Source organism: Castanea sativa, chromosome 11 (assembly GCF_040712315.1).
Source record: "Castanea sativa cultivar Marrone di Chiusa Pesio chromosome 11, ASM4071231v1".
Classification (NCBI taxonomy): Eukaryota; Viridiplantae; Streptophyta; class Magnoliopsida; order Fagales; family Fagaceae; genus Castanea; species Castanea sativa.
The window spans coordinates 51,549,335-51,621,423 of record NC_134023.1 but is presented as its reverse complement, the minus strand read 5'-3'; the positions used below and the strand labels follow the sequence as shown (position 1 = coordinate 51,621,423).

The window sequence follows — 72,089 nt, the reverse complement described above, 5'->3', positions numbered from 1 at the left end:
GTGCCCATTTCTGGTGAGGCGTCAAATGCACATAAGGCCTCAGTAAGGGAATTCGGTCAGCTACCACACTTGCACTTGCATGATGTAGTTCAGCTATCCAATGCACACGAGCTACTCCAGCTATCAAATGCGCGTGAGGTAGGCCATCTATCAAATGCCCGTTCAGTCTCAGTAAGAGAATTGGGCCAGTTATCAAATGCGCGTACAGTCTCAGTAAGAGAATTGGGCCACTTATCAAATGCGCGTACAGTCTCAGCAAGAGAATTGGGCCACTTATCAAATGCGCATATAGTTTCAGTAAAAGATGTTCGTCAGATACCAAATGTGCCTATGGTTTTCGTAAGAGAAGATGGATCTGAAGCAAGGGACTCTCAAGATTCAGACTCACCTGTACCTCTAAGAACATGGAGAGGAAAAACCTCTTTGCCTGAACGTGAAGAACTTATGCCCGATGTCATCACATTCAAGGGAAGTGGGGATTCATTTGAGGAAGGTGGTTCTAGTTCTTTTTCTGGGGCTAGTCATCCCCCTGAACCTGTTGATACAGATCTAATGAGAACGGTTTATGTTCCAATAGGTCAAAACAAATCTGAGGCAGGATGCTTAATGAAGAGCATGTCCATGAAGGGTCCTTTTCTAGAAGATCTTTCAATTCGGGTTCCTGCTAAAAAACCAGGCCCAGCTGTTCTTTCCCCTGCAGAAAGTTTGGTTGAAGAACTAAATGATGTTGGTGCTTTGTGTTCACCATTTTCAGTTCCTCGTGCATCACAAAATACAGAAAACTCCCTCCACCCAGATTCTGATGACAAGGAATGTGTGTGGGATGCTTCTTTGCCTCCAAGTGGCAATGTAAGTCCACATAGTAGCATTGACAGTACTGGTGTTGTTACAGCTATGAGTGTTGTCAATAGCTGTGCCAGTACATATCGGAGTGATGCAATCAGTGATGGAATGCTTAGTGTGGAGAGGAACTTTGAGTATACAAAAGGGAGTGTTAGAGGGGATTCACTTGAGAGTGCAAAAACTAGTGTTAGTCGAGCAAGTGATAGTAGTGGCCTTAGTGATGATAGTAATTGGAGCAACATTACTGGAAGTGCTAATAAGCCTCACAAAGGAAATGATCCTAGGTGGAAGGCTATTCTTGCCATCCGAGCTAGGGATGGAATTTTGGGAATGAGTCATTTTAGATTGCTCAAGCGGCTTGGTTGTGGTGACATTGGCAGTGTGTATCTCTCAGAGCTGAGTGGGACTCGTTGCTTTTTTGCAATGAAAGTAATGGACAAGGCATCCCTTGCTAGCAGGAAGAAATTGTGTAGGGCTCAGACAGAAAGGGAGATTTTGCAGCTGCTGGACCATCCATTTCTCCCAACTTTATATACACATTTTGAGACTGACAGATTCTCCTGCTTGGTCATGGAATATTGTCCAGGGGGTGATCTTCACACTTTAAGGCAACGGCAACCTGGGAAACATTTCTCCGAGTATGCTGCACGGTATGTTATTTGGTGTAGAGGCATTATCTCATCTGTCTAGATCATTTTTTTTTTTTTTTACTTTTTTTTTTCCCATTAAGCCTTCATTCTCATACTTAAATCAGTGTTCTTTCTTTAAGCAGTCATTTTATATCCATTTGAGGTCATATGTCATTATGCGTGCTCATGATCTTGCCATCTCAAGAGTTTTTGAATACCATAAATGTTACAATCATAGAGATATGCGTTACAGATGCTTTATTTACAATGCATTTATGGTTATCTTCTAGTTTCATGTGATTTTTCTATCCATGCAAACTTCCACTTATTCATGATATTATCTTACACACACACGTACTAGATGTACAGAGTTGCTTTCTGATTCTCCCATAGCATCATTATAAAATGGCTCCTTCCTATAGGTAAAGCCTTAGCAATATATGAACTCAATAATGTATCTAAATCTTGGCCTTTAATATGCCTTTTGCTGCACTTTATTTGTGTAATACGTAACATTTTAGCTTTGAACTACAAGATTGAAATGTTGAATTTTTAAAAAAAGCTGACCCATAAAGTATTAAAGAACATATATAATGTAATTTAGGCATAGAATATTCCAAGAGAATAACATTCGGGGTTAGTGATTGGTTCCAGTGTATCAAAAACCAGACTGGATGGTTCAACTTTCAATGGCCTCTATACCAGTCCATTTGGCACCCTATAACTGGTGATTTTAAAAAACCGGTGAAAATAGGACCCAGTGCTTCAACCATGAGATTGGGATCTGGGACTGATTTTACCAGTTTTTTGCGGGTCTTGAAGACTGCAATGCTGATTTTCATCAATTTATGATGGAGGTATAGGTATTGCCATCCCATTCATGACAAAGTGAGATCATGGGGATGTACAGGTATATGCCTCCACGAGTGACTCTTTACATTAAAAAACAGAATGTGCCAGGTATGGTCAACACCTGTGTATTGGAATGTTGGGGGAAGGGGGGGGGGGGGGGGGGTGGGGTTGCCCATACAGGCCAATGGGAGAGCAATTTTCTAATGCTCCAATGCAAGGAGACAGCTATTTGCAATGTGTCCATGACTTTCTAATCCTGAATCCTCATCCTTCTCTAATTCTTGTCTGTCTTCAATTCTTGGTCCTATGTTTCAATTTAGTAGGATCAGTCTTTTCAGATTCCTTTATTCCATTGATATTGCTGCCTTTGATATGAAAGGATGCTCTGTTGTACTTGATGAACATCTCTGAGGCTTTATCTCAGTGCTGTAACCAGAGTTGTTTTACAATTCTGGTGGTCTTAGGCCACTTGAATACCTCTTCTGAGGTCTGTTTACTGTTCAAGCTCCTATGAAGAGATCAAAACAGAACTCTGAAATTGTTTTAGTACCTTGTATTGATGATAAGAAGTAACAGTATCAACAAGATAAGCATATTAAATGCTTACATTGACCAGTTGCAACCACCTTAACCGTTTTAAATGCTCTACTTACTGTCTGAAAGATTAAAATCTTGGGTGTTCAACTGTCGCTGAATAACGTGTAGCATGTTTGAGAAGTTTTTATCTGCTTATGTCAATAGTAACATGGCAGTGCTGTGTTGTTATCATGCCATCCATGCAGGTGCTTTTACACTTTGTAAGTATTTTCCAGTGGACAGAAATATAATTACTCTTTTCCTTTATGCGTGCAGGTTTTATGCGGCAGAGGTTCTGTTGGCCCTTGAGTATCTTCACATGCTTGGAGTTGTGTACAGGGACTTAAAACCTGAAAATGTTTTGGTTCGTGATGATGGACACATAATGCTTTCAGACTTTGACCTTTCCCTAAGATGTACTGTTTCCCCGACCTTGGTAAAAACCTCCTTGTTGGATTCTGACCCTTCAAAACGGGCAGCTGGTGGTGCATTCTGCGTCCAACCTGCCTGTATTGAGCCTTCTTCAGTATGCATCCAGCCTGCCTGTTTTATTCCCCGGATATTCCCTCAAAAAGGCAAGAAGAAGACCCGAAAAACTCGAGTTGAGCTTGGGTTGCCAGCCAGTACACTTCCAGAGCTTGTTGCAGAGCCTACCGCAGCCCGATCTATGTCATTTGTTGGAACCCATGAATACCTAGCCCCAGAAATTATCAAGGGAGAAGGCCATGGCAGTGCAGTTGATTGGTGGACATTTGGCATTTTCTTGCATGAATTACTGTATGGTAAAACCCCATTCAAAGGCTCAGGAAACCGCGCAACACTATTCAATGTAGTAGGGCAGCAACTCAGATTCCCAGAGTCACCAGCAACTACTTATGCAAGTCGGGATCTGATCAAAGGCTTGCTGGTGAAGGAGCCACAGCACCGACTTGGGGTGAAGAGGGGTGCAACCGAGATCAAGCAGCACCCCTTCTTTGAGGGCGTAAATTGGGCTCTAATACGTTGCAGCACCCCGCCAGAAGTGCCTAGACCAGTGGAGGCTGAGTTTCCTGGGAAGTTTGGACCAGCAGTTGACACAATTGGGATTGGTAGCGGCAGTAAAAGGATGGTAGGAGGAGGAATAGGAGGAGGAGGAGGAGGAGGAGGAGGAGGAGGAGTAGGAGGAGGGACAGACATGAAGCCTGGGGGTAAATATCTGGACTTTGAGTTCTTTTAGTTTTGGGAATACAGGATTGTTGTGCTATGTTTTATTAGTTTCATTAGTTGATCCTACAAAGAGTTTTTCCTTCATTACTGTCTACTAGTGGTGATCTTTAGCTTACCTTTAAAAAAAAAATCCACTCCATTTGGAAAATTGGCACCTCAAGTTCACAGAGTATGTGAATTAAGCCTGTTGGGTTGTAAACATGGCCTGACATCAAAATCAGATTATTAGATTATCTCAAACGTAGTATTATATGTAGAAAACTCATTTTTCTTAATTACAGCTAATGTTTCATTTTAATTAAGTTATTGGAACAAATATTACCAGTTGCAATTCATAAAGATTTCTTGGGTCTGTATCCTCTTTGGCTGTTTTTCCAAGGTGTTCATCATTTTATATTGTTGCAATGTAATTAGGTTTAATATGGTGCATGGTCAACAAAAGCCTTGTTGCTTAATTGGTGTCCCCCTATATTTCCAACAGGAATGATTAGATTCAAATCTCTTTCCCAAACTATGAAATTATATAACATTTTTCAGTTTTGAGCAAATATTTTAATGAAACTTTAATTTTGTTAAATTGAATTTTGTTCATGAACTTATAAAATTATAATCACCGTTCATCACATCAATCATATATTGTTAAAAACTATGTATATATTTGGCTACAAATTAGGCTATTTACATCGTCTATAATTTACAATTAATAATTTGATAATTTATGAACTTCTATAAATTTACAATCCAGTTTTAAATCTACAAAAGTTATTATCACTTATGTTCATATATATATATATATATATATATATATATATTTTGAGTTTGAATTTGACTCAATTTAATAGTGAAGCCTTAAACTTGACGCATTTCTTAAATAAATGAATATAAATAAGTTTTTTCTCGTAATAAATTCAACCTATTCATGACACATATTTTAATTCATCTTTCACCTAATTCCTTTCTCCTCAAAGAAAATTATAAAATTTTGCATATAAATTCACATACAGAAAATTAAAGTATAGAATCTTGCATCTTTTTATATTTTCAAGAACCTCCAATTTTACTAAGAATCCCTATTCCCCAATTGGATCATCACAATTTTTTCAAGAATCATAAGTAACTCTTTCTTTATTTTATTCAAATTTATGAAATTCAAATTATAAGACAAAAACAAGATAAGAAACAAATAATATAATGAAGATCAATAGTAATTTTCTTTTGTTAAGTAAATTTAGAAGGAGAAAATTGATGAAAACCATTGGCAGGGCTTATTTTTATCTATTTGTTTTATACCTTTTTTTTCTCCGATCAAATTCAATAATAATAAAAAATATTGCATTTCATATGGGCTGGATCAAGAGACATATTTAGGCTCAGTTTCAAATACAACTAAATGGGCTCTGACGCACAATCTTTGTTTAGACCTAGGCCCATCCATACACAATCCTACCAAGATGTTTTCAAATAAAATATTAGTTTGTAGCTATGTTTAATATTACCAATTGTATCAATAAAAAATATTGATAGAATATGCAAAATTGTTATTTCTTGGTACCTCTATAATAACAATATAAAATAAGGCAGTTTTTTGCCTGATTTATATACTTAGTTTTTACTTCATAATATATATATATTTTAATTGTGATATGATGAATTTTGTTAGTATGTATTATATTTTATTGTTAAAGTTTATACTTGAGAGCTGAGGTAACGTTTGGAAGCATTGTTCTAATAACATTGTTTGTATTTTTTAAAAATACGCGTGGGTGAAAAAAAGTATGAAATATATGTAATGTTATTTAAAAACTGAAAAATATTACGAAAAATGTCATACCAATCGGCCTTAAGTCTTTTGAGAAGAGGATTTGGGTTACTTTCAATGAGTTGGCAACTTGGCATGGTCTTAAATGGGCGTAAGCCTTAAAGTAGTTTCTTATAGGTCTAAACTTAAATGGGCTTTTTTCTTTTTTTGTTGGGTGAAAAATGGGCTTTTTCCTGGGAGAATTTAAATGGGCTTAAAGTTGTTTTAAATAGTCCATAAGTATTTCAATAGGCTTAAAGTAGCTCTAGAACACTTGGCATATAATTATAGTTGATTTAAAATCCAATTTAAGAGACTTGGCACAAAATTATAGTAGAGTAGCTTAATCCTTGGTAAGCTTCCACCTAAATATATTGCGTAGATATTGATCGGTTTTAAAACTTTATAAAATTCAATTTTGTTCCCAAACTGTAAGATCACATCAATTTAGCTCTTAAAATTTTGAAAATGATTCAATTGCATATAAATTACTCAATTTCGAAATAAGAAATGAAGATAGGAGTAAACACTGAATTGTATTCAAAACTTTAGGCCGGTAAAACCAGTAGTTCATGGGCAAATTGAACTCCAACGCACTAGATTTATGATTTTCCCTAAATTATTTTATATAAAACCACCTCTAATCTACAAACCCCAACCAAACCTTAGAAAAGAAATGCCACAGATTATAAAGGCAAGTGCCACATGGTTGCGTGTCCAGTGCAAAACCCATTATTATAAATAATAAAACGATAAATGATTTTAACATATTATGAATAAATGTCCTTTGTCTCAGCTCAAATGTTATATATACTCATGGTTTCAATTAGCTTAACTGATAAAATCTTTAATGGTTGAATAAGATATCTATAATTTAATCTTCGTCTACACCAAAAATTAATTGGTATTTTAGTCTGATGATAAATAGCTATCATTAAAAGCAAAAGTCATAAGTTGAAATTCTCTAAAAGAAAAGTGTTATATATATTATAAACCAAGTGATCCAAACTAATTAGAGGCTCATGTACTTGTAGAACAAACAAATTAACCTTAGATTAATTTATGATTAGTCTGGTGAAATATAATATCAATATATGTAGACCTTAAAGGGCTTTCACACCCTGAACCTAGGTTGTTAGACCGATCCATATAAACCTTCCCGTGCTTTGTTTTTCATACTCTGTTCATTGTTCAATCATCACCCTCCTCATTATTCAATCATCACCCAAAATAGCGCAACAATTTTAACATTTGAGTATTTCATTTTGTCTTCCATTAACCCTTACCATTTACAAGTTACAACGTAATGAAAATGCAATGAACCCGGGCGGGTCCAGCCATATAATTACAAGTTGGATTGTTCCACAATTCTATGAGCTTTTGGCGGTCTTTCTTGGTACAAAGTTTCTTACATTTTTTCTTGTTCTCTTCAACGTAAAATATGATGGATTTGGCTGAAAACTTTTTAGTGAATTTGAAGATCCAATGCGTATTAGCAAATGAACAGAATAAAACCATTTGTGGGTTGCTCATTCAAGAGGTTATTGGATTCTCTGATTTTACATTTGAAGGTGTTCAAAATGGATTTATTCAAACTTCAATGTATCTGTTGATAATATGAATATAAGATGGGTTTTACCGTCTGTTTAGGAATTTACTTATTTGCATAGTGTTTATCAAAATATTTGATGACTTTTATTTTAAATGTGTTACAAAAAACTAAAAACTAGTTTATTTATAAGAAAAAAAAAACAAGAAGTTAGATTATTTGCTAAAGAATTAAGAATGTGAAGAAGCAAATAAATACATTGGTCTATTGGTAAAGGCTTAGGCCAACATACCTCAGCATTACAATATGGGTTTAAATTCTCCCACTAACAGTAACGTGTTGCAGCTCTTTATACCCCACTTATATATTGTTTATCTAATTTATCAGCAACTAGTGTGGGGTCTTAGCCTAAGAGCGGTTAAAAGCTCAGATAAAAAAGTCATACTGGTCACCTCTTCTAAAATTTTTTTAATTTACCAAAAAAAGAAAAAAGAACAAGAAATCCCCATATTACAGAGTAAATTTGTGAATAAAATAAAAGTGATAAAAGCTGACACAATCTATTTATTTGATTTTTGCAGGAGCACCTAACTGGTCACATTCAAAATTTCATGAAAACGTAAAGCAACCACGAGTACAATGTGCACTATGTGTGTGACAGACAGTGTGTGATGTCTAATTTTTTTGCCATTGACGGTAAATGGGCGTGCCCGGAAATTAAGGCTTCTTACTTTGTATAATGAAAAGACCAAACTCAAATGTCTTTAGTGCAATGATTTTATTAAATGGACTCGTCTACCAACTTCATCATTTTTCTTGAGATGCAATGAACAAATGCTTGAAATGTATTGTAGCCTAGGAACATAAAGTAGTGAGGAAGCCATGGGGTTCGAGTTGGAAGAACATAACAAAATCCATAGGGTCTACTCCAAATAAATATCATATTGATAATGACTTTAAGAAAATGCTTAAATTACTATTGATTTTATTACAAAAGGTTAATAAACTAATGTGTTAAATGAAATTAATTGGTAACATAGTAATATCTGAATTACTTTTATATAATTAGGGATACATCAGTTTGTAAAGATTTTATAATAAAATTTGTTATTTTTTAACATTACTTTTTTTGTTGATAAATTCCGATTTTATTAACGGACTAAAATAACAACATCATTCCTCAATTGCTCGTGAGGACAAAGTGAGTGCTTATTACAAGAGCCAAAATACTTATAATAAGCAGTAAATTTAGCAAGGGCACGAGCAGCACAATTAGCATCTCTCTTAACCCAGCTAAATACATACCAGAAACCACAAACCAATTCTAGCTTATTACTCTTCAATAGAGTGGAAATATACCGCTCAACAAAAATAAACCTAAGTTTAGCCCATCAACACATAGTTTAGCGGGTGAAGCTTGTGTCTAGTGTATCTGTGCACTAGACAATATAGGATGTGGACATGTATCCGCATTATGTCATGTTCGCATTGTATCATGTTCCTGGACACAAATTCCACAAGCCCTATCCTAATTTAGCATCACCCTCCACAATAATTATCTGCATTGAACACGAGTCATATCCTAATTTAGCATCACTCTCCACAATAATTTTCTGCAGCACATCAGCATGTGTGGCAAAGCTCAAAAGGAAAGTTTGCTGCCACCGTCCACAATGGCGCAATGATCTTCTTAGCATCACTTTAACTTTATCAATCATCTTCTATGTATTGACCTTGGAAAGTACTGCCACAACAATATTAGAGAGCCCTAGCCAAGGATAGACCGTAGGGAAAGGATCTAGTGAAGTGACAAATCCTAAAATGATAGCCCTTTAATTGGAATTCCAAACAAAAAAAAGCTGTTATCAATAGCATGATGAAAAAGAATTTAGGCCCACAATAGTTGTAGCTTTCTCTTTTGCTTTAATTTCATTCATATATGTTCTTGGCCCCCCTACCATCTTCACCACTATACACAAAGATCATAGTTACATGCATGTGGAAGCTGCACCTTCATGTGTAGTCTTTTCGGCCTCGTTGTTGTAACAGCTTATATATGCTATTCTTGACTCTTTGAGTCATGAACTATCTATTCCAATTCTTTAGACATAAAATTGTACATATGAAAGCTACCGCCATATGGTTATGACTATGAAAGGCCAAATCACACCTGGAACTCGTGCATTTGTCAGAATAGATAGCCTCAGAAACCCCAAAAATCATACTATACGTCTATACCTACTTACATTTTAAATAAAAAAGAAAATGTAACTTATTACTGTCTTTTTCTTTCTCATCTATGGTCAGTTAAAGTAGGGTTGGAAGCTTTGGCAAGTACTATAAGTTGACACAGTCAAATTATCCAGTTTCAATGCTGTTTTTTCATACAAAATGAGCTCATCTTGTAATCATAGAAAAGGCAAAGCTTAAATGTAACTTAAAGTTTGTTAGCTGTATTAGAGACTGTAAAATATATAGATCTAATCTTGCAGAATTGGGAGCAATAATGTCCCGGGTACAATCTCCTTAGTATTATTTTTTAACCCACCATGTTTTTTTGATTAAAAACAGGAAAAAGTTCCATAAATTGTACTCAATAAATTCGTGTTCAATGATATTGAAGAAACAAGTATACTCTTTTAATGATTGTAATTCAAGCACTCAATCAAGTTGATATTGTAATAATAGACTATAAAGCAATGGTTTGTGTCATAATGAAAGTGTCAACTAACAAGGATTCAGTCATTATCTTTACCTAACGTGAGAGGTCCTTGAGTACAAGAAGCTCAGGATGTCCAAACTCCAAACACCCCCCAATACCCTAAATAAATTGTGAAGTGCAAAAAGTTTTTAAATCTAGTTCAAATGATATTGTCAAAACACCCCTATATAACTTTAAATATTAAATCTCGTTAGAATTAGATGAATGAGGCCCAATATTCTTCAATAACACAATCTATATATATATATATATGACAAATGTTAACAAGCACCATAATCACAAAGTGCTCTTTAAGAATGAGTTATTATAAGATCCCATTAATAAAAAATTTGCGTGATTTGATGAGAGGGACTTTAATATAACTATAGTGATAAATGAAGCACAAAAATTGAATCCATTATCTACACACCTTGTAAAACCAGTCAAAATCTAACCTAAAATAATTTCTTAACAAGCAAATGTGCTTGTTAAATAACCCAATATATATAAAAGACTTGGGTATACACTTTTAACCAATTCTATTATCATTACAAGTTTGACAAACAAGACAAAGGGACAAACCTACGTTACCCCTTTTTTCTTGGATAAAAGTATCTTTGTTGATCCTTGTTAAAGCATATTCCTCTCAGGATTCCTCTTACATTTTTTTCAAAATAAAATACTTATCGATTGGCAGGATTTTATACAAGTGTGAACAATGCTATAATTTAAGAACATGAGGCATCAGATCCAAGAAGAAGACTCATAGACTAATAAGGTGAATCTTGGAAGATTACACTTTTTTCTATTTTTTTGGGGCAAAAGGTTGAATGTCATTTGAAATGATTAGTCACTCACACTGGCTTTTAGCACGCAATGTCAGTGCAAATCCAAACTTGTAGCAGGTTAAGTCAGCTATGAGGAAGGGTTACAGCCCGAATGTCTTGCTATTAGTTAGTATAATCAAATGTTGTCTTTGATTAATAGTACAAATATTTTTTGAGATTTTTGTTTACTTTTATCAATAGTTGGGAGGGAATGGGTTGATTTGAATCTTCGGTGTAATATCATGTGTGAATTGAGTTAAAAAGTTTTTGGAGATAATTAATAATAGAATTATTAACAAGCAAAATAAATAATAATAATAATAATAATAATAAATCATTGTTATTGAAGCCTCAAAATCATTGTTGTAAGGTCACAATTTGTACCTACACCTAAGATTAAGATTGGGATAGGCCCAAAAAGCCCAATACAATGAATTTGTAAAGAGTGGGCTTTAAACGTAAGTTCTAGTGATTTTAAATAATAATGATGATGGGTTAGATCACAACATCATATACATGGAGTAGTTTATATAACAGTAATCGTTCTCGGACTCGAACCGAGAATACTGGACCTTATATTTCACTTTTCTCAAGTATAAATTACAACTATTAATCTTTAGTTTTACAGTGTTGTCTTCTCTCTTTTTTCCAATCCCCCTTTTTTCGAGACCTCTCTCCTTCTTATACTCCCTCCTCTTTTCCATTATCACTCTCCACGTGTAGCTCTAGGCAATTTCCCTGGATACTTGTCTCATCCACATCTTCATCTTCTTGTAGCTTTTAGGTAATAGCAGTAAGGCTGACGATTACTGTTCAGATATCACTTCCTCATTAATGCGACTAGAGATTTAGGTACAGAGCATTTTATGCAGTAGTAGCAGCTTTCTTCAAGATATTTCCTATCCGTTCTTCTTCACTGTTCCCTTGTAAAACATATCTTCATCTACAAGACCTTCCAAGACATCATTATAGTCGACATGACGTACCATCTGACATTCAATTCATCTAGCTGGGAAGATACCCCTTCTCGGACTACTTCTGCAAACCCATTACACAATAATTTGCTCATGGGCGCTTAAGCTTGACATCCTTACTACCATCAATTTGTCCTCAGACAAGCAAGTATCCTTAGATCAAGCCCATGGCCCAAAAATACACCTTGAGCCTTTTATCCTCCCAGTTGTTATTTAAGAAAATCAAAATTAAAAAAAAAATCAAAATCATTGTTATTTAAGGATGAATAGTGATTCAAAATGATAATATAAGGTTCAGAATTTTTATCTTACACTTACCATTTTCTTTTATTTGGGGGGGATTTTTTCGAGAAAAAAATGGATGAAGAAAAAAGTTGGTTAGCATTTGTATCAATCTGGACAAAATTCCTTTAAAATTTAGCATAATAAGAGAGTGAATGGCAATTGTTACGTGTAGAGAAAAAATAACAAAAAAATTATATTTTAATGAAATATACTGTCAAACTGTGAATAAAGTTTTTAAAAAAATGAATATGTAAAATTTATAAAAAAAAAAAAAAAAAAAATTCTTACGCTAAAATAAACTAATACGAATCGAATGAATTACGAAACATAAGAGATATTATCAATAAAATATATATATTTTTTTTTTACGTTAAAGAAGTCATGTCATGCAATTTGAATGGAATAATTGTTCATAACCGCTAAAATTATTGAGAAAGAATACAGCTTCTGTTCTATGTCACACCCGACTCAGACGCAGGAGAGAGAGAGAATGAGGTTGAATGGTTGCTACTAAGAATTACTCGACTAGACTATAGCGAAAAGTTGCACGCATGCACATCAGTACTATGCGCTGTATGTTTCCCAACGCTTTATCAATCATTCACGTGAAGCTACGTAATTGTCCTGATTAGCTGTTTGCCTTTCTTTCTTTCTTTCTTTCTTTTTTTTTCTTTTTTCTAAATCTTCATACCTCGACATAACCCATTTGCACCGAAAGATAACAAAGGGATAGCATTAGCATTATTCTCAGTCACCACAGCTAAAAGCACTTGAGAAAGATCAACAGGACATTTGAGCCCACATCAAATAATAGATTATATGCCGTGGTGGCTTCAGGAATTTTTTTCAAGGTGTTCCTAAAAACTTTTCTCAGAAAATTTTTTTTTGAATGTGTGGTTTTCTTATCAAATATTTGCCCATAATTCTAGCAAAATAATAAATAATAAACTATAAGTTTATTTGAAATATTAATAAAATTATTAATTATTGTTGTTTATTTGTTTCATTAATTTGTTTATTTTTTATAAATTATAATTTGTTATATTGTTGTTTCATTAATTATAAAATTATTAATTGTTGTTTAGTCTAACATAATTTAATTTGTTTGTCTTTTATAATATATTGGTTAATGATATTGCTTTAATTATTGTTGTTTAGCGTAACAATAAACTATATTGCTTTAATTTATTTATCATTAATTATACTACTTTAATTTATTATATTGTTTAGCCTCATATACATATTACACTAAAAGAGCCACTCATTACACATCTCATGTGCAACACAATAATTAAAGCAGTGTAACTCAACCCCATGTGCCCATCTACCCCCACCCCACTCATGAGGCAAGCACATTAATACAAGCCTCATGCCTGATGCCCCAATTATAATAGCCAACTGCCAATCAGAAAATTTCACAATCACAAATTACAATACACATTACACATATCTCACTAACACCAACACAAATTGACCAACACTAACGGATAAGAATAAGATAAAAGCCAAATTTAAAAAGTAAATAAAAAAAAGGCAAAAAACAAAATATTAATAAATCTACCAATCACTAACTTATAGTTCAAAAGAGAGAGAGTTAGACACTTAAAGAATAAAAAGCTCATTCATTAATTTTATTTCATTTCCTAGATTTCATTTCAGATAGAGAGAGAGAGAAAGTGAGAGAGAAAAAGAGAGAGAAATACCTTGAGATCCCGATCACTGAGCACCGAGCACCGAGACCGGAGCAGCTCTGCGATCCCGATCTGCGATCTGCGATGAGTGATGAGGCGCGATCTCTGATGAGGCGATGAGGTGGCGGAGGCACGATCCGCGATCTGCGATGAGGGCCATAAGGCGATGAGGGGCGATCTGCGATGAGCAACGTGCGATCTGCGATGAGGCGCGATCTATGATGAGTGACGACGAAGACGAGCGAGCTACGGCGACGACGAGCGAGCTGCGGCGACGACGAACGAGCTGGTACTTTGGTTTGCTTTGTATTGGGGTCTGGGGTTTGGTTTGCTCTATCTGTATTGGGGTTTGGGATTTGGTCTGCTTTGTCTATATTGGGGTTTGGTTTGCTCTGCAAGCGACGTTACCGTGTGTTTTTTTTTTTTTTTTTTAGATTTTAGTTCAAATTTTTTTTTTGGGTTTTTTTTTTTTTTTTTGCTTGAAAGTAGAACAAATAAATTTTTTTTTAAAAAATTGAGGGTGTTCCTGATATCTTCCTATATAAAAAATTTTAATTATTACATATAAAAAAAAAAATTTCAAGTCAGGGTGTTCCTGGGAACACCCTAACTTGTACATGGCACCGCCACTGATTATATGGTCCCTTGAATAATGTTAAAGTACTCGTTCTTAGAGCATCTTAGCAAATTCTCTAAATTTTTGTACTGTTTGGAGAATGAATAATGACATTTAGCTATTATCTACTAACTTTTTCAAATATACTTTCCAACAAATTATCTATCACATTCTTTATCTCATTTAAATATTATTTCTTCATTTATTATTTATTCTTTTTTTAACAACTACACATCTTCTAATATTTTTTTATTCAATATCTGATTATTATAATAGAAAAAAAACATTTGAAGAGTGAATAGTAGCCCATCAAATTTGATGAACTACTGTTCACGAGCCAAAAAAAATCAAAGTATAAAGAAGTTGTTGGAAGCTAGTTTTTTGGTCTCATTCTCTATTATAGGCAATATTTTACCTTTACATATACCATTAGAGATGCTCTAAGAGGTTAAGTTATTAGAAAATGTTGAATTTAATTACTTAATCATAATTCTAACTCTCCCGTTCAAGTCCTTATAATAAGTGAGACTTGAACTCAGATCTCCTACTTTAATATCATATTAAATTACCTATTCTCTTAAAAGTTTAAGCTCTTATGAAATAGTGAATTTAGTCACTTAAAAATGATGCTAACACCCAAATCCTCAACTCTAAATACTAATGATTATGCCAAATGCTTGGAGCTTAATTGGCACCTTCCAATTTTAGCAAAAAAAAAACAAAAATAACACATTCCCATATACAAAGTCCTTGAAAATCTAGGAAACAAATGATTTCGAGTTGCGAAATTAGAAGCATATTGTACCTATGCCAAAAAAAACATAGTTATATATATATATATATATATATAGAGAGAGAGAGAGAGAGAGAGAGAGAGAGAGAGAGAGAGTAGAAGGTGTATATTTATTCATCTGCTGAATTTGTGAACATCTGATACAACAATCCAAAGCAATTTCCTGTACAGATACATTTTTCCTTGTCATCAAAAGAGGAATGATAAAATCACAAAATTGAAAATTCCTCGTATATACATTGTCAAAAGAACCCCAAAACTAATAACAGTAATACATAAAAAGAGCCTTCCGTCAAAAAATCCCAGCCCTTAACCAATTCCATATTACCTCAGAAACCCAAGTAGAATAATTTTATGTAAATCTATTTGATAGCATAGGAACGGTTGCATACTGTCTGGAGAGCCTCTGTAAATAAGGCCGAGAAATTGGTTAATGCTCCGAAAACGCCTGGCAAGCCCGTCTGAAGATTATTTAGCGTCATTGCTCTTGTCACCTCTACGGCCTTTGAATGCCTCAGCATCTCATCTTCCACCCGCCTTTGGCAGGCTGTGAGCTCAGATTTCTTCTCAGCAAGAGGGTCCCGGGCATCCAATGCCTGCCCATTGTCAGGCCCGGCATCAGGAAGCCCAATACCTACCATAGAGTATGAATTGTAGAACTTCTTTTCTATATTTCTAAGAGATGAAGCCTTTTTCTCAAGCTCCTTTGATGCAGTTTCGGTACGTTTTCTGATCTTGAATTCTTCACTTTGTTTTACGGTTATTACATGGACAACATTGACAAAGCTCTTGATAGCTTCAGAAGCAACCGTGTCTGGAACACGTTCAAGGGCAAGCTTCCACTCATCACAGAAGGCATATACATCAGAGGTTTCCCTGTTGGCATTGATGTTGTCATTGTCAACTGGTAGAAGGGTGAGCTTGAACCACCCATGGAGGGACCGGATGAAATCCCGTTGAAATCTTATAAGGCGGCAGAAACTGGAGTGCCAGGCAGAGACAGCTGATTCAAGGTCACGAGTTGCCTGCCGATGTAACTCAGAAGTTGAATCAACCTTGGTTGACTGATTCACAAGGCCCCGGACTTGCTGCACAATATCATTTTGAACTTCATGGTACTGGTGCATTGATCGCCACATGTACATAAACCTGCACACAGTATGACATAACACATGAATACATGGATTAATTCAGGAGTCCCAAACTCCTTCACGGTCAGCTCATTACCTACTCACAATATCAAGATATGGGTCATTATTATAATGCAGATCCATGAATGCTGGTGAATATACCACATCTACTCACTTTCTACTCAATGTTAGTTGTGAACTTATCAAACCAGAGGGCAATGACTATGGTCACCTCAAGATCGGGAAATAATCAGCAAGGGCAGCAAACTATGCTCCTCTCCAGTGAAATTCCATTCCAAAAAAATAATATTTTCTTTATTTTCCCACCCCATTTGTTTTAGAACCAGGTCAGAAAGTTTAATTTTCTAAATCGTTCTTATTACAGCGTATGTCCACCAAGAAGTTCCCACTTGTACAGCATATACATGTCAAGAGGATGAAATTACAAAATTACAGAGAGCTTCAGAAGCTTTGAAGCAAACTTGTCAGGCAATGCATTCAAGCTCTGAAGGCCTTTCTAGTAGGCAGAAGCTACCACGCTGAATGGACCCACAGATAAAAAAAGGGATCTCATTATAAAGCATCATTACCAGAGACTCTTTGTTCATTTGCATTTACATCGTTCTAAAAGAATAACATAATCAATAGCCCACGAACACTGTTCCTACAAGAATCAACCCACAATCATTATGCTGTTTACTTTGGTTTCTATGCTTTATTATAATGCCACCATGTCGGCCCTACTCAATGGTTTGGAATAATTACAATAATGATCATGATCATGATGATAATAACAATAATGATAATTTCTTGAATTAGTTAATCAACATCTAAGCAACTAGTCCATTCACCTAGAAACAGACAACTGTGGGTCATATTACAGTCTCATGTACTCACTTCTACCCATTAATTACCTTTGGGCCCAAAAGGCCTGCAGATCAAAGGAAACATAAACACCAGAGAGGTGGAGTTATGGGCCCCTGTCAAATTTAAAGATGCAGACAGCAATTGAATAGTCCAGTACAATAAAGCACATGTAGCTACAGAGGGTCTGAAGCAAGTGGCACAGCAGAGCAGTGGTTCACAATGCTTCAACCACCAATTCAAAATGCCAGTGATCAGAACAAGCACGTTTTACATGAATTTTTCAAGTCATGCTTCATTACTTAAATATGACAGGTGCTCACCATAACACCACAGATTATGTACCATAACAAAGTGAGAAATGTACAACCACACTACATTGACATTGGAGAGTCATACAAGTGATATATTTTTTGATCACACAAACTAGCGATCAAACTTGAGATAGACAATATACCTAAATTTGAAAAAATTGGTAAGAATCCAATGAAATTTGGGATCAATTTTAAAAGTCAACTTTTCCATTAGGCTCAAAATTTGAAATATTTTAGGTACGTCAAAGTGGTTATTATTTTTAATAAATTCAGAAATTCAATCCAGCTATATTAACAAGTATTTAAAACAAGACAAATTTTGGTGAGGAGAAATACCCTTTTAGTTCAAAACTTAAACATCACTCTAAATTGATTTTATGGATTTACCTTGATTATGTTAAGGCAGCATTATGACTCATGAGCATGGTTTTAAAAACCGGACCTTCAACCGGTCCAGTAAAAACCGTAAAATGTGGGAACCAGACACTTTTTCGGTTCTTTGACAGTTCCGGTTTTTAAAACCATGCTCATGAGTGATCTTATTGCCACATCCCAAGGATGTTTTAACTGTATTTGCATCATCCCATAATCTATGCACATCATTAGAAGAAATAAAAAGAGAAGAGACATACCCATGACAAAGTTCAACAAGCTGAGGAACAAGATCAGAGTCTCTAAGACCAATGATAGCAGTTGAGGTGGTAGAGACAGCCTGGGATGTGACAATCCTTAGTGACTTCAGCTTATTTATTGAAGCCTTGGTCTTGTCTAACTTGGTTTCATCCTCTCCTTTGTATTCCTGACTCTGTAGGGCGGATAACTTCTTTTCACACTCAATCTTCACACCTTCTCTAGCCTAAAATTCATAAACAGATTGTTACCTGCATCAGCACTTAACAATTTGAAACCATATAGTTTCAATATAAATTAAATGTGACAGCACAAATACATCTTACCCTCTACCTAGCACTTACAAAGGCAGGAGGTGTCACCTGCGTTAGAGCTCATTGCCAAATATTTTTAATCTATATAAATATAGCCACTAACTGAAAGCTCTTTCACCCGTCATATAGAGCCTATAATGTCAAGAACATTGTAACATAGTGGCATTGCCTATTCTCCTTTATTAGGAGAACCAGCCAACCAGGGTTCAAATCTCGGTCCCATTATTGTAATTATTGAATTATAAAATTAAAAAAAATCACTTGTAACGACCAAATAATTATAAGAACATAGATGTGCTGAAGAATAGTGTTCCAACTGCACAAAATTGTCCTAAAACAATTATATAGCCTCCTTCATGTTACATGGAAGAAAAAAAAAATCTTGATTACTAGCCCAAAAAATCATAATAATAATAATAATAAATAAATCCTTTGCCACGAGCACAAGAGGATAGTCCTTCTGGGTAGTTAATTTAAGTACAATCCTTGAAAGATGTCAAGGTGTAGGAGAAAATCCATGGTATATAGGGCATATGCAAGTGTGGAACCCACTTCCTACGTGAGAGGGTGGTTAAATATGTCAATTTACTATCCACTATCTCGAGCTCGAGGCGTATAGGCTGAGCTTATTTTCATTAATTTATTTTGTTTAAAAAACCATAAACCGTGTAAGTGTACTGTTGTACTCAGAAAAAAGACAGTTTTAAAGTATTATCCCCAATCAAATAAATACTAGAAAAATAAACTGAAACAAAGGTGCCCTAAGTTAGTTAACTCAACCAACCCACATGCACAGGTTGTCAATATCAACCTGACAGTTTGTCAAGGGCATTATTGTCATTATTCCAAATACATATGAAACCAAATACCAAGAGATTTACACCAAAAGATTCATATTATCAAGAAAGTATGGGTTCTCGGTGAATTTATTCACCCCCATGTTAGTGAGATATATGTCTAGTAAGTTCCGAGGTATATAAGATTTTTTCGTGCCTGTAACGCATCGAACACTCTATAGACCATGGCGTGGTAGATTGAACTTATGACCTTTGGATTTACATTACATCTCAAATCAATGAGCTCACAATTTCCGATTTTTTTCTGCCCATAACACCTCGAAAACTCTATAGACCATGGTGTGGTATGTTGAACTTACAACATTTGGATTTATATCACGTCTGAAATTAATGAGCTCACAATTCCCAATTCCCCCTTGGGTAATTTTCTAAGGGTCCAATTAATGTGTAGCTTTAGAGTATATATTAAACTATTTATTTTTGAAAATATTTTTTATTTTTGAAAAATCTGTTAATACTTTTTTAATTTTTAAAAAATAATTAATTATTGTATGCGCGGCAAAATAATTTTTTTCTTTTTTTTTTTTTTTATGTACCAACAAAAAGGGTTTATTTTTTACTAGCATATGATAACCCACCATCTAGTAGGGTCATTTTCGTCAATCTCCCCAAACAAAAAAAATCACCATCACAATGAAAGGGCATTTATTACGTTACACTACTGCTAGTCAAACAGTCAAACTTTGCGGTGTAGAGAATTGAGAATTTACCTTGACTTCTCCGTAGAGCTTCTTCTCCCAAGCTAAGAGTCGGTCCAGAGTGCAGCAGAGGCTTTTTGGACCGCCCGGTTCATCTAGCGAACCGGCGTCGAGCCGGTACCTAACCGCCAGCGGCGGTTTTGAAGTCCAACTCGAGCTCAAGTTACTCAACATACTATTTGAATGATACACAGTCTCTGCAATAAAAATAATTATTTAAAAAATTTAAATTTAAAGCATTTTCCTACATTTTCTCGGAAACCAAACAAAGTTTTTTCAAGTGGAAAGCAGAAAATGAAGGAACTCAGTGACTCACTCTTGAGCTGTCTGAAACTCCGATCGAGCTGAGCTCGGCCGACCTCGAGCATCTCGGAGACCTGGTCTCCGGCGGCGGCTTCTTTATCGAAGTACTCTTTGATCGCCTCCACGATCTCCTTCAAGTCCTTGTGCCTCACCACCATCCTCCGGTCCGATATATCTCCGGCCGTGTAGCTCATCCCCGCCGACGAAGACGACGCCGCGGCGTCCTCCAACTTCTCCGATCTCGTCGGATACTTCCGCGGCAACTCCGACCTCACCGACTCCGCTCTCACCGACGAACCGAAATTCGACCTCGCTCCGATCTCCGATCTCAAATCCCTATCATCCTCATCACCGCGCCCACGCGCTCCTTCTTCGTTGTCCTCCTCTTCCTCTTCCTCATCAGACGAACTCGTCGTCGTGCTGTAATGGTCGCCCCACTCGCTACACTCCACCTCCTCCCTCTGCTCCGTCGTCGTCGTCTCCGGAATTTTCCGATTGTTCTCAACCTTCTTCTCAAAGAAATCGTACTCCGATTTCTCCGTTCCGTGTCCATCGTGCACTTCACCTTCGTGTTCTTCGTCGTCGTCGTCGTAGTCAAGATCCAAGTGGTGGCTCCGGAGAGGATCGCCGAGAGACTGAGCGCGCTGGTGGAAGAATTCAGAGTCGGGAGGCGAAGGAGGGTAGAAATTCTCCCAGTTCCAAACCGACGAAGCTTGAGACTGCGAAGGCGTACTCGAATACGTCGAGCTCGCCTGGTACGCCGTCGGTCCATAATTACCAAAATGCCCAAAGCTCTCGCTCCTCGGCGTCGAGGAAGCCAAGCTCGATTCCGACAGTATGTGAGGCAGCTTCGGCTGCCGTCGTTTCGCCACCTTCGCCGTCGTTTTGACGCGGCGCGGAGTCGATGAGGCGGAGAGTATGTGAGGGAGCTTGGAGGTTTGGATGGTAGGAGAGGGAGATGGCGAAGGAGAGAAACGAGGATGTGGTTGAGGCTGCTGTGGCTGTGGCGGAGGTGGAGGTGGAGATTGGGAAGGGACACGTGGCGGGATGTGAGTGGAGGGGGAGTGGAGGAGGACGGCGGGGGTTTGGTGAGAGACGGAGAGGTGTTCGCCCTGGGCGAAGGTGAAGAGAGCGGAGCCGGTGCGGTGGAGGGACCTGATGTAATCGGCGTGCGCCGCCGCCAAGTGGTGGCGAGCGTAGACGGCTTGTTTCATTAGGCTGCGCCGCTCCTTGCACCGCCGTACTGTGTCCTCGTTGTCCAGCTTCGACGCCGCGCAACCCATTTTTTTCTTTTTTTTTTAATTTTTATAATTTTATATATTTGGGTTTGAGTTTGAGGTGTGTTGGTTGGTTAGAAATGGAGAGTCAGATTGATGAGTGAGAGGGAGGGAGGGAGTGTGAGAAAGGGAAAGAGGGTGTAGTGTAAAAATAGATAGGTGGACTTATAGGACTACTGTGTTGAATAAGTGTTGGTGCCTTTTCTTTCCTTTTGTTTTTTTCTTTCTCTTTCTTTTTCTTTTCTTTCTTTTTTTTTTTTTCTTTTGGGGGGATTGGCTTTTTTTATATTTGAAAATTTTCCTTTTTTTTTTTTAACTTTTTCTATCTAATTTCTATGTTTGAAAGTAACTTGAATAGGAATAAATTAGTTGAGGAGAGTTTGGCCATAATATTTTTTTTTTTTTTTTAGAGATAGTTTCTATATTATACCTATGACGTTTATAATTGGTCTTTATCATTAAATTAAAACACTAACTTTTTTTAAGTAAAGAGTAATACTTATTAGAATATATTCATGTGTGTTCTAATAAGTATTATTGTTTACTAAAAATAAAAATAAAAAATGTTTATCGTACATTGGATATGTATATCTAGTATCCGCTGTTTATAATTTCGATCTACAACTACAAAGGTTAGGTCATTTTATAATTGTACTCAAGTTATGTAATATATTATAAACCCGGTTTAAAACACTAATATTATTATTTTTGTGTGTGTTCTAATAAGTATTACTGTCTACTAAAAAAAAGATCAAGACACTAATTGAATTTTTGGTGTATGATAATTGCTCTTTATCATTCAATTAAGCCATCAATTAGTTTTTTGGTGAACGTGGGATAACAAGAGACTTTACTTATTTACTAGTTGAGCTAAGGTGGGAATCAAATCTCAAATCTCCATTCAACAACAAGAGACTTTATTCGTTGAACTAACTAAAACTCACAGTTTAGCCATAAATCTAATGGATAATGGTATTTTTTTTTACAGTGAGTGTTCTATATTTTTTTCTAGTGAGTGGGGGAAAGAGATTTGAATCTTAAGTGTGTCATTTGGAACCACCGAAAGGTGTTGACGATGCTTTTGTCTTGGCTTTCTATTTGATTAAGGATTAATAATGTCTGTTGATTTAACAAATTCAATATGGCCCTCAGATGTCTATCAAAAATTGACTACATGATTAATATGAAAACAACTTCAAAGTTTAAGAGGTCCAAAATCTACTGTAATCTTTAAAAGTGACCAGATTGGGCAATAATTTAATGGGAAATGATGTGGTTTATAAGTGGGTTCTATATTTATCTATGTTTGATAAAAGAGTTAATAATGTGTGTTGGTTTTGATTAATTAAATATGGGCTGCAAGAGATTGCTTTTTGTTTTTGTTGGTGATGTGCTGGGATAGGGATAAGGGGAAAGGATCTTCTAACAAATTATGTAGGGCCTATTGGCTGCTGGGGTTTGATTATTGAGTTTATAAGATTAGACTACTATAGCTAGTGTACTACTGGATTTTGTTTTCTTTAGAATTAGGTCTAGCTGTGTAGGGCTGATTTTCCCTTTTTTTTTAAAATTATTTTTTCACGGTTGGAATTTGTTACATTTCAGTGTTGGGTGTTAATGATATGAAGAAAGATAGAACGATGTTGATGTTTTAATTCTGTGCACAAGAATCTCAGTTTGTGCTAACTTTCCTACATTTTTTTATATTAGTTAATCTGATTACTATGCTCATGGGATCCTCAATTTCATTTGTTTTTAATTCAATAATAAAATATTTGTATCTCGAATGTTTTTGTTAAAAATATTAAAATTTATTAGTTAGGTTACAAAACTTTTGACTTCATTCTCAATTTTTAGTATCTTTATACTAATTTTCCAAATTCTATCTACTTGTCTAAAAGAAATCCCAATCTTATGCTTAATTATCTATGTTTTATATTTTTATAATTAATTACCATATAAATGTTATGTTTCCTTATATAATAGATAACTAAATAAAAAATTACAAATCAAAGCTTATAAATAACAAAAAAAAAAATCTATGAGCACACAGTTTGCCGCATACATTACCACAAGATGAATATTATACATTTTAAAAATAATATGATATAATATTTATATATATTTTTTTCGATTTATAATATTTATATTATTAATAATAGATATTACCTTTTCAAATAATAAATTTATAAAGCCTTTGGTTTTTTTTTTTCTTTTTAAATAAAGCATGAAAGTATACCATTTTTTTTTTGAACCAATAAACTAACACATTTTATTACACAATTTGTTACAGCTTGTACATATGTCAACTTATAATTAGATTACATTATTTACACATGAGAGGATGGGATTACAGTTGGTACTTTGGTAAAAAACAATCCAATCACGATTTGACATATACGCAAGTTGTTGTAATGTGGGTAGGAAAATACGCGTCCATACACTTTTTGTTATACCTTACGTACTAACCTAAGTTTCCCACCTTCATTAGTACAATTGAATTGTGCAAAGGCTATATTGTACAACTCTACACTTCTTGCTCTAGTATCTGAAATTTGTTCATTGAAGTATGAATGACGTTCTCATAGTGTACTTTGAAATTTGAACTCATGAATTAGCAAGAAACTCTTGTGTAGTATGAACATGGTTCTAAAGAATAAGAAGATTTTCTTACTGAGCATGTGAAAAATTGGACTACAGCTAGACCATCCTATACCTACATAACCTTTACCCTCTGTAAATCTAAGAGGGGTGGGGTATATGTATATCTGGCTCCAAACACTTTGTCTATCATATCCATGCATATAATTATAAAAAATGTTAATTATGTTGCTCATATTAGTCATCTTTTATACAAAAATATTCTCAGTATAAGATTGCTGACACTCAAAGATGAGACATTGTGTGTTGTTTTACTTACTATTGTATTCATGTAATTATAAGTTTGCACATTTTGAAAGAATATATATATCTGGCAAAGGACATTTTGATCTTAAACAACAGATATATTACATGTAAAATCAATTTTATCTCTTCTTTTCACATTTTATAATTCATGAAAAAGCATGACATTTTATAGGAACTTGTCAAGAGGGTGGGTGACTAATGAAGGCACAACGAATGTTCCACAAGACTATATGATCTGAACAAGTGTCTGATGTGGAATTACTATCTGCTTCTGCAACAATCATTTATAAGGGCCTTTTTCATTTCCCTTTGGGAAAACGTCCAAGGAAGATAGCGGATCTCAAGAATTTGATGTTTTTAACTTTTTATATTGAAGTGTTTGATAGTTGTTACCACCAGTATCTCAAGAATTCTTTTTCAAATCTTGAACTATCTATGTATAAAACCATACATTGCTACAAAATAAGAAACAAGTTCACCAAAGGATATACAAATTACTTGTTAAATTTTTGAAAACTCGGATTTGTAGTAAAACACAAGAGCTTGTTCAAACCCTCAACTAAAAAAATATGGCTAGATTTCTTTTACTCTAACTCAAATTAAGTGTAGAACAAGAGTAAATAAGCGCAATGAACCAATAATATTACCTAAGCCATATTCATCTATCATCAACAATAAAATAAAAGTTTAAAGAGTAGGGAAGAGAGATGCAAATACAAGATAACACTAAGACGTGTTATCGAAGAGGAAACCGAATAACTCAGCAAAAAACCTCTCCGCGACCCTCCAAGTCGAAATCAATTCACTAGAGAATAAAGTTAGAATACACGAATAACAAAAGACCCTCCAAGCCCAGTCTAGCTTATGTACTTGAACCCTTCAAGCTCCTACTACCAACAGACTTCTCAGAATCTTGTCTTCTCTAGCTTTCCGAATCTAGCAATTCAGCCGAATTGCATCCGCCAATGAATGGCTCCTTCCAATACTTCCTAACAGCACTAAAATTACACTTGACACTCAAAATGGGTGTAGTAAGTGTTTGTACTAACAACCTCTCAAGGATCTAAAGATGGAGAGGTAAGAGTTGAGGAAAACCACAATGAAATGTGGAGATAATTATGGGTATGACAATCTCTAACTTTCAAGTGTATTTACTAGGGTTTTCTCTCTGAAAAACACTTCTTAAAATTGGTGGGTAATGAGGGTATTTATAGTGTGGGTAAAAATTTTGGTAAATCAACACAACTTTTTGCCAAACAGAAAGTTTCGTGGGTACTTCGCGGGTTAGCCCTTCTCGCGAAACACTCACGAATCTGACAGCCTGGCATGACTCTTCAGTTTCCAATCATGTGCTCTACACGTGGCCTTTTTGCTGGTTACTTCTCGCGAGCTACTTGCAAGCTAGTTGTGAATTCCACTGATTCACCTTTTGAAACTTGATTTTTCACCAATTTCTTACACTCATCCCTTACAAATAAATCCACATACATACATGAAAAATGATTAAAAAAACTACAATCAACTTCAGCACGAAATCAAAGCCAAAACAAGTTAGTTAAAAATCACAACTTTACAATTTTTAATTCAAGAGTTAATTACCTTAATGTTGATTTAATGCATTAGTAATTTGCTTTTGAGATAGTGATATATACCTGCAAAATTAGGTTTTTTTTTATTCATATCTCCCATAAATTTCGCATTAAAAAGCCTCAATTTAATTGAGAAATCAATTATCAGCATAAATTCAATCTAAATAAGCAAGACATAGAATTTATTGAAAGTGAGACATAGGTGGGCTGAAATCAAAGTTTCCTACTTTTGGTTCTTTATAAAGTATACGGCTTGTGTCTAGTGCACTAATGCAATGGACACGGTCTCAACCCCTTTATTAATGCAATAGAGTACTATACTACTATAGTAGTCATTAAGTTATGATGATTTGAAATTATTTGGAATTAAAATTATACTATCAATTTTTTTTTTTTGATAATTAGATAATTACAACAAGGAGAAAAAATTTAAATACTAGATGTCTTTATTGGAAATGTTATGAGGTTCTAGTTAAGCTAGAAGACTCTTGGTAATTATACTATCATTTATAAATTAAGAAAAACAAAGATATAAAAAATTGCTTTTATCCTCCCTTTTAGTGTTGCAAGGGATAAAATTCCCTTCAATTGAATCCTCCAAGTCTCTCCAATTTTTATTTAGATGTAAGACATGTGGTATTTAAAAGTCAAATCAATATTATATACATTCAACTAAAAATAAGAGAAAATTAGAGGATTCAATTAGAAGGTGTCCTTTCTTGGATTGGGAAAAAAGGTTTCTAATCTCATCAACCATCTTATATAAAGTTCTTCTCAAAAAAAAAAAAAATCTTATATAAAGTTAAATTGCACCCAAGGCTATTATTCACTCCATCCATGCTATAATAAATGTCTTATAGCCATTTTGGCAAATTAATCAAATTCAAGAACCCTTTTCAAATGCAACCCATCTATAAATTTTACATGGCTTATTCCTAAGGCCTAACAACCTCAAAAATCTTTTTTTTTTTTTTAATACAAGATAGAATTTCTACTTTAGCCTAATCTAATCTAAGTAAATATATGTGTAAAACTCCCTTTTGGAGATTTGAACATCGGCCCTTACTCCTCACACCCCGCAAACACTTATACCTGTGGAGTGATCATCACACTAAGGGTGTGCAGTGGTCAGTCTCAAAAATCTTTAAATGGAATCATTGTTTTTACTTTCCTTCTCTATAGTGTTTTCGAACTTTACTCTTCTTTATTCTTGATATGTCTTATAAATGGTTGTGCACTTGCAAAAATGCAAGCAAGCAAGCATAAAAAGGCACATAAGCATAGACTAGATATTCCACAATAAGTGGATCCTTTAGAGAAAAAGCAAGTGAAGAAAAAGGGAGAGAGTGGTGGTGAGTGAAAGGAAGAGATTTAAAATGGTGAAAGGCTATTCTTTTTTCCTCCCAAGCTTTCCATTCCACTGTCACAGTCTCCCACTGGACCCAATTATCCATACAACCACATGCACACACAAACCTTTTTTCCCTTACACTACTTTTTCTCTTTATTTATTTATTTATTTTGAGGAAACTTTTTCTCTTTATTTAGTTTTTGACTAAAAGTTTAATTTTGGGCTTTCACCGTTAAAATGAACAGAAAACCTAATGGTGTTAAAGGACCATTCCTGTCTGGCCTTCTCAAAAGGAAAAAAAATTGACAAATTCTACCCCACCTTTTTATTTATTTAATATTATTGGCCAAATTCTAGTGAGTATCTGATTCTTCAGGAATTTACTGAAATGTTCCTATCAATAAAAATTCTTCAACTTTTTCTTTTCTTTTCTTTTTTTGTCCCTATAAAGCTAAAGCATATTGTACACATAATTACAGTACTATAAGCTCTCTTAAACATTTTAGATTAGGAGAAGAGGGAAAAGGTTTTAAAAAAAACACACACACACTGTGCAGAAAGTAATAAATTTATTTAGGCAAACTACCCTCTAAATTGGCTTAAACCCTAAAAAAATAGTAACCCATAAAATTTCCTACTTTTCTTAAAGTTTCAATAAAACGATTGCTAGTTTCTTCATTTTTGTATAATAAAAAATAATAAGAGCATTCTCATCAAATATTGTAAAATTTTTAGCATTTAACATCTAAAAAACCAACTTTATAACATTTAACACATCACTTTACAATACAACCTACATCAAAACTTCTATTTTTTTTATCACTTCATTTAAATATTCTTTCATTATTATTTTTTATTCTTTCTCTCTCTTCCTCCGTCTCTCTCTCTTTCTCAACCCAATAGATCTAGAACCTTCTCCCTCTCTCTGATCTTCTGTTTTCAAACATGTGCTCCATGGTTGACCACCAAGCTCTCCTTCTAAACCTCCATGGCCGGAGCTTTTCAAGCTCATCACCTCCAACCATGCACCACTGCCAAAACCCAGCCAAAATCAAATCACAACAAAGACCCAGAAGCCCACCAATCAAATCACAAAATCATGAACCACATCCACCGAAATTATTCAATCTCTACACACAAATTCTCAATTCATCTAGAATAAAAGAAACGAAAAAAATGGCTCACCAAATCAATCAATTTAGCTATTAGAAAAGTCCGAAAAGTACAGAGAACCCGAGCATGATGAGCCAAACGATATGAACGAGAAGGAGAGCCTGACCAGAGAAAGGGCCAGGACCACCATTATCGACCTCACAGAACCCCAACCTAGCGACCTTGACATCGGCGCAAAGCGCGTCGTCACAGCCACACCAGTAAGTCACGTCGTCTATGCCGCATATCGGGGCAACCCGGAAACACTTGACAGGGCCGGATGTGGGTCCGGGTACTGGTCCGTTGTTGCTGTTAGCATAGAGATCGGCGGCGATGGCGGTGTCTTCGAAGGGTAATCGGATGGTGGAGGAACCGTATTTAGATTGGACAGTGGGGATGGAGATGTCGACAATGATGATGATGATGACGAGAGAGAATGTGGGTTTGGAGAATTGAGGCATGTTTTGGTGAGCTATGGAGGGCTCTCCTAAGAGAGAGAGAGAGAGAGAGAGAGAGAGAGAGAGAGAGAGAGAGACCAGAAGGAAAGAGGGGATGAAAAGCACGAGAGAGAGTGAAAAGGAAAGAAAGAAAATAATAAAAAATAGTAGCAGCTTGTAGGGCTGTCCAGACCCGACCCACACCCGCCCGACCGACCAAACCGCCCGACCTCCACCCAATTTCAGCCCGAACCAATGCTCCTATGGGTCGGTGACGGGTTTCTACGCCCAAGACCCGACGCCGACGGGTCGAGTGGCGGGTTTTCCTTTCCAAAACCCGAGCCACCTGACCCGACCTATGTTATGTACAAATCCCTCAGCTCCGGTGAGATCAAGGTTCGATTCGAGGAGATTCGAGGAGATCTGGCGAGAACTCAACTGTATTTGGTAAGATCGAGCTTCGATTCGAGGAGATCCGACAATATCAAGCTTAGATTTGAGAAGTTCCAACTAAATCTCAGCTATTTTTAGCTAAAAAAATGCATAATCCGGCTAGAAATGCAGATTTCGGCTAGTATTTCCAAATTCCGGCAGGTATTCCCAGATTCCGGCGAGACTTTTTTTTTCTTCAGATTTCGATGGTTTCTTTATTCCGGCGAGCCACCCGACCCGATCAACGCTCACCCTCACCTAAAACCGACTCGACCGATTTTTCCGACAGTCGGTTTTAGGTTTCTCCGCCCTCCACCCGACGCCGGCAGGTCGAGTCTGGGTTGGGTCCAAAACTGACCCAACCCGACCCGTGGACAGCCCTAGCAGCTTGCTACAATGAGGTGTTAATAATAAAACCTCACTGTAGCAAGTTGCTAAAATTTTTTAAATTTGATACCCTTGATAAAGATGAGTTTTTATGATTTGAGGTGTTAAAAATACTAAAAAATAGCATTTAGCATTTTTAACACCTTTGATGAGAATGCTATAATGATCTCGACCAAGGGCCAATGATAACATCTCTCTCTCTCTCCACCTAAAATTAAAAACATGCTTTAATCTCCCAAATTACCAAACCAAATGGATTTTAAGATAGAGTAACTCTAGGAACATAAGCACTGTTTTTTTTATAAGTTATAGTCATCACTAAATTAGGAGCCTTTTTTTAAGTTGTAGTCATCACCAAATTAGGAGCCTCAGTTCAAAACCGGTTTGGTTCCCACAAGTCACAAATAGTAACCAAGTTTTAATTAGTTCAAAACAATATTTTGAAGAAAGTATTGAGAATAACAATTTCACTGGAACCAAAGGAAGACAAGTGATCTGCCTCAGAAGCTAGCTACATTGTCAGCTGAGTACGGATATTTTTTTTTGGTGAAAAGAGTACGGATATTTGTACCCTCATGAACCCTTTTAAGGTTTAAGTGCTTAAACAATAGAACAATGTGACCCAACCAAAAAAAAAAAAAAAGGCCTCAAATAGAACCAAATACAACTATACAAGTACATTGCTGAGATTTTCCTATGCTTTTAAAAATAGTTTAAACTAGTCTAGCAGTATCCAAAATCTCCTACTGTTATGAACAGTAAAACAAAAGCTTTCTGTTCACTTTCTAGGCTGCTCCAATTAATTAATTTTCCCTTAAATTAGGGTGTCATAACCCTCCAAGCAGACAAATAAAAAGGTTCAGAGAGAAAAACAGAGAGGTGGGTATGGCAGCAATCCAAAGAAAAGTGATGAAAGAAACTGTTCTCTTCAAAAAAGATAGACTGTGGGATCCACAAATAGATGATCAAAATTGAAAATCCATCCAATTCCAATTTTTGGTGCCAAACATTTTCTGGCTGTGGGCCCATCAAGATTTCCCATTTTTTCCCATATCCCTCGAGATTCATTGGAGGTAAAGCCACTATGTACGTAAAAGATAATAAATTGTGAATAATGAGCAAATTTAACATCACTTTCCACACTACTTATGTGTGTGAAAATTGTTTATTAAATTTTAACTTTTTTAAGTACATGGTGGACTCATGTGAAAATACTAAAATTTAAATAATAAAAAATTAACACGTAAATAGGGTAGATTTAGGATTTTTTTTTTTTTTTTTTTTTTGAGAATCCAAAACAGGGCAGATTTAGGTAAATTTAGATGTGAATCCCTAACATTACTCAATCTGGTTTTAGATGGATTATGGGTACACTTCCGTCTTACTCTAAAAATTGAAATGACATGATTCAGCCAAAAAAAAAAAATTGAAATGACATAGAAGAAGAAGCTTCAAAAGAGGTCCGAAGGGACAACTATCTCTAACCAATTTCTCTACTCCATGATTTTGACATTAATTTTTCTTTTTGATTTTCACTACCTGTCCTTTGATTAAACAAGATAGCTATTTCTTCAGCTAAAAAACATACGAGTCATTTCTTCACAGAATTGCCCCCAATGGAGTAAGAAAAGCATATTCCATAAACAGATTAAAAGGTAAAATTTCGTTTCTGATTGCTTGTTGCCTCAACCTTTGTGTACGTCTTTTACCCCAATTTGAATAGTCAAAATTTTTCTAACTCCTGGTACGTGTACTTCTTACACTCGAGCCAAAATATCTGAGAAATGAAGGCATCTTTGCTCAGAATAGTACGACTTTTGGTCCCAATGCCACATTGATTTTGCACAATCTACCCATCTCATTGGCTTTTAATGTCATACAAAGAAGAATACAAAATAGAAACAGGGCAAGCAAGTTGACAAGAAAAGAAAAAGAAAAGGGAAATTACATTACAAAGGAAAAGAAACACCATGCAAATTTATCTTTTTCTATTTCTCCACATGGCCAAGACCCCACAAAGCCAATACTATGAGACATACATATTGGTGCTCAGTGGAACCCACCACGTTTTTTCTTTGCTAAACAGCTACAACAGAAACAGAGAAGAAGAAAAAAAATAAAATAATAAACTAAGGGAAATAAAAATAATATAAAAAAAAGATCTGTTTTCTTTGAAAAAAGAAACAAAAACACAGTTCCACACAAATCATCATCCTTTTGGAGACAACTAGTAGTTGAGGCTTTATAATAAGAGATCCTTCTTTACCTGACCAAACCCCCCACACAGTAGTTCCTGAATTGGCACGTGTCAGTCACGAGCTTCACTGTTTCTTCTTCTCATGGCGATGCTGGTGAGGAGTTAGGCACGTGTTGCTGGTCGTTAGGAAAACCAAAATCCCCAAACAGACCCTGAAGCACAAAAAGGAAAACCCAAAATGATAAGTGCTTTAAGCCTTGCCATGTCGGTTTCAAAATGAGCAATTTAGCACTCACACCTCTAACCCCACCTTCTAAAAAGAACAAGAAGAAAAATGGCAATATACCATGCCATGATATCATGGCAAAGGAATCAAAACCCACCAAATATTGATGCCTCTCTCTCTCTCTCTCTCTCTCTCTCTCTCTATATATATATATATATATATATATATATAAATCACCATCACAAAAGAATCAGGACCCATCTTTTATCCTTGGTGGGTGCTTGGTTAAAGGATTGAAACAAAAATAACCATAGCTTATGAATTCAGCCATTTGATTCTTAGTTGAACATTTCTGATAATATGTAAATTAGGAACCAACCCAGTTCTTGTACACCATTGAATGGGTAAAATACTAACATGAATGGCAATTTTTCCAAGGGTGCAACAAGATTAGTTGAGTTACCTCATAAATAATGAAAGTATATATCTCGTTTTGGAATGCATGACAACAAAAGCAATATCCAGAGAATTGAAGGAAAATCACATGGCAAAGGATGTAAAGACAAAATGGGAAAATGATAGACCAGGCTTTAGGGTTACGCAACGTACCATGGCATCGTTGATTGCATAAGCCACGCAGTAGTGCTCCTGAAAATTCAGCAATTTGGGACAAAAATTAATGGTAAGATAATAATAGAAAATAATAATACTAAAAATATTAGTCAGGTAGGCTGTAATGCATGGGTCAGGCGACCGACTCTGTTGAGTACTGTGAGCTAGCATCCCAACAACTGGACTGTTGGTCACTACCAGTACACATCAGGACCACGGTAGCCTCAACACACACACTGGGAGAGGACCAACTCCATTTAGCCAAGGCCCACCCAGTCCATTCAGCTGCAATAAACAAAAGAATGCTAGCGCTCATCTTTTTCTTTTACAACAAAATAAGGTTGGCTTGCCTGCATCATGTGCCACTCTTCAAATTCATCGAACAATTCCAGCCGTTCAATCCTAATCAACAAATGGCAAAGATGAGAATCTTCACAAGATTATTACAGAAGCAATGGAGCATTCCAATGCAAAGTGTTGAAAAAAAAGGCACCCTTTATATCCTACTAAAAACAAAAACTTTAGAACCTTATAAAAAGGCATGATTCCATTATCTCACAACTTTAGGATCTTGGAACAGCTAAAATTATTATTAAATAAAGGGATCACTGAACAGCTAAAAATCAGGAAAAAGAGTTCTTAAAGGAAGGAAGGAGAGATTCTCCTTTTCTGTGGAGGAAGCATAAAAAAGAGCAGCAATGGCACACAAACACATACGTTGATTGCTTGAACCAAACGTTTTGAGATTTTACTTCCAAGAATACTTTCACATAAGAAATTAATTTCCATTCCCTCAAGAATAAAATTTAAAAGTCAACGAAAAGTTTGATATTACAGGAACTCTTGCTAAAATTTAAACTTGCAAAGGTGGAGTGTACGGTGTACCAAACTGATTTAGGTTTAATCAGAAACTAGAACTCACATCCCAATTGATATCACGAATAATGCAGGTGCAATGTCTACTGTGAATGTGCATGTTTTCATATGGTAAAGATTTTTGCAGCATCCAAATAATTTAAACAGTTTCCAAATTTTCTTTTACAAAATCAAAAAAGAAACCAATAACATTTAAGATCAAATTTTATTTTTTTAATTTTAAAAATATAGATAGAAGAAATTTCAGCAGGAGAAGATCATTTGCATAACCAAGGATCTGATTTATTTAATTAGGTAGCCATTTGGTTAGCAATTTAAGATGATGCAGTCCAATTAAGTTTCAACATACAATAAATAATGCCCTACTAAGCTTTGCATGATTGGCATAGGACCCTCAATCTGGATGAGAGACTAGCACTATGAGATGTTGACTAATTATAACTGTAACAAGGAGGTACAGATTCCTATCCAGTTTAATTCAAACCAAAAAATACTCATCCATGTGGTGATGACTTTTAATTTATTAAACCATTCTGAAAGAGACGGTCAATTTTATTTATTCATACAAAAAGGTCAAATTAAATAAATGGTTTTAATAAAACTAATTCATAAGATATAAACATCAACCTCAGTGCTAAACTAGATAACTTTTAGTGACGGAAAGATTAAACATATAATTTGATGATATTACACGCATTGGTGGTTTTGAGATTTGGCATAAAATGGAGATTGTTTTGAATAAATTTTGTTTTTAAGAAGACAGAATGAAAAAAAGCAAAACCAAGTTGGATTGCAACAGATCTTGAAAATACAAATTCAGAACAAAGGAGCATAACTACTGTAAAACACACCACTTAGAGAACTCTATCATGTCAAAAACCAGTTAACAAACACCACATTGGAAAAAATAAGTTTCTTGAGGCGAAAAGAACGAAAACTTTACCAACCCAGCCCAACCTGAAGAATTGAAGGCAGTTTTGATCAATATGTACTGTCAGATGATGGGTTTATAGTTTTAAAATTTTCAGGTGGTCAGGCTTGTGGGGGGAACTGATTAATATTTACTGCCTATGTTAATAGGTGGCTTCTTATAATTGGGTGTGGCTTTGTTATTTTACTTGTGGCAGCTTTCCCACCCTTTTTTCCTAATTTGCTCATATCTCTCTCTCTCTCTCTCTCTCTCCCTCATCACACATTTCTGAGCAATGAGGGAGAATCATATGGTTTTGGTGAGATAAATATAGGTGTGTTTGATTGGTTTCTGATCAACCCCCCCCCCCTAACAAAACCTGGACCTCAAGCTCCTGCGATGGCATGGCGCTCAAATCCAGTGTGCCTTCAACTGCGGCCGTCAGATCTGGACTTCCCAATACAAATTAGAAACTTATCAACTATCGCAGTCAAGATACAGTGAACTAACTCCCCCTCCCTATCCCCAACCCCCCCAAAACAAACAAACTTGAATCGGTATGCATTGTTTGGTTCCTAAGAAAAAGTAAAATAAATATTAAAACCAACAGAAAATGGGACATCCAAACCCAAAAGCCCTTACCCAAGGTCCAACCACCCCACCCGAGAGTACAGGCAGATTCACCTGACCCATTAGTTGGCATTGGATAGAGGCATCCTTCACCCGACAATTTCAGTTCGGGTGATGAGCATGAAACCCAAGCCAACCTGTGATCACCCCTTGCTTGCTATTCAAGGGAAATAAGATAGAATATAAGCAGGATGTACAGGCTTTTAGATGACATACAAAGGCTAGACTTCTAAGAAATTGGCAGTTCAAATCTTTAGACTTTTTGATAAGAGAACAGATTTTTAGCTGAGATCATATAAGATGGAGTAAATAAAGTATGCCTACTACCTATCAAATGTACCATAAAATGGGCCACTATCAACCGCATCATATAAGGGACCACTTACCCCCACCCCTGCATTCAATTGGGAAAATATACGAGAATGAACAACTTCATGATTTTACAAGATTTATATAGCATTTACCTTCGCCTTTCCTGAGCTTCAATAAAATTACTATAAACTCTCAGCATGTCCCAAGCAACTGCCCTCTGATATCCACATAGAAAAGCATTGGAGTTAATGAAACAGAAAAAGAAGATTAATTGAGTACTCATAAAAAACTGAAAACAAGGATTGGTTCAGTGAACTTGAAAGAGAGATTGGCGGGAGGAAAGTATTATTCCTTCAACAAAAACAACAGTCTTAGTCCCAAATTTTTTGGGGTCAACTATGGATCCTTAACAAAATTAGTCAAGGTAACCAATAAAATGAAAGTATCAAACCCAAATTACTTAGTAACATCTCAAATGTACTTATGTACATCTAGTGACTGCCTTCTGAGGCTTCAATCATGACTCACACTCACACTGCTAGTGAGCCTTGGCTCAAATGGCACTTTCTCCTCTCACAAGTGTGGGTAGAGGGTGAGGACGTTGATTCAAAGCCACTAAATGCATGTATACCTCACCAATAGAGAGAAAAACATAACTCATGAAGTGTAAATCTGACAGAATTTGAGTATCAAATCTGCCCCACCCCCCTCCATCAAACCATCCATCCATAATCTGTCCATGAATCCATATTAAACATCTATACCTACATGAATGACTTTTCAGATCTAGGTAGTAAGTTTTAACCTTTTTTTTTTACAATTAGGTCAATTATTCAAATAAAATTACATAACCTGGTCATGTACGTTTCGTATACACTAGTAGGATTAATATTCAAATAGTTCAGCATTTTCACTATGATATAACTGTATCCTAATTGGGTCAGATTTGGTGCAATTGACAGATTTGTTGACTGGGTGGCTTCTCTATCATCATTTAAAAGGATGGCCCACCTTTGAATGTAGAGTTTATTCATCTACATTACATGCATATTAAACAAGAATAACAAACAAATATTTTTTTTTGTAATTGGTAAGTTATACACATACACGGTGAATTTTGAACCTACAATCTCACCCAGCATCTACTCATGTGGAAAGAGGAAGTGCCATTTGAGCTAAAGCTCATTGGCATATTAGAAGAATAAATTCTTACTTTCAAGAGAAGCGAATTATAAGATATACCTGCCATCCCTGGTTAAGAAAGAGTTTTTCCTTTGCAAGTAAAGTCGGTGTAGCATGAAGCCCCAGGAGTGCACAGCCTCGACTCTGAAACAAACAGCAACAAGGATTATTACATACAGATGAAACGTTTTGCAGGAAAACAACTTGAATGAGATTGTGGCAAACATCATAATTTCAGTTGATGAAATAAAAAATTGAAATCAACCATAGATATTGAAATCGATAATGACAATTTCTATCTAGTTAAGGCATTTTAGGAACACCTAATCACTGGAGTAGACACTAAGGGTGTGTTTGTTAAAAGGTAAAATAGGGTGGATGAAAAACTTTATAGAGAAAATGGGAAGGAAAACTTTTTTGAGTGTGTTTGGTTGGATAAGGAAGAAGGAAAATAAATGGTGGGGCCTAGGTGTTTTCTCCCCGGGCCCACGAAAAGTTTTCTCCCCAAAATGGGGAGAAAATTGAGAGGGGGAAGATCATGAAATGAGCTTCCGAAAATACCCCTCATGTTGGACTTCACCTCCAACGTGTTGGATTTTTTTTTGGTTAACATGTTGCCTTCTTTTTTTTTTTCTCTCTGTTAACGTGTTGCCTTCTTTTTTCTTTTTTTGTTCTTTGATTTTGTCTGTATGTGTTGGCTTCTTTTCTTTTTCTTTTTCTTTTTCTTTTTATTTTTATTTTATTTTTATTTTTATTTTTATAAAAACTTTATTTTCAACCAAACAAAAAAATTTTCCATCCCTCTACTTTTCCACCCTCCCAACCAAACACAAATGAGGAAAACTAAAATCTTTTCTATTCTCCCATTTTTCCATCCTCTCTCTATTTCCTATCCTCCAAGTTTTTCATTCTCCCAACCAAACGGACCCTAAGTAGAATGAAGTGTAAGGTGCATCAAGCATTAAGCATGTAATTATTTATTTATTTAAGTTCCATAAAACTTGCATATGTAAACTCAATACAAATATATGTAATTGTTAAGAAAAATAGTACATCCCATTGATCCCAATTTTAAAATTCAGGAATCCTTGTATTTCTAGGGAATGATTCACACACACACACACACACACAAATAAGGGCTAGTAACCCTTTCCGAAATCTATTCATGTCAATTGTACAGAAATTTTAACATCTAGGGTTGAAAAAACCATAAAAATTCACGAGTCAAACCCATCTTTTGAAACCTCCTCTCTCTGTGCATGCAACCCACTATAAATCTATAATCTCTCCCCCAATATCTCTTACACCTATTTCTACATTTCCTCAAACAGAATCTTTTTCATTAAAAATATTCAGACTTGTAATCAGGGTTTGAATCTGATAGAATGGCATGCACCATTAAGTAGCCCATCAGAAGGAAACAAATGAAGAAAATAAAAAATAAAAAATAAGTAAGAAAATGAATATGAAAAAGATAAAATAGTTTAAAGCTCTGTTTCCAAAAACTAGGACCCTGGTTCACTAGATATCAGAAGAATTCTACTATGTGGACCTCAATGAGAATCCAAATTGCTTAAACCAGCATGCTTTGGGGAAAGGATCATCAGATTACCCGAATGACTTCTTTTGTGAAAATATCTTTGCTTGTTCAACAGTAATATTGGAGAGAATTTTCGCAATCTATCAACACGCAGAAGCAACAATTTTTATCACATAAGCACAGTCACAGAAAGTTCCGTGACTCTGTTATTATTTATTCAGTGTTCTAGGAGAAAATTGCTAGTTTGCTACACTCTTTTACCTATAGTTAGTTTCAAATCAAGGAAACTTACACTCTACATGTGCTTCTCTGGTATTCTGGTGAACTTATTTTAGGACTCTGCCTTCCTTGGTTTAAAGGTTGGTGAATGAAATTGTAAGTTTGCTCTTTGAAACTAAGGAAGCTTAGGAAATGTTCTATGATCTCTCTCTCTCTCTCTCTCTCTCTCAACTTTGTGCTTCTGTCTGGCACTCTTTTACTCATATTTTGTCCTCTAATTTCCCTATACGTCTTTCATTCATTACCAAATGGAATAAATAAACATCTTTAGAGCTCAAATGAATCCACTTACAGACGAAAGAAGAAAATAACCTAAATGGTTCAAAGAATGAAGCCTAATATGTTAAAGAAAATTTATCCATACCTCCAAATTTCTGATCATTTGCTGTCCAAAAGCATCATCTGGATGGATCTGATGGGAGAGGGAAAAAAATAAACCATACTTTTTATACCATCTTAAGCAACCGTGTAATAATACAATATCACAAATGGAAATCTAAAGAAGCTGGGAACTAGAAACATCAAGAAAAGAAGCAATCAACGAACAGAAAAAATGAATATTCTTAGGTTTGAAAAGTGTATACCTGCTCATATAAGAAAAATATTGCTGTAGAAAATGATTTTGCAGCCCAGCCAACAATACCACGCGTTGAATCTGGGTCCAAGTATATTAAAACACACTCTGCAATGATAAATGTTGGCAGACTGATAACAAGATCAGAATTATCATCTCTCAGCACGAATACAAATAACCATATATCATAAAGCCCTAAAGTGGGAACACCCCTCAAATACAAAACAGAGCATATAAATTTTGAATCCATCTGTAAACAGAATCAGCAGAAACCCTGGTAGCTCTCACCATAGGTAAAACATGATGGAGATTTAATGATTACATGTGTAAAACACAAGAAATAAACAGAAAGTAGCTAGAGAATGGCATGGTTGATTACATAAGTCTTAAAAGGAGACGTCAACTGTCCGAATTTCCCAAAGTATGTAAAAGACTATAAAATTTTAACTAGAAAAAAAGAGCATTGATTCTGTGCATATACCTGGGATCCATATCAGCCAAAGCTATGACATCATCTAATTTTTGCAAATCACGCAGATCAATGGGGAGTAACTTGTAGTGATCACTAAGCACTTCTCCTTTCTCTGAAAAGTAAGATATGAACAATTAGTTTAAGCAGAGCAGATCAATATCCAATTACGTACATTCAAGAAAACGCAGTCATCTTGAGTTATATATGCATCTATATTTAACCATCAAAGAAAACCTTATAGGAAGTCTGCAAATCAATTCCAGCAAGTGTATCAGTGAAGTAAATGCCACTACATTTTGCACACTTAGCATTAATACATAACAAACCAAATGGAAATCCCAACAGCCATACAAGTTTTGCACTTTTTCTGAGTAACTTTTTATATAAACGCAACTACAGCTCAAACATGTGATAGCCCTCCTAAAACTTATAACACCTTTGAGGTATTTAGTTTCAACTTATACTTAAAACTTTAAAAAACCTTAAACCTACACAGTGAAGATACTTTCAACTTCACATAAAGTATTGCATCAACAAGACATCATAGAGTGACTAAAATAGAATACATGTCACTCCTGTAAAAAGGATATATACTTGCATGCTAAAGATTTAGTGCAGATGTGTTTGTGAGAGGTTAGCTCAGTATGAGACAGGTGACCAAAGACAAACAGCACAAGCACTATCAAAGTGTAAGGCCCAGTGACAAATTTATTCAAAACCATCATGGATTTACAGCATCAACAAACCCAGGGGCTTACCTCGGGAGATTGATGCTGATGCACCAACTTTGTCCCTCAACTGACTGTAGCTTTCAATGAACGCTGCCTTTTTACTAGTTACCTAACAATCAAAGGCCACAAAACTACTTATCAATAAAAGCCCTAACTTTCTTGCATAACATAATAATAGTAGTAAATACATTGAGTTGAACGCAACATATGTTTGCTATTGGACAGTTAACTAAAGATCTGGTGAAGTGAAAGCAGACTTTATCTGGCAGGAATTGCCGAATTGGATACGTTCACATAAGTTTCTTCCACATAATATGCATTCTCAAAAACTAACCCACAAAAATAAGCTAGTGCATTGCTAACGAAACCCATGGGATAGTAATGATTGTGTCAAACTTGCACCTCCTTGAAATCCAGCTCCACATATAGATATGGTACTTTCCCCTCATCCTGCCAAAACAAAAATTCAATCACGTTGCAGAATTTTTGTAAACAAATCAATAATTAAACTTAAGTTTAAAAAAGAACTGTACAAGATAGTAACAACCATAGGCATATAGAGAGGAAAAAAGTATCACATTCTGAAACTACTTTACAAAGTAATTTTCATTTTGGTCCGTTAAGACTCACCCCCAGTGGGTATTGACCCACAACCTCACCTTCCACCTTGTGCTTACAAGTGGAGGAGGTGCCATTTGAGCTAGAACTCATTGGCCTTGTGGAGTGAAATTTTACAAATGTAATTAGATTTCACATCTATTAAAGCCCAGAACATACAAAACATAATAGATAAACATGTAGGATGCTGAGAGACGAAAAGCAAGCCTTAGGTTCATCAAGCATTAATGTGCTGAAATAGCACAACTCCCAAGAAAACTCACGCACCTGTAACTGAAAAAATGTCGTATCGAATCCAGCTCCAATTGATAATATCTGTTTCTTTGTGTGACCTTTGCCGTCTGTACCTCCTTCACAATCAAGAAACTGAAAGAGCAGCTTCCGGAGAGCAGCCCAACGAGAAAAGTAACCTTAACAAAAGCAACGAAATTCACTAGATTCTTAACAAAGCAAAAGAATAACTAGTACGCCCAAATTGTATACTCGTACTTTTGCAGTGAATAAATCATACCGCGGTTAATAATCGGAGATCTCCTCACAGGTCTTCTAACAAACAAGTGAATGTAGTCATCTTTCATGTACCCCTTTTTGACACAGGACCTTTTACCAATACAACAACAGTTAGTATCATTCTCCAAAAGCTACATCATAGACTATTGAGACTTTGATTACAGCTTCTTTTGGTGCTTAATATGCAAGCCAAAATCCATTTTAATCGAATGTTATTTACTACCTGATTCTTAAATTCGTGCTTTATATGCAATTTCAAAGTACATAAAAATTGAAATTAAGGTTCTGTTTGGTTAGGCGTTTTGGGAACTTAAAAGTTAAAAGCAATTCCTCATAGCTTTTCCACAAAAGCTCATTTTAAACCCAAAACACCGTTTTGCAACAGCTTATACAAATGCACCCTAAAATATAGTAATTGATCTCACTTTCTCAGATCATCTTGATCTCTTGCAAACACAAAGGAGACAATTTAATCAAATACTAAGCGCGCGTGATTTAAATTTGACATTTTTTTTTTGGATGAGTACATTTGCAAAAAATTATAGCAGGTGAAATACACACACACACATATATAAGAATATCAATGAATTTGAGTTTTGTTAGCTTGTAGATTTCAAGCCCAAGAAAGCTATAAATCAGAATTGGACAGAAAATATACTTGCATAATATGTCATACATGTCAGTTTGTTTTTAGGTATTTCCTCAAAAAAAAAAAAAAAACCGTTTTCTCGGGAACCAAACAGAAAGTCAAGAGAAATGAACAGTATCGACAAGAGAATATCAAAGAGTGAAACTGTAAATTGAATTATAATTAGGCATTAAATAGGCTTAAATCTGAGAGAGAGAGAGAGCGCACAGTTTACTGGCCGAAGCGTCGTCGTTTGTGGCTTGAACTGCTACCGTGTTGCTGTGGGAATCAGACGCTGGCTCATGCTGCTTCGACATCTCTCTCTCTGTTTTTCTTCTCTTTTTTTCGTTAGAGGTTATACGGAATACAAAGTTGTCTGACTGAAAGAAAATCTTCCTTTGTTTTTTGAGATAATTATTTTTGCTTTTTAGTTTAAAATGATTTTTTTTTTTAAATATTATTATTGGGATATTTTTTGAGAAAGATATTATTGGGATTTGGATGTTTAAAAACTTGAAAATGCTAAAAATATTACAGCTTTTACTTCTTCTTCTTCTTTTTTTTCTTTTTTTTTTTAGTTGATGGGTTAAATGTTAATGGTAACGAATATAATTAGTATCACTTAAAAAATATAATAAATAAGTGTTTAAATTATTATTATTTTTAAACTTGTGATAATTCATTTTGTACTTTGTAAATCCTATGCAACAAAATTTGTAATTTTTGCCAATAACAAATTAGAAAGAATTTGTAGATTCTCTAGCATCACTCTAAAAGCATAAAACATCAAAGAAATTAACATAAATAAGGGTATTTTATTTGTAGGGTATCCCATTACCATAGGTGGAGTTGTGTTACATGTAAAAAAATGTTATATTCACAACATTTACAACAAGTTTTAAGTAGTGAGTTATTGACTGTTATTAATGGACAAAACAAATAATCAACCAAAAACGATCTGTCATTTAAAATTTATTGTAAAAGTATTATGAAATATTGTGAACGTAGTATTTCTCATTACGTCTAACTAACCATCTCGTGCAATATTTATTCATATGGAAGTAAATCCCATACTTCTAGGTTCTACTTCCATATAAGAAGGATGTTTTATACAATCGTTACACAAAACAATAAGTCCCCAAGTTATTAGGTACTAATGAAGCACATCAACTTGTTATTTCTTATCCCGCATAAATGGTAGATTTTATCATAAGTTTAATTAATGAAACTCACTTTTATGTAAGGAGTTGTATTTTTGAAGTACTAAATAATTACTCTCATACGTTACTATAAATAGTTACTATAAAGTTATTGCATCTTTGCATCATGGAGAGCAATCATTGAGGAAAATTTCCTTCAATGGGGTGGTAAGCATGAGGCGAGCAAGATTGTTGGTGAGAGGTTGCTAAAACATGACCCTCTATGTTTTATGGTTAAGGTTTTATATTTTCGATTTAACTGTATATTTTGTGCCAAGTTATTTTAAATTTTAAATTGTGTGAACATTTGATCCATCTCTAAATTTATAATATTCAAAATTAATTATTTTTATTATATGTAATTTGCAATTTATCCAAAATTATTTTCACAGTCTTTTCAATTATTAATTTTTTTTTAAGAAAGAGGGAGAGCGAAAAGCTCCTACAGGTTACCACAACCATCAGGTATTAACCGTAAGCAAAGAGTATTAAGTATTGTGAAATATTGTGGATGTAGTATTTTTCATTACGTGTAACCAATCGTTGCATGCAATATTCATCTCATTTGGAAGTAAATCCCATACTTCTAAGGTCCACTCCCATATAAGAACCACGTTTCATACAACCGTTACACAAAACAATAAGTTCCCATGGTTTTACAAATGAAGCACACCAACTTGTTATTTCTTATTTCGCATAAATGATAGATTCTATTATAAGTTTAATTAATGAAACTCACTTTTATGTAAAAAGTTGTTGTATTTCCCGAAGTACTGAATAATTACTCTCCCATGCATTACTATAAAGTTATCACATCTTTGCATCATGGAGAGCAATAATCAAGGAAAATTTCCTCCAACAGGGTGGTAAGCGTAAAGTGAGCAAGATTGTTGGTGAGAGGTTGCTGAAACATGACCCTCTATGTTTTATGGTTAATATTTTATATTTTTGATTTGACTAAATATTTTTTGCAACGTTATTCAAAATTTTAAATTACACCCTCTAAATTTATATAATATTTTGTAATTTATCCAAAATTATATTCACAAGCTTTTCAATAATTAATTATTTTTTTTTGAGAAAGAGACTCCTACAAACTATTTAAACCGTAAGCAGAGTATTATGTAGTGTAGTACCATGCAGGAGACAGAATAGAATTAAAAAGCGCAAAGCAGGGACAAACCGCTTTCGGCTTCGGGAAGGCGTCCCTTTAAAAACACATATTTCTCTCACCATAACTAACACAAATACACGCACACCTATAAAGCTGAAGCAGTAGTAGTATCTATCTATCTATCTATCTGTACCGCCATTACAGATTCCAGATTTTACACACAAATCCCTCAAACCCTAAAAAAAAGAAAAAGAAAAAACCAAACCCCAAAATTCCTTAATCCCTCAAACCCCTAAATTGAAAACCCCCTAAACCTCTCTTTCCATTTCTTTGATTCTCTATATAATACAAAAAGAAGTAGTAGTAGTAGTAGTAGAAGAAGAAGAAGGAGAAAAAATGGACATAGAGCAAAAGCAAGCGGACCTGATCGAGCAGTTCGTGAAGCAAGCTTCGTCTCTCCATGGCTCCGCGCTCGCTCCTCTCGTCGCTGACGCCACCTCTCACCCTTCTCTCTTCGCCTTCTCCGAGATTCTCTCCGTCCCTTCCGTCCTTCAGGTTCGCCTTTATGCACTCAGAAGTCAGAATTTTGATTGAATTGGCAGTGAAAACTAATGGTTTTTCATCAAATTTTGTAAGATATGTGAAGACTAATGGGTTTTTCTTTTTTTTATTTATTTATTATTTGACATTGCTATATGAAATTGAAAAGTTCATCATTTGGTTATTTTTATGTTGGTAAATTATATATGGGTAAAAAAGAAAGAAAGAAAAAATTATATACAATAGCTTATGTGCAGTATATTAGGTTCTTGAACTAACTAGAGCAGTACCGGGTGTCAGTAACTGCTGTGTCATGTTATAATTTTTCAGAAATTGTTCGTGTTGCCGTTTGTACCCATCATCCCCATGTCTGGGTTCGTGCTTCCTGGTGAATTATGCTCTGTTTGTTTCGATAGAAAACCTTGTGGTCTGTGTTTTCCAGTTTTTGGTAGCATTAAAAAAAAAAGATAAGTCAAAAGGAAAATTAACTTTGGTTAACATAAAAAGCGTGACTTGTTTTTAGAGATTGTTTTCCACTAAATTAGAGAAGTTAGCAGGTTGCTGCAACTCATTTAAAGTTACTACCAAACATTGAAAAATGAGATAGTTTTATAGAAAATAATTCTTAAAAAATGACTCATTTTCTAGAAAACATCTTTGCTGAAACAAACTGAGCGTAAAGTCAAAGATATAGATGTGTTGAATTTTAATTGTCCTTGGAAAAGAAAACACCATTTGTTTTTCAATTGTCAATACCTTAGGTACAATATGTTAGGCTAGGAAGTACAGACACGGGTATGGTTATAGGTACAATATAGAGATACAAGCGATTTTTGAAAATTTATGACATAAAAAAGCCGGTACAACACCCTAAATGAAGCGTCCCTGTTTCTTAGATGTTAGGTTCTCCAATTAAAGTCAAACATATGGATATGTTGAATTTTAGTTGTCCTTGGAAAAGAAAACACCATTTGTGTTTCAATGGTCAATACATCCATTTGTTTGAATTTTCTTGGGGAACCTTATGTACTAAGTTTTGCCTATTGTATTTATGCTTTATCTTTAGCTACATCAGTTGAACAATTGTCAAGATGTTTGTAAATGTGTCGTATAGACGAATAATAGGATTATTGATTAGTTGTTAGTGGATTTCGTTTTACTATGTTGTTTTTATTATGTGTATCAGTTATTTTTCTCATTTTTTAGATGTTTCACTTGATTTTCATTTTCCATTTTTGTGAAGGTTTTTTCCTCTTTATTGTTGCTTGTGATTGTAGCTGCCCCCTTTTGTTGGTATTGTTGGGTGTGAGGGCATTGAGGCATTTGGCTATATAGTATCAAGTAAAATCAACTCAGTTATTCCCCCATTGGGTTTTTAACTATAAAATTGTGCAGCTTGGAGGAACAGAAAATTCTGTATACCTTGATGTGCTTCGTTTATTCGCACACGGCACTTGGAGTGATTACAAAAGTAAGCAAATGAAATCTTTTTTAATTCTTTTTATCTGAATTCCTTTTTTGTACACACAACATGTTCATGCTTGAGGCATTGTTTTATATGTCACTCAACAACTTGTTCATGTTTTGATAGATATTAATAGGAATATTTTTTGCTTTTATGCTTGGCAATTTGGTAAATTTTTAATTTTCTATACAGGGGAATATGATGTTGAAATTAGAAAGTTGTAATATTAGCAAGGCTAGTTGTTGTTGAGCTCACTATATGCTTTTCCTGATTTGATTTGAGTTTAAATCTTGGTGCCTTGAATGTGACAGGATATTCTTTTATTATCGATTTTGCATTGTTTTCATTTATTTTGAGTGCCAAATGTTTTACTATTTCATTTTCATCTTATAAATACATTCGGCATAGGTAAGAGTGATTATTTGATTGCAAGGAAAGATGCATTAAGGCTCTTCTTGAAAATAGCTTGGGTGTGAAAATTTTGAAATAACACCATAATTTGCGGTTTTAAATTATGCCAACATGATTGAAAGAAGGCCATAGAGAAACCATCCAGGCCTGGAGCCATATCTCTATTAAAGCCTTGGATCACCCCAAACACCTCATCCTCCTCAAATGGTCTATCCAACCAAGCCTCTTCCTCCTCTAATATCCTAGAGAACTCTAAATCATTCAACTATGTCTTTGGCAAGAACAAAATGCTAGAAGTTTTGAGAGACGTGAATGGTCTATCCTTGAATTTAAAGCCTTTATCTTTCGTACTTTGTTAGAGTGAATGGTTGCTTTTCATTCTTCTCCTTGTTTTACTCTTTTAGATATGTTTGAGCATTGTAATTTGAGACTTTGATTGTACTTCCCGGTTCCATTGAGTACACTCCCGATGTACTTGGTATGTGTTTTTTAATTAAACATTACGTTACTTGTATATAAAAAAAAAATGTATATATATCTTCATCGTAAGAGCATAAAGTAGATATTTGCATGTATGTACTAGATTTCTTGTTATATCAAAGGTTAATTTACTAATTTGGTCCCTCAACTATTAGTTGTGTAAATGTCATCACTCAAGTTTCAAAATCAAGTCTCTGGTGGGTGGGGTCGTGCATCCGTGGTTTACTCCCCAGGGGGGGTTGGGTCCAAAGGGCCCTGCCTCGGTAAAAAAAAAATCAAGTCAATTTCATCCCTGGGTGCCCTCTCTCTAAAAATCTTAATGGAATTATTTGACAATAATGCTGATGAAAGAAGTTATGAAGTGTGCATTTGTTTGTGAGGTCAAATAATCTTGCTAAGAATTTTAATGAAGAGGAGGCTCAATGGTGAAATTGACTTGATTTTGAAAGTTGAGGGATGAAATTGATACAATTAATAGTTGAGGGGCCAAATTGAACTTGGCCCAATAGTTGGAGTACCAAATTAATAATTTAACCTGTGGAGGATCAATGTATATTTGTTACTTGGTTGTGTGAGATACAGGATAAACTTCATGTGATTCTATCTTTCTTGCTAAACATGTAGTGTGAATACCTCGTAAATTACCATTCTATTAATCAGCCATCAACAAGCATATTGAATAATGTGGGAATAAACCAACATAAACTTGTATTGAACTATCAAGTTATCCTTTTCTGTATGATTTCTGTAATTTTTTAAACACTCTGTGTTCGTCGTGAGTGTGAAGTGATTTACATATTTAATAAAATTTTATTTATGAAAAAAATGTTATGTTAAGAATTTCATTTCCTTGAGCCTGACTTTTGAGTTGTGTTTCTGCAAAGGCATAATGTGATGGAGTTTTAGAAATTTAAATATGTATGCTTGTAGGTAATGCCAGTCGTCTTCCACAATTGGTTCCCGAACAAGTCCTCAAACTGAAACAACTTACTGTGCTTACACTGGCTGAGACAAACAAGGTATTCCTTGAATTTTAACCCTTTTCTTTTCAGATTAATACATGTGACAGGTTGATTTACCTGCCTGATTGAGTGATAGTGGTTACAGCTCTATGGTTCTGATTTTCAAGGAACTTTGTGATTTTAAAAATATTGTAACAGTGAAGTCAATTTGTGGCCTGATTCAGACAAGTTGCTTGTCTAGTATTCCTGCTTTTTATAGAGATAGTGATTGATTCAAGGATCTATTTGGAAGCAAATGAATTCTAAGTTATTATCAATTCTGCTGAGACACAGGAAGTATATTAAATTAAGTCAAGTTGAATAAAATTATTAGTTTGGAATGTCTTGGGTGCATCCTTTCTCGTCAGTACAAGTTTTATAAATAAAGGTTTAGAATATCTTCACTACCCTGAAGTATATTGCTTGGGATTCGATTACTGAATATTGTAACAGTGAATGACTTAGCAATGTCTGAGTGTCAGTGATCGATTATTGCTTGGGATTTGATTACTGGAGTTAATAAGGTAAAAGTGGCTACCTTTTAAACAGTTATTGTGTACATTCTTTACTATCAGATTAGATACTGAAGAGTGGAATCATAACTTTTTCAACTAACCTCTCTCTCTGAACCTGCTCTTGATGGACTTTGCAAGTTCTCTGTGTGCCTCTTGCCCAATTATATTTTATGGGGAGTCATCTAGGTCATGGGTATTCAGTCAGCTTTTGCTTCTGTTTATATTCAGTGTCTTCTTACTGATATTTCTTTTTATCTTTCTCAGAGTCTAATTTTTGTCCTTTCCCAGGTTCTACCTTATGATCAACTAATGCAGGAGTTAGATGTTATGAATGTTCGTGAACTTGAAGATTTCCTAATCAATGAATGCATGTATGCGGTAGGTATTCCCCCATTCAAAGTCCATATTGTTGCTCCAATCCTAATGACCTATGAAATTGGGATTTTACTCTTAACTGCTGAACAAACGCTTTGATGGGGTGAGGAAACAGGAATGCTATTTCTAGAGATTTGTATTCACTACATCAAATGTGAAAGGAATCATGTCATTAGTTGTGCTCATGCTGCATTTCTAAATTTTAATTATTTTTTCAGGGGTTAAATTATGTTTTGTGTGATGTTTGGAGTATAACCATTCTCTCCTGCATAACACCATACTTTGAATGTGAGAAAATGTTGTTTCAAATGCTTTAATGACTTGATGGTAGTTGCTCTCTTTTGTTATTTCTTTCATAATATTACATATGATATGCATGCACTTAGTGGTCTTGAACCTATGATCCCACTTTCCACCCTATAGTCATAGGGGGAAGAGGTGCCATTTGAGCTAGCATCCATCAGTACTAATGTTACAAATGATATAGATGGCAGATTGAAGTTCTCTTTACTCTGTCTCTCTCTGGCCTTGCCATTTAGTGACATCTCTAATATGGGCCTCTCTTTAGAAATAAAAGCTGGGTGGGGGTGGTGTGGTGGAAAGTTGCACTATTATAATTGTTAAGATAGAGAAATGACACAAACAGAATGTGCTGATTGTTGTGGTGGAATTTGTTGCATTCTATTAGGGCATAGTCAGAGGGAAGCTGGATCAGCTGCGAAGATGCTTTGAGGTTTGAGCTCATCACCCTCACTTCTCTTTAAGTAGTTACTTATCTTTTTAGTGACTTATTAATGATTGTGTACTACAGGTTCAATTTGCAGCAGGGAGGGATCTGAGACCTGGTCAACTTGGGAGCATGATACAAACATTGTCGAACTGGTAACATCCCTTGTTCAAATATATTTGAGTAACTTCTATGCTCATGTTTGGTTGCTAAAATATTCTCCATTTCTTGAACAATTTATTTTTATTTTTTTACTTATCAAGTGATGAAAATGCTATTTGAACACACAAGAGTAGGGCTGCATAGGTTGACGATCAGTGTAAAATTTAATCACTCTATTATGAAAAAACAATAGGTGCAATGTGTTGTGTTGTCATCCTGTCTAGCGCTTACAACTGAAAGTTTAATTGATCAGTCCAAGAAGGCATCACATTGGATGCTACCCAAAACACAAGAAAAATAGAGTAGGTGGAAAGATGGTTTTAACTTTGAAGAGAATTTCTATTTAGCTCTACATTAAAAGTTGGGTTATTTCTCTTCCTCTGAACTGTTCTCCTAATATAAAAGGGACTGTCCTCAGATCACTCCAATCTCTTGCCTCTTGCCTGTCAAGTTTCCCTCTTCAACCTGTAAATACCTCCTTTACATTTTGAGGAATCACCCAATGGACCCTAAATAAAGTTTAAGGTTAATGACTACAAAGCAACTGTGCACTCCAACAATGCTGTTGTCCATTGAGCCTTTTCACCCATGCATGATACAACCTTTGAGAGCTTCATAGAAAGGACAACCCTCAATCTTACCATTCTTAAACAGTCTTCAAACGTCCTATACCCCCCTGCAATGATCAAAAATTACCTTTCCATGTGGTAGTCCTGTGTGGTGCTGCATTTGCACTTATAAACCCTGGTGTCTTGATTTTTAATACATGAAATATGTTATCAGCCATGAGTAAGCTGCGATTATCTCATGTTGTATGGGTCCGTACTATATTTCCTATGTACTTGGGCCTCAGCCCAGGTTCTATTTTCAATGAATTTTGTACTAATCTGGTAAAAAAAAAAAACTCATCTTAAGTGACTTTTAATATGTCCTTTTTAGTGAATAATATTATACGTGACTATAATAGCCTTCGTTATTGCCTCAAAGAGTAGCCATGTGAACTTGGATTTCATACCTGGCTTAGTTAGGAGGCAGATATCAAACTAAAAGGCCTTGTTGGATTTAAGGGGACTCTTTTGTGTCTCTCTCATCTGTTTTCCTCCAAACAGCCTGTCACATTTTTCTCTCTTTACTTTACTTATCAAATATATATATATATATATATATATATATATATATATATATATATACATATAAATTAGCCTTCGTTTAATCTAGCTGGAAAAATTCAACAAAATTTGTGTTCCAATTCTTGATCTAGCTTGCCATATGCCACCATAGATATGGCTAGTAGTTTACAATAAAAATTTCTTAGTCTAGTTGCTTCTTTACCTCTTTTCCCATACTTCATGATCTATGAATCTTCTTCTAAAGATAATTGGATATCTTAGTTCTTGGTATTTTGTCTAATATTTATCTACAAATGTTGAGATAGGTTGGCTACGTCGGACAATCTACTTATCTCAATTCAAGAAAAGATTAAATGGGCTGATTCTATGAGTGAGTTGGATAAGAAACACCGAAAGGAGGTTGAAGATAGGGTGGAAGATGTAAAGAAGTCCATTTCTCTCAAGGTCAGTTGAATCTGGTTTTATATTTTGAATTGCTAATCCATATTGTCCTTTTCCTCTGTAATATAAAAATAGTAATCTAATTATGGAAGATAGGACATCACATGGAAATTACGTTGTCTTGTTTATTTTTTAAAACTTCGAAAAGGGTTTTGCATGTGCCTTTGCAAAGGGTACAATTGATTTTTGGTTGAAGCAGTTGTTAAGCAAATGGGTTGTTGCAAGTTTGGAGGGTTTTTCTTTTTAAATCACAGAATGGTCAATATTTGAACGGAATCAAAGTATGGTGTTATTAGATGATTTAACACAAACCAGTTAGTTGATCATACTCTAGCTCAAATGATACTTATCATCTTGTAGAGTAAGGTGGAGGGTGAGGTTGTGGGTTCAAGACCCCTTGGGTGCATAATTTACCAATAAAAAAAAAGTTGTTTGATTACACAGACTAGTAAGTCTGTTTGGAATGGCTGATGCTCCCCAGAGAAGCAGCCCATGATGATCCTATGTTCGTTCCAAAGGTTTTCAAGCTGAAACTAACTTAGGAATTGGATTGGAAGTCATTCTGATGTGGTGAGGATGACAGGTCTATAATAGTAGAAGGGTTCAAGAAAAAATTCCAGCAACAAACAAGATTAAAGCAAAGAAAAACATAATAGGATTGAAGTTGGAACAATCAAATATCAATTTATAGGTGCAAAGATGAAATATTCAAATATGAAATTTCATAAGGTAGATAAAAAAAAAAAAAGTTGCCTAAAATGACTCAAAAGAGGCTATTTATAATAATAAGGGGCTTTGGTAGTCTTAGATCTAGCCCTTCACTTTACATATAACAATTAAATCCTAACCATCCAACTTTAGTAAAAGTCACATGTTGGTCACATGACCATTTAATATACATGACCATTTAATATACTAAAGACATAATAATAAATAAAACAACATAGAGAAATAAAAGGCTAGTCTTATAGTAACAATTGGCCAGAAAAGATAAACTACTGGGTCTTTTTAGCTTTGGCTTAGAAGCTCCTGCATCACATTCCAACTTGGACACAAAACTGCAAGACTAATTCATATGTACTAGAGTTTGGCTGGACTCATTTATATTTGTATATTTGGGTGTAGCATGACCAGCTTACTTTAGATATAGCAGAAACTACACTTACACCCAGTGTTAACTTAAAACTACTGGGGCTTTTTTTTTTGCCTGAATTTACCCCTTGTATTTGTCTCTGTTACACTTATACCTGTTTTGTATGGTTCTTTTTGTGCATTTGTGAAAACGAGGTTGTTTGAAAAAGCTGTACCTAGCAAAGTTTTAAAAAGCTGTACTTTGAAAATTTTGATAACATGTCACCAAATGGGCAATTAATATAAAGATAGATAGTTGAAACATGTTGGACACAATATGCAACCAGTCTGGAGGCATTTAAAATATGAATGGGCAATTAAGAAAAAGATAGACAGATACTTGAAACTTGTTGGACAGAATATGCAACCAGGCTGGAGGCATTTAAAAAAATGAATGGCAGCCACAATATCCACCCATCTCAGCCACTACTCACATACTCATCAATTGAATGGACCTAGTATAGGTTTTATATAATGGAATCTTTTCAAAAGGAGACATTGCAAAACACATTAGAGAAGTCAATACAGATTCTGTAGAAATATGGACTTTCAATGAAAGAGTAGATAACTCAATGCTGTTGAAGGAGTGATTGTTTCTTTCTGGCCAAATTGTCCACATGAGGCAAAGTGGGCAGCGCTCCAAATATCCGGCATTTTATGTCTTCCAATAGAAAAACACAAACTATGATTCTATACATGATCCACTCCTTTTTAATCACCTGTAGCTATAATATTATTATAAGAAAGTCTTTTCAAATGTTTGGGACATGTTGGTCGATGTGTCTTACTTACATTGTGGCAGAAGTTACAAACTGTAAGCAGGCCGACATTGACTTCCGAGGGCATGAGGAGATCTACTCTGAACCTGGTGGAGTGATGGACTATGAGGAAGACCGAAGTCGTCCGAAGAGGTAATTTAGTAGACCTCGGGATTTTAGTGATTTTGCATGTGTTTTCATGGCCGAAGTTTTGATATGATTGTGTTTATGCTCTTTTTGGTTTTGACTCTTGATTTGAAGCCAATGTTTTCGTTTTTCATTTTATCTATCACATCCTATGCAATAATACTCTGAAATATGAACACCTAAAATTTTATTTTGGAGTACAAGCACCCCTCTCTCTCTTTGATACATTAGTTATTTTTTTCTTTTTCTAAGTGAAGGCACTGGGATTGAACCCGGAACTGAACCCACCACAAGGGTGGAAAAAATGCTCCAAAAAATGCATTTGAATTTCTTATTAGCTATATTTATTTTTAAATATCTAGATATGAAGTATGACTTAAAATCATTGGGGAAGCTAGCCAGCAGAATGGATTGTTGAGGGAGATATCTAATTATGATTGCATTCCACGCGTTAACCTGGAATTGTCAATGAGATTTAGCTCACATGGTGCTTTCTCCCCTTGTAAGAACAGGTTGGAGGGTGAGGTCATGTTTAGTTGCTTGTGTAACTTTGAATTAACCAAAAAAAGAAGTATTTGTTGGGATTTGGATTGTCATTTTGAATTGCCACAATTCTTTTCTTTGACTAAACTTGGAAAAGTGCAGGAGGCGGCATCCAATAGGTTGAAGACATGCAGGGAGTGTAGCTCATTGGATTGGTGTTTAGGTTACTTACCCGATCTTTTTTGTTCATTGCATTCCAGCAACAGATGATTCTGCTTTTGGGGACAGTCCTTTGATGGTGAAAATGTCACTGTTGCTTTAGACATATATTTTGAAAATCATTAGCTTGTATTCCCGAATTGGTGAGAACAAGATTGGATTTGATGGTGCGGCTAAAAACTATTTATTTAGTTAGATAATTGTAATTTGCTTTGTGTTATTTGATGTTGCTATTGAATCTCGTCTTGTGAAGAAAACAGCTGCCTATATTAGATTCAGATGTATCAAAAAAGATGTCACTGGCTTTATGGTCCCCGTCTTCTTTTGTTTTTGGTAGGTCAGATAAGATATCACTAAGAAAGACTATGACATGGAAAAAACACGAGGTAGCCATAAAAATACAAAAGAGACATAAAGCTTTGTACAAGAAGATAGGGAATCTAAAAACATCGGGAGGGACTCGCACCAAACCCGTAACCTATCAAACAAAGTAACCAATCAAACAAAGTTCCTATAAAAGACTCGCATCAAACCCAGATTGCTTTCCGAGGGAAGATAAAAAAGGACGACGCCCTTAACCCACACTAAAAAGACTGAGGTGGAGTTTGGATAGCGTGTGCACGTCCACGTCTGGGCTTTTTTTTTTTTTTTTTTTTCAGCGCGTCTGTTACTGTTCATTAGTCCTGAACATGAACAGTAATTTTTGGCATGAACAGTACTTTTTACACATTTAAAAATTATTTTGCTACAGTGTTTTCAGTTTTCAGTAATAAGTTCTATCCAAACACAACCTAAATCTCAAACTCCCCATTCGTCCTCAACTTCCATCTCATTCGGTTTCCAACCTCATCAGAAGGAATATGGGTCTCTAAGATGTGAGTGAAAGCTACCACTGCGTCCAATTCTCAATCATTCAAAGCTCGATGGAACTGCACATCCCAACTCCTCATCTCCTCCCCATGATGCAGCACCAATAAAGATTCTAAGTACCAAAGCCTCCTAATCTGTAGCAATTTCACACAAGGCTGGGAAAGCCACCTTAAGAGATTGATCTCCATGCCGACAATCCAGCTAAAATCGCGCCCTATTTCCCATACCCCACCTCATACCAAATATATCTAAAAAAATCTTCCCAATCCATCCTAATAATTTTCCACAAACCACAACCATAAGGACCCCTCTTTAACTTAGAAGTCCATACTTCCTCTTTTCCCTGAACTTCAAAGCTACACATGCCTCCTAAGCCTGGTCTCTTCCTTTCTAAACCGCCATAACCATTTTCCCAACAAGACTTTGTTGAAAGAAGTGATCTTCCTTATCCCCAAACCACCATTTGTCATAAGAGTACAAACTGTTTTCCACCTCACCAAGTGCAACCCAGGTTTTTCACCCATACCTCCCCATAAGAAGTCCCTTTGCAGCTTCTTAATCCTATTAGCCACACTTGTAGGAATAATGAACAAGAATATATAATAATTTGGGAGGCTTCATGGTCCTTGTCTTGCCTAGCAGCAGCAGTATCTCAAGTTCCGAGATATCTTTAAAGGAAAATGTTCAGCTCCAAAACGATTCGGAGGAAAATTCTTTCAACCTACAATTTGGCAATTAATAAATAATATATGCGGATGGTTTTATGAGCAAGTTAGAGAAGATTCCCTCAAACCGCTTAGGGGGAAAACTCTGCATCTTTAAATATCTTGTTTCGCAGTAATTCCCATTTGACTTGCTGCATCTGCACTTGTGGACTCTGGTACTCATTTAGAGGGGTGCAATATCTATGTTGGAGTATGATGATGCTATTTTGTTAGTTTGCATCTATTTGAAGAAGCCATGGACCGGGTATTCCAAAGCATTTGCGTTGGTTGCCTGAACAGAATTCATCATACAGATCGAGAAAGGACTGAAATGAATAGATTTCCACCTCTAAAATCTGAAATCTACTTGCTTCTTCAGTGTAGTTCTATACCTCACTGAGCTTCAAGCGTCTCCTCTTAGTTAACTGGATTGCTCATATATATATATATATATATAAATGCACATACACCAGAACTCTTCACATCTTGCACTTCCCTAACCTAATCTACGTTTTGTTTTGCCATTATCCTTGAATCCTTTTTTTTTTTTTGGAATATCCTGTTGCATTATTCATGCTCCACATATTTTATCCATGGAGGTAATACTTGGGTCTTGATTTGGATAACGTTGTGAAAGATGTATTACTGAATGTTGTTGGAGCTCTATGAACATTGCTCTTACCAATGAGGCCTAATTCATGGGATATGATATTTTTATTATTATCTTATTTTGGTTATATCTCATTGGATATGTTTAAGACAACACAAAAGGAGATGGGCACCAACGCGCTCACTATTAAAGATTAGAGGGACTTGAACCCAAGATAAAAGTCTTGTTGGCCCAAGGCTTAGCCACTAGACCATGCGTATACCGGGTTGGTATGAGTTTATACTTCAATTGTGTCATATTTATTAATTTTGTAACGAAAATTGTTAGCACCTTTATTTTTGAATTTCCTATACAACTTTTCTACACATTAATTGCCTAACTTCTTTTATACCTACATCATTGTCTTTAGCATGTCACCTTCTACTTACTGAAGCTAATTATTTATTGTTTTAAACATTTTGTAGACCAATTGGCCGGGTTATAGTCTTATGAAATTCTTTATAACATGCTTGTTATTGCCTCTATATATATACAATTTTTTTTTTTTGGGGGTAAAAAGAGAGGAAGTCTCATTTATTTAACCAGCAAATACATAAGATTGTCCATATTCATTATGGGTTGCAAACGTCATTCTTATGCAGACCAATATTTTGGGCCGTAACATCGGAACTTGGGCTTGCCTTTTGTAATGAGGTGGGTTGGACCATTTTTAGGAAGCGGAGATGTTATATATATATTAATCACACGTTGAAAGTTATTTATCTTATTCGTTCATTAATTTATCCACCAATTTTTTTTTATTCTTGTTTCTGAGAGATGTGGCCTCTGGACAATGAGGTAGCTTTTGTATTTATTTTTTAAAATAATGATTAATTTCACGATGGGGTTGTGTTGTTACTTGTTAAGCAATCAACTTCAGCCTTTCTTTTAATTCATTTACTCTTTATAATAATATTAATAATAATAATAATAATAATAATAATAATAATAATAATATGCTGAGAGGGACAAAACCTTGTCACACTCTGAATTCTATATAAGAGACATGATTTCGTCAGCCATTATAGGTAATAATGGTAATAATTTGGGTTCTATTTTCTTAATACGTAGCAATCATGCAAAAAAAAAAAAATGATAGAGAGGTGGGTAGGATTTTACAATTTGCCCTGTCTAAAACCAAAACCTGCTATCCTCAACATCTAAAGTGGACTCTTCCTAAATGACACACCAAGAATATCTATCCATAGATAGTGGGATCCATTAAAAAAAAAAAAACGTGAAGATTGCAGATGTGTTAATAATCATTAAACTACATGGACAATGAACTAATAACTTCCACGTGGAAGGGGTTGGATAAGCCATACTTGCACAGATTTGGATTGCATGCCACTAGTTATAAACAATTAACAACCCTCATTTTGCCTATTCAAGAAAAAAAAAAAAAAACACCCTCATTATCATGTTAAGAAATAGTCCTGAGGAGGTAATGGCTCCAAGGCCCCCAACCACTTTAAAAAGGAACAAAAAAGGAGACGAGTTTTTCCGAGCAGTGAATGCTTAAGCTCGAATAAAACTTGTTAATAATGTTTAAAGTTGAGCTCGGTAAAAAGTCCAACAATTTGATCTTAACTTGATTCTCAAGTAAGGCCAAGTTCAAGTTTATTATCAATCTCTTGAGCTCGAGATCCAACACATACATTATTAAACCCAGGTCATGCCTATATGATTTGAACAAGAGGTCCCTACTTGTAATTAATTTTAAACTTGATAAGATATGAATTTATTTGTTAAGTTCATATCAAACTTATTACTAAGCTTACAAGCAAGCCTAAACTCAACTTAATTTATTGAGCCTTATTTTTCACAAGCTCATTCATGAACAATCGTTTTTTAGCACAACTCGTTTATTAAACAAGCCTAAAAGACTAAAACTAAAGGTCAAATTCAATTTATTTATAAAATAAGCAAACATAAATGAGTTTTTTATTAACTCAAGTTTGAATTGTTTATGAATGACATAGTTTATTTACATCCTTAATGAAAAAGGTAACAATTCTTGAATAAATAATTATTTTGCCAAAAAGAGAGAAGTACAACTTGAGTGTCGGACAATTGGAGGCCGATTACTACACCAGTCACCAGTGTTTTAAACTCTCCTTTATCATTTTGTAAAGTTTCTGAGTAATTTGGATATGCAATCAAAATGAAAAGAAGAAGAAGATTATTTATGGATTTAGATTTAGTGCAGTTTGGCAGTAGTTAAAGCTGTTGCATCGTGTAATTACCCTTTAATACGAGGGAGTGAAATTTATTACCAAAAACAAAATGTAAAAAGGCAAAAGGTTAAAAGATAAAAAAAAAAAAAAACTTTCAGTCTCAAGATTTAGAATTGCACAGTGGAATAACTTGTACTGGATCTTAACCCCATTCCATTCTTCTACGTATTTCCTCTAATCAATTATTAATGTTGTTGTTGCAATTCTGCGTGGCGTGGTGGAAAGAATAGTACATGCTATTATTATGAGAGAGAGAGCTTGCACTAATTGCTTTGTCCATTATACTATTTGTATGCAAAAAAATGGGGCATTTTTTTAATTATATTTTTTAACATTTAAATAAGAGATGGGGCCTATTTGATAAATAAAAATTTTTATTATGAAATTGATAATTGAAAATTGCTTATAATTTATGCATGAATTATTGAGGAAATTAACTTAAAAGTATCTATAATTGCAAGTTGGGGATCACTAATCAAATGTTATAAGATCCAGCTTAAAAAAAAAAAGTAATGTTAAAACTTAAAAGAATGCTATTTTTTTCTCCTCATCAAGTTCTGAAACTTTTCTTTAAAAAAAAAAAAGTTCTGAACCTTTGGTTAGATCTCTTATAATATATGGTTTCTCTTGGCCTTGCTTGATGACATGATCAAAGAACGAAGGCCTGAAAATTATGCAGGTCAAAGACTTCTAATTAAAATTATTGAAAATGTTCTTGTTTTGTTATTTTATTCTCTCTCTTTTTTTATTTTTCTTTTTATTTTAGGGGTTGGGACCAGGTGGGAATTGGACATTCAAACGTGCAATAATAGCTTTTTGTTCCATACGTGCAATAATAATTAATAAACAAGGGTGATTTATTTTGTCAGACAAATAAAAATGTATATTTTGATTTCAGTCATGTTGGACGCAATATTTTTCCTGTAAATAACTAGTGAGGATTTTTTAATTAATCAGAATAACATATGGGATTCATAGTATAATTGAAAGGTCATACACACTGTTTTTTTTATTCCAACTTTGCTTTAGATCTTCCTTATTAAAAATTGGATACTGTACGTCCAAGGTACGAGTACACTTATAAAAAGTATAAGAGTTTATCGTGCACGTACGTCGGTAGTAAACAAGCAGAGAATTTATAATATTTCCTTGTGTTTAATAAAAAGGAAAATGTACCACCGCACACCCTTGGTGTGGTGGTCACTCTATAAATATAAATGTTTATGGGGTGTGGGGGGCAAGGGTCAGGATTCAAGTCTCCAGGAGGGAGCTTCACACACATATACACTTAAATTAAGTTTGAATAAAAATTCTATCTTGTATAAAAAAAAGAATGTTGAAAATATAATAAAATTTACTACGTAAATTTTAAAAATTGACTAGGCAATAAATATAAATGGAGAATTATTTTTTTTAAAAAATTCTAAATTACTTTTTTTTTTGGTAATAGGTGACATATTAATATGTAAGAATTATATAGTAAAATCCGTAATATTTATAGCATCACTCTTAATAAAATCACATGGGAATAGCCATTTTTCATAATGACACTGCTCATTCTGTTGGGTTTAGGTTAATGTTGAATCCCTTTGACTCTAACTTTAAAAAGTTTAACCACCATTTTTATCCCTGATCATTGTCCCATATCTTAAAATGATGACTAATCTTTCAAATATAATCATTAACCTATTGTTAGGATGTCAAAAAAGTCTTTGCGATTAAGTGGGTGGATGGGAAAATTTTAGGTGGCAAATAGAAGGAGTAAAATAATGTTGTGATGGTTATTGTCAAGTGGCATTTGTTTATTTATTTATTTTTTAAGGAAAACCTATTAAAGAATATCATTAAATCAGCTGTCGAAAGAGGATGCTAGATTTCTAAGAGGAAAATTAAATGAAGAGATTTCAAGAAGTGTGCAACATATATATAGAAAAATCTCAGACTACTATATATAATTTGATATTCTTACTTTTATAATGACATACATAAATTTTTAAATAAAATTTAAGGGAATCAAGTTCTCAAATTAAATAATGGTAGAATTCCATTCAACTGGATGGCCATTGGCAATGTGTTGCATTTTCCTGAGAAATTGTAAGATAAAAAATTTATTTATTTACTTTGGATAAAATGTATAATTTATTTCACGAATAGTTTTCTAGGGAAACAATGCCATATTGAAATTCACTCTCCTTATTCCTTTTGGCTTCTGCCATTGAGATACTTTCACTCTCTTTCCGTGTTTTAGTTTTGGAGAGTTACTCTGGTCTGACATGGATGCTATATACATAACATTTTATTTTTTAATAGTTCAATTGTTATAATAAATAAGTGAGATTTCAATGTCAATTATAATGTTTTTTTTAGAGATAATTACAATATGCTGCTAAAATCCCGCAGTTCAAACTTTTTCCCCCTAGATCCCCAATCACTTTATACATGGAGAGGTACTAATTTAGCTACAAGACCTTTGACAATTATAACTTTTTGAATTGTATGATTTGGGAAGGTTTATTATGTATATAGAGAGAGAGTGGTTGGAATATTAAAGTGGTCCATCAATGAAGCATAAATGCACATTCGTTTAATAGTTATTTTTTATTAGCAAATTTGTTAGATGGGAGAACACATACTATTTGTTTATTTTCTATGCTGGTTGATGTCATATGTTCACTTGTTTATTTAAATGTGTATAATCATCTCCTCAAAAAAAAAAAAAAAAGTATAATCATAATATGAGTAAAGCATATATATGTCATTCAATCATTACTGTCGTAATTCTTGCTAACTCCAGATTTTGCCTCGAACTTTCCTTCCTGATGTCCATTTATCACACGTTTTAGCTGGGAATACAATTAATACATTTTGTTTGCTTGTTTAATATATGCACATGCAAACTTCACAAAGGAGCAACTGTACATTTGGACTGAATATTTTAATAGCTTATATATAACCATCCAACAGCCTCTGAAAAAAAAAAAACCATTTGATATCTATGAAGCTACAATTTTACTCTAAATTATACACTCTTTTATATATATAAGCTACACGAAGAAAAGCTATGCATAGTGAAAACGTGATAGAAAGAGTATAATTATAAAATAAAATAATCTTGAATGATGCTATGGTGGACTAATTATCATTGCAACTCCTATTATTAAAAAAATAAAAGTGGTTCATCAACTTTTATATATATTTTAAGAAGATAAAATTTAATAAACTGAAACTGAAAAATGGAAAATGATTTTTTTCCTTTTAATTCTTTCCTTAAAAAGTTTCATATTTTTTAGGATAATACTTTAAATAAAATGTTGTCATGGAGTACGTTTTCCATCCTAAATCCTTTTAACTTCGATGGGATCAACCAATACTTGGCTTTGAAATTCCTAATTACTTTCCCTTTTTGCTAAAGGAACGTGAGTATGTGACCTCCGCACGTTTCTATCCTTTTCAAGTTAAAGACTTGAGACCTAATTAACGTTATATGTTCCCATGTATCTAGGGCATAAAAAAATATGCTTTATTTAGTCTAGTAATATTTGTAAAGTCTTCATTCTTATTAAAAAAAGAAAAAAAGAAAAGAAAAGAAAAAGTCTTCATTCCAAGTTCCCACATATTGTTACAATTTATATATATTAATTTGCAAGCATCATTGGGAGAATATGGAGGAGCCTAAGCCAACTTTTTATATGTTAATTTTTTAAAGTTGACAATATGTTTGTATTTTGATTTTATATTGGTTGTAGATTTATTCTTGGTCAGGAGTTCAAACTTCCTTTAGATGCTAAACCAGACAAAGGCATTACATAGGTTTTGTGGTGCAGGTTGGAGTGGAAATTACTTCCTCCTTAGAATTCATATTCTATTTAAAGTTGAAATTCTTTTTACTGTTATTCTAGAAAGAAATACAATTACTCTTTCAAAAAGGTGCGTGTGTGGGTTTACAGTCTCCCCATGAAAGTGACAAAATATATCATGCTTTGCACGCAGCTTCGCGTTAGAGCTAGGGTGGTTACAGGATCACCTGACCTAGAAAAAAAATTATTATTATATATAAAATTTAAAAATTTAAGATTTTTTTATCCATAAAAAAAATTTGTGACCACTCTAATTTTTTTTAAACCCAATATAATTAAATTTTGGACAAAGTTTAGCAACAAATTAACTTGGTTGTAGACTAGGACTACAACTCTATTCAATTTTTTTTTATTGAATATGAATTTTAACAAATCCACAATTAGATTACATTTTTTTTCTTATATCTTCCATACTTACAAAACTTTAAGAAAATATCAATAGCTTATGTCATCAATGAAATGTTTAAATTTCAAGTTTTTGTAATCTAAAATTATACATAAAAATAAGTTTACGATCAAATAGTAAACAACATTCGACTAACATGAAATTTGACATGTATTTAAGAACATAAAGAACATATAATTCAACGGTTAGATTTTCAAAATATGTAGTCATGTTAATTTGTTTAGTGAAAAGTTGTAGTCTTAGGCTACAATTAAGTTTGTAGTCAAATTTTGTCTTCAAACTTTGTTCTTCTTAACAATATATTGAACCCTTACAAACAAAAAGAAAAATTCAAGAAAAATTTCATTTAACTAAAATTTTGAAAAAGATATAGCTTGCAGTATTGATAATGAGATTATTATGTAACGATTACAAAATAAAAAATAAAAAAAATTCGTAGAAAGAAATCATAAGATTTTATATATTTAAGTTTTTTTTTTTGTGCTTTTATTTTTGGTTGTTGTTAATATATGAATTTATCTTTTTATTAGATTTTGTTTAGTTTAAGTTTCTACATGATCACCCTAGAAAAAATTCTTGAAGTCGTCACTGATGCTTTGGTTAGCTAAAATGAGAATTATTTACTTTAAAAAAGTATAGAGAATTGATTAATAACTAAGTTGTAAAAAATGAATAAGAAAGAAAAGGTTATTACTTATTAGAGATAATGTAGTACTTCATCCATGCACCACTTGAAGGTTATGGATTTTTAACCTCATTAGATCAATGTTCCTGAAAATGTCTAGAATATTTCATCTACATCGATCTCTGGTTTATGTGTTTGTAATTGGTATACCAAACCAAAGTTTACAAAGGATAATGTTATTAATCAAGAAATCAATGAAAATTATTATGTACAGGAGGTTGAATTGATTTGACGGATGTACGTGTTTCATGGTCAGACAACAGTCTTATCCATAAATAACAGACGCCACCGTGTTTCTCTCTCTCTCTCTCTCTTCAGCCCACTCCTTACTCTGTCGTTCTTTTAAAACCGAGCAAAATTTTTAACTTCTGCTTAAACGTGTGTTTGAATACAACTTATTTTACTGAGAACTGAAACCACTGTAGCAAAATAATTTTTAAATGTGTGAATAGTGTCGTAAGATCCATTTTTAATGAAAATTTTGCTGAAAAAAGAAATTTGTGGATCTCGTGAACAGTAAACGAAACCTACTAGAAAAGCATTATTCTTTGCTGAAACACGCTTCTAAAAAAAAAAAAAGCATATATAGACACAGTACTTTTAAGCTCTATCCAAACGAGTACTAAGAAAAGAGGGACGATGGCCACATGGCCAAGCCCTTCAACCTCGTGCATGCCATGGCTTTAGATTAATCCACAAACCTTTTTTGACTCCTTATTTGTATGCGGTTTGGTAGCATATTTTAACTCTGCGCGTGTATGCATAGAGATTGGGTTCAAGTTATATATGGTGTAACTTTAAGTAATATTACACTACTTGATATTTTTTTAATTAAATGTGAATTTTAAAAATTTCACCGGTAGATTTTATATTATTTTTGTGTAATTCAATGATTTATTTGTCAAATTTTTTATCTAATTAAAAAATATTGAATTTATCATCAATTATTTGCTGCGCAGGGCTTTTGGACAATGAGATTGCCTTTAATTAATTTATTAATTAAAATAATGATTAATTTCACGATGGGGTAGTGATGTTTCTTGTTAAGCAATCAACTTCGGTCTTTCTTTTAATTAATTTACTCTTTTATAATAATAATATGTTGAGAGGGACAAAAGCTAGTCATTCTGAATTCTAAGAGACATGCATGATTTTGTCAGCCATTATAGGAATAATGTTTATAATTTTGGTTCTACACGTGTCTGAAAATAAACACGTGTTATGATCGTAACAAATCCAGTGCATTCGAGTCACTGGACAGAAGCTGCGCCCAACAAAATAATATATGATAGAAGTCAGTAGGATTTTCAATTTGTTCGGTCTCAAACCAAAACCTGCTCTACTCGAAATCTAACGTGGACTCTTCCTAAATGACACACCAAGAATATCGATCTATCCATAGTGGGGTTCAGGACAAAAAACGCATGAGGATTTCAGATGTATTAATCTTTAACTACATGGACAATGAACTAATAACTTCCACGTGGAAGACGATGGATAAGCCAGTAATGCATGAATTTGGATTGCATGCCAGTACTTATTATGAGTTATAAACAATTAACAACCCTCGTTATCATGTTAAGAAATAGTTCTAATGGCCCCCAACTAGTTCAAAAAGGAACCAATCAACTCTCACAAATGAGCCAAGTTTTTTCAAGCAGTGAATTCTCAACTTGGAATAAAGCTTACAAACAATATTCAAAGCTGAGCTTGTCAAAAAGTCCAACTACAGTCTATTGAGCTTAACTTGATTCATTAGTGAAGCCAAGTTTAAGTTTATTATCAAACTCTTGAGCTTGAGATCCGAAACATACGTTATTAAACTTGTATCAAGCCCATTTGATTTGGATAAGTGGTCTTAACTTTCAATTAATTTAAGGCTTAGTAAGAGATGAGTTTATTTGTTAAGCTCATATCAAGCTTATCAAAGCTCATAAGCAATCCTAAACTTAACTTGTTTTTTTATTGAGCTCTGCTTTTCACAAGCTTATTTATGAACATGTTTTTAACTTGACTCATTTAAAACTAAGGTTCAAACTTTGCTTGTTTATAGAATAAGCAAATATGAATGAGCTTTTATTGAGTAAAGTTCGAGCTGTTTATGAACGACTTAGTTCATTTACAACCCTAAAAAAAATTAATAATTTTTGAATAAATAATTATTTTACTAAAAAGAGAGAAATATAACTTGAGTGTCAGAGGATTGGTGACCGGCTAGATACTCCTTTATCTTTTTGTGGAACTTGCGAGTAGTTTGGACTTGCGATCAAAATTATCATAATGTAATAAAATGGAAATAGAAGAAGAGAGATATATTTTTGGATTTGGATCTAGTGCAGTAGTTAAAGTTGTTGTATTGTACAATTATCCTTTAATATGAGAGAGTAAAGTTAAAAAAAAAAATGTAAAAAGGTAAAATGTTAAAGATAAAAAAGAAAAAATTCTTATCCAAGGATTGAAATTAAATGTGATCTTCTAACTTTTAATTTTAGCTCTTGATTTACAATCGCACGGTGTAATAACTTGCACCGGATCTCAAATTCTCAATCCCATTCTTTTACATATTTCCTCTAATCACTTGCTAATTAATGTTATTGCAATTCTACATATTGTGTGGCGGAAAGAATAGTACATGCTAAAAGTTGCTAATGACCTTATTATGGAGAGAGAGATCTAGTGTGTATTTGGGATGAGTTGAATTTTTCAGCTTATTTTCACTTTTAGTTAATTTTTGTTACTATTCATAGATTTCATTGCATTTTTTGATACTATTTATGGGTTCTATTGTATTATTTAGCTTATTTTTTAATATTTTTTCTATACTTTTTAGCAAAAAAATTTCAGTTTTAACTAAATAAGCTGTTCCAAACGGACACCTAAAGCTTATATTATACTTTGTCCATTACACTATTTTAAGCAAAGAAATGGGGCCTTTTTTTTTTTTGATAGAATGGGGCCTATTTGATAAATAAGATTATTATGAAATTGATAATTGAAAACTTGCTTATAATTTATAATCATATGTCATAAGATTTAGCTAGCTAAAAACAAAGTAACGTTAAAAGATTGCTATTTTTTTCTTCTCCTTCTCAAGTTCTGAACTTTGGTTACATCTCATATCATCATATATTATTGGTTTCGCTTGGCCTTGCTTGATGACATGATCAAATAACGAAGGGCTGAAAATTATGCAGGTCAAGACTTATAAAATTATTGAAAATGTTCTTCTTATTTTATTCTCTCTCTTATTTTATTTTTCCTTCTTTTTTTAGGGGTTGGGAGTTGGGACCAGGTGGGGCTTGGACCTTCAAACGTGCAATAATAGCTTTTTGTTCCCTACGTGCAATAATAATTAATAAACAGGTGGTTTATTTTGTCAGACAAATAAAAATGTATATTTTTCAGTCTTGTTGGATTCAATATATATTTTTCTTATATATATAACTAGTGAGGATATTTAATTAATCAGAATAACATGTGGAATTCATGGTACCTTTCATGCTGTTTCTTTTTATTCCAACTTTGCTTCAGATCTTCCTTATGCAGATTAAAAATTGGATACTAGTACACTTATAAAAAAGAAAAGAGTTTATCGTGCATGTCGGTAGTAAACAGCTTACTTTAGAAGCAGTACAATGAGAAGTTAAAATATTTCCTTGTGTTTAATAAAAAGGAAAATGTTGAAAATATTATAAAATTTACTACATAATTTTTAAAAATTAACTTGACAATAAATATAAAAGGAGAATTATTATTTTTTTTTAAATTTTGAATTACTTTTTTTTATTTGGTAACATATTAATATGTAAGAATTAATTATATAGTATAGTCTATAATATTTCTGGCTAGCTAGCATCACTCTTAATAAAATCTCATGCCAATAGCCATTTGTCAGGTTTAGGTTTAATGTTGAATCCCTTTTTGATTCTAACTTAAAAAATTTTAATAACCATTTTGGTCCCTAATCATTGTCCCATTTTTGAAAATGATCTCTAATCTTTCAAATATAATCCTTAACCTATTGTTAGGGGGTCAAAAAAGTCTTTGTAAGTGTTGGATGGGAAAAATTTGATGGTTATTGCAATATAATCCTTAACAATTGTCAGGTTGCATTTGTTTTTTTTTTTTTTTAAGGCAAACTTTTTAAAGAATATCATTAAATCAGCTGTTGAAAGAGGATACTAGGATTTTAGGTGGAAGATATATAAAATGAAGAGATTTTTTTATTTCCTTTTCAAGGAATGTGCAACATAGCGAAATCTCTGTTTGTTTCAGCAATAACGTTTTTTAAAAAACGTGTCATTTTCTAAGAAGTATTTTTTATAAAACTATCTCATTTTCTAATGTTTGGTAGCAACTTTAAATGAGTTGAAAAACAACCTCCTAATTTCCCTTATTTAGCTTGCTGTGAGATATAGTTGTTTTTCAAAAAAAATTAATGGAAAACAATATCTAAAAATAAGCCATACTTTTTATGTTGACCAAAGATAGTTTTCCTTTTACTCATCTTTTTTTATACTACCAAACACTAGAAAACATAAAAAACTATCTTTACACAAAATTTTCCATCAAAACAAACGGAACGTAATACTACTACGTATAATTTGCGATTAAGTGGTGGATATGAAAATTTGATGGTCATTGTAAAGTGGCATTTGTTTTTTTTTTTTTTTTCCTAAGGCAAACTTATTAAAAAATATCATTAAATCAGCTGTTGAAATTGGATGCTGGATTTATAGCAAAATCTCATACTACTATATATAATTTGATATTCTTACTTTTATAAAGACATACATAGATTTTTAAGTAAAATTTGAGGGAATTAAGTTCCCAAATTAAATAATGTTTGAATTCCATTAACTGGATGCCAATTGGCAATTTGTAACATTTTCCTGACAAAATTGTGAGATAAAAATTTATTTATTTACTTTGGATGAAATGTACAATTTATTTCACGAACAATTTTCTAGGGTTACAATGCCACGTTGAAATTCACTCTCTCCTTACTCCTTTTGCTTCAGCCGTCGAGCTACTTTCACTCTTTTTTTGTGCTTCAGTTTTGGAGACTTAAGCTGGTTTGACACAGATGCTATATGTATAACGTTTTATTTTTTAATAATTCAATTGTTATAATAAATAATTAAGTGAGATTTCAACCTTGTTTTCCTTATAAAAGAAACTTGACGATATCGTTAAGTTACAAGACTTATGACATCAATCATAACGCTTTGAATGTATGATTTCATAAGGTTTATTTTATATAATACGTAGAGGGGGTTGGAATATATTAAAGTGGTTCATCAATAAAGCATAAATGCACATCGATCCTTTAATTGTTATTTTTACTAGTAAATCTGTTTGATATTGCCATGAAACTTCCTTCTCGATTGTCATTTTCATCACATGCTTTAGATGGGAATACATACTATTTGTTTATTTTCTATGCTGGTTGATCTCATATGTTCACTTGTTTATTTAAATATGTATAATTATAATATGGGTAAAACAGAAATATCACGTCATTTAATCATTACTGTTGTTATTGTTGCTATTTATTTGATTTTGCCTCGAACTTTCGTTCCTGATGTCCATTTAACACACGTTTTAGCTGGGAATACAATTAATACATACTATTTGTTTGCTTGTTTAATATATGCATTATTAAGCACACTTCACAAAGGAGCAACTATGTGTATATTTTATATATATATATATATATATATATATATATATATATATTTGACGTATGCTACATGAGGAATAATTATCTGTATAGTGAAAACGTGCTAAAAAAAATTAAATAAAATAATCTTGAATGATGCTATGGTGGACTAATTATCATTGCAACTCCTATTATTAAAAAAATAAACTGAAACTGAAAAAATGGAAAATGATTTTTTTTTTCCTTAAAAAAGTTCCATATTTTTTAGGTTAATACTTTAAATAAAATGCTGTCATGGGGTTTTCCATCCTAAATCCTTTTAACTTAGATGTTCCCACAGAGAGAAAGAGAGAGACGTGTAAATTAGGGTTGAAAATCCTTAAAAGAGAAGTCTAAACCTTCTGGCTTAACCTGTTCCATTTGCTTAATCCTTGTGGATCAAGGAGTACTTGCCTTTGACATTAATTCTAATCACTTTACCTTTTTGCTAAAGGAATGTGAATATGTGATCACCTCCACACGTTTCTATCCTTTTCAAATTTAAGACTTGAGACTTAATTGACGTTATATGTTCCCAAGTATCTAGGACATAAAAAATATATGCTTTATTTAGTCTAGTAATATATATATATATATATATATATATATATAAATCTTCATTCAAAGTTCCTACATATTGTTACAATTTTTTTTTAATATATTAATTTACCAGCATCATTGGGAGATTATGGAGGAGCGTAAGCCAAATTTTTATATGTTAAAATTTTTAAATTTGACCATATGTTTATAGTTTGATTTTATTTTTCTAAGACAATGACATGTTGAAGACATTATATTGGTTGTAGATTTATTCTTGGTCAGGAGTTCAAACTTCCTTTAGATGATAATCCAGTCAGCAACTACAAAGATATTACATGGGTTTTGTGGTGCAGGTTGTGGTGGAAATTACTTCCTCTTTAGAATTCATATTCTATTTAAAGTTAAAATTCTCTTTACTATTATAATTTCTTTTTTCCTAAAGGTGTGGATTTATTGTCTCCCCATGAAAGTGACAAAATATATCATGCTTTGGTTAGTTAAATGAGAATTATTAATTTATAAATAAGTTGTAAAAAAATGAAAAAGAAAGAAAAGGTTATTTATGGATTTTTAATCTCATTTCATCAATGTTCCTGAAAATGTCTAAGAATATTTCGTCTACATATCGATCTCTGGTTTATATATTTGGTATAACAAACCAAAGCTTACTAGGGTTTAATGTAATTTTTTTTTGCTAACCTACTAGGGTTTAACGTAATTGATGAAGTAAGCAATGAGAGTTATTCTATATAGGAGGTTGAAAGTTGAATTGATTTGAAGGATGTGTTTCATGGACAGAGACTAGTCTTATTCATAAGTATCAGACGCCACCGTGTTTCTCAATTATTCCCACCTCTCTCTCTCTCTCTCTCTCTCTGGGACACTCCTTAATTTTCTTTTATAACTGAGCGAACTTTTTAACTTTTGCTTAAGAAAAGAGGGACGAGGGGCACGAGGTCAAGACCTCGTGCGATTTGTATCCACGAACGAACTTTTTTTGACCATTTATTATCTTGCTTTTGGTACCATATTTTGAAAAGAGGGACAATGTGTGATTTGATGGTTAATATATCATTTTATAAGTAGAAATTTAGAATAACATGTGAGTTTATTGAAATTGTTATTTTGAAGGGAAAGAATAAAGGAGGGCATACGTATCTCTCCCAAAAATGTGGAGTACTTTCAATTGATTATTATATTTTTGATGATTCTTAAATTTTAACTTGTGGACTTGTGCATTCTTTGAGAGTTTATAAACGAAGACATTTACAGAAAGACCATAGTAAAGAATAATGTTAAATATATATATTTTTTATCTGTTCACATAACTTTGCTAAGAGGGAAGAATACAGGAGTGTTCTTTGACTGTCTTTTTGTTTTAGTTCCCCACCATTTTCACATGGTCATGGGACTACAAGCAATCATCTACCCAGGAAAAAAAAAAATCCAACATGGAGCACCCCCTTCTTAATTTTTAGGGAGTTAATTGAGCATAGTAGAGACAAGTATTAAAAAATTAGGATTGGGTTTGCTCTGCCTTCTTAGTTTTGAATATTAGTTGAGTTTGAGTTCGTAAAAAATTTAAATTACATATTTAGGTTTTGTTTATCTTTTTGGTTGAACAAGTTAGAGATTTTTCATAAGCTACTTGATTTTTTTTCTCCCTCGTGTTAAGTCAACATCATGACTAAATTTTTTTTATCCTATTAAGTATTTATGAATTATGGTAATGATTTATGATTAATATTATATTATTTGAGTTAGTTAGACATATTACTATTCATTTATAAACTCTTAAAATTAAATTCATTAACCTTGTACTATTAGAAATTATATTAACCTTTACTATGAAAGTAACTATTT

The 72,089-nt window shown here is 33.9% G+C and overlaps 4 protein-coding genes and 1 non-coding gene across 8 annotated transcripts in view; 3 read left to right on the top strand and 2 right to left on the bottom strand.

Annotated features, from left to right (window-relative positions):
- Positions 1-4,462, top strand: part of LOC142615845 (serine/threonine-protein kinase D6PKL2) — a 5,943-nt gene extending 1,481 nt beyond the window's left edge. Inside the window, exons 2-3 of the mRNA XM_075788709.1 lie at positions 1-1,493; positions 3,177-4,462. The exon at positions 1-1,493 is cut by the window's left edge and continues 97 nt beyond it. Of these exons, the coding sequence (XP_075644824.1) occupies positions 1-1,493; positions 3,177-4,116 (2,433 nt within the window). The 3' untranslated portion in view covers positions 4,117-4,462. The remainder of the gene's footprint in view (positions 1,494-3,176) is intronic.
- A 10,970-nt stretch (positions 4,463-15,432) lies between these two features.
- LOC142615673 (nitrate regulatory gene2 protein) lies at positions 15,433-21,914 on the bottom strand. The gene is made up of 4 exons (XM_075788424.1): positions 20,464-21,914; positions 20,160-20,344; positions 18,281-18,504; positions 15,433-16,489 (listed from the first exon to the last, which is right to left on the bottom strand). Exons 1-4 carry the CDS (start codon positions 21,731-21,733, stop codon positions 15,703-15,705), a joined length of 2,466 nt encoding a protein of 821 aa, XP_075644539.1. The 5' UTR covers positions 21,734-21,914; the 3' UTR covers positions 15,433-15,702.
- A 9,891-nt stretch (positions 21,915-31,805) lies between these two features.
- Positions 31,806-42,671, bottom strand: LOC142618055 (leucine carboxyl methyltransferase 1 homolog). Of its 2 annotated transcripts, XR_012841145.1 has the most exons (14): positions 42,508-42,671; positions 41,653-41,741; positions 41,409-41,551; positions 40,926-40,973; positions 40,551-40,632; positions 39,802-39,904; positions 39,331-39,451; positions 39,111-39,158; positions 36,988-37,071; positions 35,898-35,962; positions 33,368-33,419; positions 33,015-33,053; positions 32,249-32,391; positions 31,806-32,068 (listed from the first exon to the last, which is right to left on the bottom strand). XR_012841145.1 is itself a non-coding variant. In XM_075791027.1 (13 exons), the coding sequence occupies exons 1-13, from the start codon at positions 42,594-42,596 to the stop codon at positions 32,320-32,322; spliced, it is 1,035 nt and encodes a 344-aa protein (XP_075647142.1). In that variant the 5' UTR covers positions 42,597-42,671; the 3' UTR covers positions 31,806-32,319. The 2 variants fall into 2 exon arrangements, 1 of the variants encoding a protein (XP_075647142.1); XM_075791027.1 differs by having other exon boundaries at positions 31,806-32,391.
- A 1,997-nt stretch (positions 42,672-44,668) lies between these two features.
- LOC142617134 (COP9 signalosome complex subunit 7) lies at positions 44,669-54,892 on the top strand. Of its 3 annotated transcripts, none has more exons than XM_075789842.1 (9): positions 44,669-45,147; positions 46,528-46,603; positions 48,419-48,507; positions 49,293-49,382; positions 50,068-50,112; positions 50,191-50,261; positions 51,704-51,842; positions 53,793-53,881; positions 54,521-54,892. In XM_075789842.1, exons 1-9 carry the CDS (start codon positions 44,989-44,991, stop codon positions 54,540-54,542), a joined length of 780 nt encoding a protein of 259 aa, XP_075645957.1. In that variant the 5' UTR covers positions 44,669-44,988; the 3' UTR covers positions 54,543-54,892. The 3 variants fall into 3 exon arrangements, with proteins under 3 accessions (XP_075645957.1, XP_075645958.1, XP_075645959.1); XM_075789843.1 differs by having other exon boundaries at positions 44,678-45,147; positions 53,773-53,881; XM_075789844.1 differs by having other exon boundaries at positions 44,719-45,147; positions 53,776-53,881.
- Positions 51,282-51,389, top strand: LOC142618152 (small nucleolar RNA U19). Its single transcript, XR_012841200.1, has one exon. It is a non-coding gene; the product is annotated as a small nucleolar RNA U19 (small nucleolar RNA).
- Positions 54,893-72,089: the final 17,197 nt, after the last annotated feature.

What these genes read in the sequence shown, in the direction of transcription:
- LOC142618055 (XM_075791027.1), bottom strand. Translation starts at nt 42,596, where the DNA reads ATGTCGAAGCAGCATGAGCCAGCGTCTGATTCCCACAGCAACACGGTA. An exon ending in CGACATTTTTTCAGTTACAG is followed by an intron (nt 40,974 to 41,408) that starts GTGCGTGAGTTT and finishes TTGTTTTGGCAG; the next exon opens with GATGAGGGGAAAGTACCATA. An exon ending in TGGAGCTGGATTTCAAGGAG is followed by an intron (nt 40,633 to 40,925) that starts GTGCAAGTTTGA and finishes TTTGATTGTTAG; the next exon opens with GTAACTAGTAAAAAGGCAGC.
- LOC142615673 (XM_075788424.1), bottom strand. Translation starts at nt 21,733, where the DNA reads ATGGGTTGCGCGGCGTCGAAGCTGGACAACGAGGACACAGTACGGCGG. An exon ending in GAGTTTCAGACAGCTCAAGA is followed by an intron (nt 20,345 to 20,463) that starts GTGAGTCACTGA and finishes TTTTTATTGCAG; the next exon opens with AGACTGTGTATCATTCAAAT. An exon ending in AGCTCTACGGAGAAGTCAAG is followed by an intron (nt 18,505 to 20,159) that starts GTAAATTCTCAA and finishes TATGAATTTTAG; the next exon opens with GCTAGAGAAGGTGTGAAGAT.
- LOC142617134 (XM_075789842.1), top strand. Translation starts at nt 44,989, where the DNA reads ATGGACATAGAGCAAAAGCAAGCGGACCTGATCGAGCAGTTCGTGAAG. An exon ending in CACTTGGAGTGATTACAAAA is followed by an intron (nt 46,604 to 48,418) that starts GTAAGCAAATGA and finishes GTATGCTTGTAG; the next exon opens with GTAATGCCAGTCGTCTTCCA. An exon ending in GACCGAAGTCGTCCGAAGAG is followed by an intron (nt 53,882 to 54,520) that starts GTAATTTAGTAG and finishes GGAAAAGTGCAG; the next exon opens with GAGGCGGCATCCAATAGGTT.